Raw genomic sequence first — 72,089 nt, 5'->3', positions numbered from 1 at the left:
TATTCATATTAATCATAGACGAGATACTTGTATCCCATGAGCCTATATTTAGTTCAAACTGGGTATTGTTTGCCCCGAAGTCGATGCAGCTTAGCCATTCGGATTTTCAATGTTTTGCTTCGCTTTTAGATTCTCAACTTAATTGAGTTTTTCTTTTGAATGCTTTGATTTTTGCTTAAATCACCCTTTCAGGTTTTCAATATAACAGGAATACTCTAACTTTTGCCTAGATCGCCTTTTCAGGTTTTCAATCCAGCAAGCTTATCATTTTTTACTCTAATTTTTTCCAAGGCCGTCTTTTCAACCTTGCGAGATTGCCTTAATTTTTGCCTAAGTCGCCCTTTCAGGTTTTCGACCTAACAGGCATTTTTTTTTCTTCTAAAGTTTTGGAACAACTGCCTGATTTTGCTTACTATTTTCCTCAACCTTCTCATGTGTTACTAAGGAGGACTTCCATAGGTGGGCTTAGGAGTTGACTAAGAAAAAAAAGAGACTTGAGGCTCAAAACCCAAATGCCCCTTGTGTGGCATTTCTTTTTAATTCTCTTCTTTAGATTTTCTTTCCTATTTTGACAGTATTTTTGATTTTTTTTCTTTTTGAATATTTTTCTAGGGAATATTTTTTGGTGTGGTTAGGCCTGAAGTAATTTCTCAGGTTGCCTATGTTCCCCAAAATTTTGGAATCAGACCAAAATGTAGTTCAAACTTTCCCTCCCCTAGGTTGGATGATTAGGCTGAGAAAGAAAAGATATTTTTTTTAAAAGGCTGCAAATGGCTAAAGAATGAAATATTAAGCTGGGTAACGGGAAAATTGATTTGACCAAAGATGGCCTCCTTGAATATAGTACCGCTCGATCTGGCCAAGGTTGAATGATTCCATCATTTTGGCGTCATTATGATATTTGAAGTTTGACAACTTTTCCAAATAATTTTATCTTGATGACGAAAGGACCTTCCCTGTTAGATTTGAAATTTTCTTTATTTGGTTGAAGATAATTGCTCAATTTTCTTTAAAGGCTGAATCCTTAACTTGAACTTGCCTATCCCGCACCTTCGCTTTATTATCAAAAGATATATGACTCTTCTTTAGTAAACTTGTTCTAAGAAGTTTTTCTTTGATTGAATTGAGGTCTTGTAACGGTGACCAATCAAATCTGTTTCTAACGATTGGCTCTCTGTTAATATTTCCTTTCATATCACCTAGTAGAAAGCGCTAAGTAACTCCCATAGAGGATCAAGTCAAAGTTGGACGGTGCGAAAAGAAATATTGCATGCTAATTTTCATGATGATGGTTTCCAAATTCTCTGGGTGCCCTGTTATTTTGAGATATCCAACGTTGATATCTTTAATAATCTCTGTAGACACCCCATTTTTGCACTCGCCTGATTAATCAACTCGTCAACCCAATCGTAATGATTTCCAATGATGGATGTTTATTCCAATGCTTTATTTTGTTACCAGATATATTTCAGAAATCCGGATGAGGTATCTCGAACTAACAAAACTGTAGAAACCACGCTACGATAGGAAAATATAACCCTAAAAACTTAGAAATCATCATTTTTCAGATAAAAAGAAATTTCACAATAAAAATCACTAAAAAGTGATCAAATTACCAAAATACCCCTAACCTTAAAATATCCCTAGAGCCTACGTTACGCTTAGGAAAACTCATTCAAACACATAAAATAACAAATTAAAACCAAATAAATCATTTCGCCAATTTTCATAGAATTCGATAAAATTATGAAAATGCTCCTCATAAAGTTTACGACCATTTCACACAAAAAATTTCATAAATGACACAAACCAATATTTTCATTGAATTCCTTACGAAAAATCGATTCTAAAACATTCTAGAACATCAAAAACTGACTTGAAACACAAAAAGTCCTCTAAAAAGACAAAACGATAATTTCACAATTTTTATAATTAAAAATTTTGAAATTAATAAATAAAATATTAAATAATTAAAGTGAAACATTAATAAAATTAATTTTAAATTTTAAACTAAAAAAATCGATCAATCAGGCTCTCAGACAAAATTGTTGATAATTACCAAGATATCTATTCAAGGACCCCTCCATTTGAGGGTCCAAAGAATTAAAGATATAATAGAGGGGGATTCTCCAAAAAAATTAAAGTCAATCAAGCAAAACTAAAGTTAAGGTATTAAAGTCAATCAAGTAAGACTAAAGTCAATATTAAAGTCAATCAAGTAATACCAAAGTCAAGATATTAAAGTCAACCAAGTAAGACTAAAGTCAATTAAATAAGACCAAAAGTCAAAACCCTAATAGAGTTCTAATTAAATAATAACTTTATTTAATAGAATTCTAACTAAAATATAACTCTACCTAAAATAATTCTAATTAAAATACAACTCTACCTAAAACAATTCTAACTAAAATATAACTTTAACTAAAAGAATTATAATTAAATACTAATTCTATCTAAACAAACACTTAAAAAATCTATAAATAAGGGTCCCTACACCTTATTTTCATATCAAATAATAAACCGTAAGAGAAGTAGGTCAAAAAACTTTCATAGCCTCTCATAAACCCTAATTTTGAAGTCCCAACTTCTTACCTAACACCCATACTTTGATTTTAGCCTGAAAAACACCTAAAAGCCTTTAAAAAACACTCACAAATTCATAAAACAATTCGAAGAATCCAGATCTAAGAAAGAGATATCTTGCCTCGGAGATTAGAAGTCAGATCCGAAGATAGAACGAAGCAAGGGATACGGTACAAAATGCGATTTTATCAGATCTGAGGGAATAGAATCGTTGCGTTCGAAGGTAAAATTTATTTTATTTATTTTTATTTTTTTCTATCTAGGTTTTTTATGTTAGCAATGTAGTTTTATTTGGGATAAGTAGAGACCGGCATTGGCTTGGTAGGGTTGGTGCCTAACACCTTCCAACCCTGTAACGTGATCTCTGGACCCATATTTTTATAGTAGATTAGTTGATTTATCCGTTTCGAGTCTCTATTCGGTTCCTAGACCGTAATAACTAGGTGGCGACTCCCAAACCTCAACAGGTCAAAATCGGACCTACGCACCCCGCAGATCGAGAGCACTTTCAATGGCGACTCCAGTGGGGATAATTGAGGATCAAACTTGAAAAGTCCCAAGTATGGGAACATTTCCATTTAGACCTAGTTTTTTTTTTTAGATATTAAAGTCAATCAAGTAAGACTAAAGCCAAAATCTTAAAGTCAATCAAATAAGACCAAAAATCGAAATCCTAATAGAGTTCTAATTAAATAATAACTCTATTTAATAGAATTCTAATTAAAATATAACTCTGCCTAAAACAATTATAATTAAAATACAACTCTACCTAAAACAATTCTAACTAAAATATAACTCTAACTAAAAGAATTATAATTAAACACTAATTCTATCTAAACAAACACTTTTAAAAAATCTATAAATAGGGGTCCCTACACCCTATTTTTGTATCAAATAATAAACCCTAAGAGAAGTAGGTCAAAAAACTTCCCTAACCTCCCATAAACCCTAATTTAAAGTCCCATACTTCGATTTTAGCTTGAAAAACACCTAGAAGTCTTTTAAAAACACCCAAAATCCATAAAAAAATTCAAAAAATCCAGATCTAAGAAAGAGATACCTTGCCTTAGAGATCAGAAATTAGATCTGGAAATAGAACGAAGAAATGAGTATGGTACAAGGAGCGATTTTATCATATCTGAGGGAATAGAATCGTTGCGTTCGAAGGTAAAATTTCTTTTATTTATTTTTATTTTTTTCTATCTAGATTTTTTTTGTTAGTAATGTAGTCTTATTTGGGATAAGTAGAGACCGGCATTGGCCGATCGGGGTTGGTACCTAATACCTTATAACCCCGTAACGTGATCCCCAGACCCATATTTTTATAGTAGATTAGTTGATTTATCTGTTTTGAGTCTCTATTCGGTTCCTAGACCGTAATAACTAGGTGGCGACTCCCAAACCTCAAGGGTCAAAAGCGGATCCGCGCACCCCGCGGATCGAGGGCGCTTTCAACCTCTCCTCTGATTAAGTCTATTTTGACTTCATATATGATGTTTCCTTTTCATAGGACAAGTATTCATGTATTAGTGGACAACACCCATGCTTACCCAATATATCCTCATAGGAGCACGCAAACCAGTCTTTTGAATTTTCTGAATAAATTCACCATCTCCTTGTGTTATTATGGGAAAAAGTTAGTTTCAATTTGAATTTATTGGACATTATTTTTTTGTTCTGAAGTCAATGACCTTTGCTTCCTCAATTAGAGGTTGAACATGACCTTTGTCTTCTTGTTTAATTTGGGAAAGGGTTCCTCGTTAAAAGATCCTCTCCTGGAGTAAGATTATCAGTTAATTTGTTAATGCGTTCGAGGAATTCAAAAATTTATTTTATTCCATTAAATCAAATGGGGCAACAGATGGCATTGCAAGCTCGACAAACTGACTCGATTCAATAAAAATAAAAAGACTAGACTCGATGCAACGAAAACAAGACATTGCGAATTGATAATAAAAAAAAATCTAGACTCAAACCAAACCACATGACTCGTGAAAAATTAAAGACAAGCACTTACAACAAGTTTGAATACAGACTGAGGACTCAAGGCATCGCTTTCAATCGATATGACTGAGGCACTGTGATCTTTAGAGAACAACTGGGTAATGTTGAGAGATTTTGAAGCCATTTCTAATTGTTGGCTTAGTACTGATGTTTTCCCCAAACAACCTGACTCTCAACTCCAACTAGGTAGCGGACGCTTAAGTTCGGACGCAATAGTATCCTAAAACCCTATCAATGATGGATTATTTGTTGCAAACCCGAGGATAAATTTTTAGCAATTAAAACTAAATGACCCTCTTGATAGTATTTTTTTAGATTAACCCCCTAGATTCAAAGTTTTTAACTGATGACACATTTCGAACAAGAAATTGCATGAAGATGATTTGTCGATTGATCAGGAATTTTAAGAAATTTAACCATGATTAAGGGTTATACAACCTTCCAAGAGTAAGTTCTAGGTTGCGCTAGTTGATACAGCCCTTAATATATTTTCTACTAATCCCAACCTTGTTGATTATAAAATATTCAGTCCATTAAATTAAATTAGCCAATAAAAATTATTAGGACTGTGTATCCATTTGAGTTTGGGCCGATTCGACCCAATGGATCTGAATATTCTACTTGAATCACTTCATTTACTATTTTTAAGCCAATTAGTCCAATCGATCCATGTTTTGATCCATGAGATCTATTTACCAAATGGGCTAACTGGTTTAAATAGACATTGATTGGTATATCTCATCAGTTATGTTATTGGATTGGGCCGGTATTGCAGATTCAATTTGAACTGTGTGGACCAGTCCACCCACTTACCTTTTGGTTAGATTAAAGAAAGGTAATCCGGAAGCACTTATGGTCGATTCGAGTCGTGGTCTAGTAGAATCGCACCTAAGTTTTATGCTTACTATATGATTGAAGTTAGGTTAGGACAAAGCTTAGGTTACTTCAGCCCGAAACACCAATATACTATCCAAGTTTTACCTGGTTAAGCAGTACGTGGTGTTCCAGTTTAATATACCCGAAGGAACTGTACTGAAGTTGTAACGTTCACGGGCATCCCCTTATCCCGAAAGACCAGGTTAGCTTAGATCCGACTACTGGGTTTATAAGGACATGACATGATGCAAATATGAGTATGCATACTCGTGAGTATGTGCAAAGGGACAAAGTATGCTCGAGGCGTTTTCACGAATATTCATCCATATAAATTAAATACATCCAATCATCATATAAGTCAACAGAGATAAACAATCGAATATATCTAATCACATGCCAATGAAAGAAATGACAAAATCTAATATAATCTAAGAGTCTCATTAAGTCAACTGGGTTGACTCGAGGAAACAGTCAACCTAAGGATAGTCTTGGATTGGGTAAAGTTTGACCCTAAAATCCCGTGGAGTCACCACTGAAATCACCTCGACCCGACGACCATCCGCTAAATAGCGAATTAGGGGTCCGATTATGTATCTCAATATTTTTAGAATCGGGAGTCGCCACCTAGTTTAGGTCTAGGAACCAAAATTAACTCCAAATGGATATGGGTCGGTCCATGGATCAGAGAGATGGGTAAGGGGTCAGGTTACGAGTTTCGGAAGGTGTTAAGCACCGAATCCGCTTGATCAAGATGATCAGTCTTTATTACGATCCAAAAATATTCTACAGTAAACATTCAAAGACTAAAAGTCAAACTAGGGTCTAATCATCATCAAATTACATCGGATTTACTAAACAAATCCTACGGTTAAAATAACTACATGGATTCTCAAATTTCGCATAATGGAATCTCACAATTTAGTAAGGCTTACGTGGCATAAAAAATTAATGGATCAATTCAGTCACATTTTGAAAAGTATGAATTCGATCTTTAATGCCATGTGCGCCAAAATCAGTGAATTGACTCATCAATTTTAATAAAAGAAATTTGATTTTTTTAATTTTCATGTGTATTAAAACCAGTGAATTAACCCACACATTTTTTAATCAAAGAAATTTGATTTTTTTAAATTACCACATGCATCAAAATCAGTGAATTAACCTACAAATTATTAATTAAGAAATTTGATTTTTTGATTCGCCACGTGAACTAAAATCAATGAGTTAACCCACAAATTATTAATCAAAGAATTGATTTTTTCGAATTCTCACGTGAACCAAAATCAGTGAGTTGATTCACGTGCCCATTTCATAGAAAATTTTGATTTTAAACTTTCAATGTACACAAAATTAGTGAATTGACTCATGTGCCCATTTCATAGAAAATTTCAATTTTAAACCTCCAATATACACAAAATTAGTGAGTTGCCTCATGTGCTCATTTCATAGAAAATTTCTATTTTAAACCTCCAATGTATACCAAATCATTGAGTTGACTCACGTGCCCATTTCATAAAAAATTTCTATTTGAAATTTCCAATATACACAAAATTAGTGAGTTGACTAACATTCCCAATTTCATAGAAAATTTTAATTTTGAACTTCCAATGTACACAAAATCAGTGAGTTGACTCATAATTTTGATCAAGAAAATCTTGATTTTCTAAAATTGTCCCGTGTATTAAAATTATTGATTTAACTCACATATCCATTTTATAGAAAATAAAAATCAATTCAAATTTCTAATGTACCCAAAATCAGTGAGTAGACTCAATAATTTTGGTAAAGGAAATTTTGATTTTCTAAAATCGTCACGTGCGCCAAACTTAATGAATTAGCCCATACATTTTGTAAAATCGACGAATTGATCCATTAATATTACAAAATGAGAAAATAGATCCGGTAATATTAATAATCAATTGGTTGATCCTTCAATATTTCAGAAAATTTAAAAATTATCATTAGTGCCACGTACATCTCAAAAATCGATAAATCCATTCGAGTATGTAAAAAATTATGAAGTCAAGAATAAATAAATGAAATAAAAAAGTAAAAAAAAAAAAAATTACCTTTGTCGAATGATTTTGGATGCTTGGATTCTTTCAACAAAAACTTGAAATAGCTTATGAGTAGTATCGTGATCTTGCGAGTTTGATGTGTGAATTTTTCTCCAAAATCAATTTTTTTTCTTTGAGGATAACGAAAAAGACGTTAATGGAGGTGAGGCTATGGCTGATTTTTTTTTATGGTAAAGAGAGAGGGAGAGAGGAGTTGAAGACGTTAATGGAGAAGAAGGTGTGACATTTTTTTTAGAAGGAAGAAGAATGTTGTAGGTTTAATGGTGAAAAAATATTGTTATTTTTTTTAAGGGTCGCCTCAAAAATATTTTTCTCATATTTTAATGGTTCCTTTAATCCTCTTTATGGTGGTTCTACCATCAAACATGAGAGAGGGAGAAATGGGAGTGATGGTGGAGGACATAGATAGTTATGAGAAGTTGGAGAGAGGGAGATGGAGGACATGAGAAAGAGAGAGTTAGAAAAGAAAATATGTATCCACGTATTTTTTTTCTCACTTTTTTTTATTTTTAATTTTTTATTTTTGGAGAATGGAGGGTGGTGATCCCACGTTACTCGCTTTAAGGATCTATCATAAATCATTAAATTGATTGGTCGGTAGGAACTCGATTTTAATTCAATTCGATTTGGATTTCAATTTGATCGAGTGGATTTTATTTTTGGTTGATTGATTTAATTTTGAATTCGATTGATTGAATTTAGTTTTGAATTTGGTTGATCAATTTTAATTGGTCGATTGGATTTTAATTTCAATGTTAATCGATGGATTGGATTTTGATTTAAAAATTTGATGGATTTTAATTTTTACATTGCTTAATCAGTTAAATTTTAATTTTTGTTTGATTATGATTTGATTTTAAAATTTTCTTTTTATTTGATTTTGAATTTCAATTTAATTTTAAAATTTGATTTGGTTTATTTAATTTTAATTTGATTTTGATTGGTTGATCGATTTGATTGATTCGAATGATTTTTAACTTGAATTTCAATTTGATTTTCAATTGAATTTCGATTGGTTTTTGTCGATGTTTAAATTTTGATTTTGATTTTGTATTCAACTTGATTTTAAAATTTGATTTGGTTAATTCAATTTTAATTTGATTTTGATTTTATTTTGATTGGTTGATAAATTCGATTTAATTTTACTTTTTAATTGGTTGAATGATTTTTAACTTGATTTTGATTTTGTATTTTAATTAGTTTCTTGATTTTTAATTTAAACTTAATTTTTATTTTGTATTTTAATTGAAATTTAATTTAATTTTCGATTTTAAATTTTTGTTAAATTTTGAATTTTAATTTGATCTTGGTTTAGTTTAATTTTTAATTTGAATTTTATTTTGATTTTGGTTTAAATTTTTATTTGAATTTTAAATTGGTTTCTTGGTTGAATTTTAGTTTGATTTTCGATTTGAATTTTATTTTTCTAGAGATTAGGGTCTCTATGTTAGAGTTGAATATTGAGGGGCATTTTGATCATTTTGGTGATTTTTTACAGATTTTTCTTGATTTTCTTTGTTTTCATCAATTTGGGTCCCGTTAGACTTGAAATCACATTCTGAGTGCAATGGAGGTACTTTCGAGATTTTTTAAGGGACCGAAATTTATGAGGGGTATTTTCGTCATTTTAATGATTTTTACAAATTTTAGCGTGAAGTTTCTTTCAGTTCCTGCGTGATTATTTTTATGTCTCAAAGTCATATTTTCTTAATGTAGTAAGGTCTCTAACTTATTTAACTATGTAGCGAACCTATATGTACGTGCTTGCTAAGTTAGGCATAAGATGTAACGATCCTAAGCGTGCGTAAACTTCTATGTCGAGTCGTGACGAGTATGAGGATGAAAATAAACTAAAAATATAAGGAATCAAGCAGTACTCACAAGTCTTCGAGTTCTTTTATGTTCATCATTAGGAATCCACAACAACTAGGTGACGAATTGTCGAATTAGGCAGATGAAAAAATGGGGTGTCTACAATATGTGTTGGACGTTTGGATGCAGGATCTGAGAAATACTTCTCACAGAGTTTTGTGTTTGAAAACTATTATGGATTTTGTTAAAATGACCAGAATACCCTTATATGTAATAGTTACTGTTTTTAACATTATAACTTAACAACTTATGTTAAAAACGATATGAAGAGTTATGTGTTATCCTCGAGATAAGTACTCTGAGATATGTGTTATCCACCATGTAAAACTAAATTGAATATCTAACCAACGAGCATCCAATGAATAATGGTGGAGAACATGTCAAATGAGTAACTAATAAAAAGAGTTAAAACTGAAGCCATGAAGTCCTAGATCACATTGAGAAATACACTATGATAAATTAAATCACAACAAACATGAAGAAAATTAATAGCTTACACCCAAAGTACTTATAGTTGAGATCAGAACAAACCAAATCATACAACCAAAACCAAAATCAAACATAAAGACAAACCATTCCAACGTGCAAGATTAAGTTATCCAATTGAATTATTGCTTGGCAAATGAAATGTAGTATTCAACAACAAAATAATTACAAAAGAACATAATGCCACAACTAGTATTTACAAACAAAAGAGGCAATTCCAGCATGAGATGCTCAAAACATCAAATAAAGCTATCTGGTTTTTGTGTTAAGTGGTGAATCCCTCAAACATTGAGATATTGGTGGAACAATTAAGCCTCCTAACTTTTCCCAAAAAAGGGTTTGTTGCAACATAACAAGCACAAAGTACTTCCACCCATTCTTCATAATCACCATAAATTAATCCAAAAGGAATAAATTCCGACTACCTTAAGCCATTGAACACCTAAATTTTTTGTACCTAAAAGGAGTGTGTTACAACATAACAAGCACATAGTTAGCTACATCAGACTTCTACTCATTCTTTGATTCATATAAATACATCCCAAAAGAATAAATTCAGACAACCCTAAGCCTTAGAATGCCTAAATTCGAACAAAAAAAGTAGTATGTAGTGACATAACAAACACATAGTAAAAAAATTACATCAGGCTTCCACCCATTCTTCATTATCACCATAATTTGCATTCAAAAAGAATAAATTTCGATATCCCTAAGCATTAGAACGCTTAAATTCCAACCAAATCTTTGTAACATGGATTTGGATAAAAGACCGAAGATTTTTACCTCCCAAAACAAGATCAGAATAAAAAAGAACAAGGAAAGAATACCTTGAGGGTTCTGTCGAGGGTTCTCCGTTGAGAGTTTCAAATATCATAACTTTAAGGGAGAACTCGCCACTGTAGTCGCCCGAGGGAGAAAATACTAATAAAAATCGAAAACGAATTTAGATAAAATGGAGTCCTAAGTTCTAATAGAGAAGCGAAACATCTCTCATTCTCTCTCGTCGATTAAGGGGAAGAATGACTGCAAACTAGGTATGATTTCTTTCTCACTCTCTATCTATATTTATCTTAGTGGATCTCGTGTTGCTTGAAATTTATTCGAAAATGAAATGAGACTAGAAAACCAAGAGAGAGATCTACTATCGAGGGTTTTATCAAGGATCTATCAAGAGACTCCTCTCTCTCTCTTTCGAGGTCCTACCGAGGGCTCAAACAATAGACCACTCTCTTTTGTCAAGGTTTGTCGAGAGTTCCAAACGAGAGAAGACTCTTTCTCTCTATTGAGGTTTGTTGAGAGTTCCGAACGAGAGACTCCTCTTTTTCTGTCGAGGGCTTAAACAAGAGACTCCAAACTCCTCTCTCTCTCTCTCTCTATATATATATGTTTCTGTTTTGTGGTTAAGGTAAAAAAAACGATAATGGTGTTTATTCTTGAGGGTAATATTGGAACCGCGTCAAAATTTTGACGAAAAAATTGTTCTTTACAAAAACGAAATTGAGAAGCACCAATTTCAGTATTTATAATAAAAGTACTATTGTGACTCTTTTAAAAAGTTGTTCTTTCAAAGAATTGGATGTTCAAATAATAAAATGCTTCTGACTCCCCGCCGGAGTCAACAGCACTTGGAGAAGTCAATCCAAGCAGGCCCTAGGTAATTCTTTGGTGATTATATAGGAATTGGTGTGATATTAGTAAAAGTTGGTGTGGCAATAGTAGCTCTCATTGTTTAAACCAAACTCAAGGAGATGACTAGATGGACGATGAGTCGAGCGAATCAACTCGTTCTCGCCGCGTAGAGCAACCGTGTTTGAAAACAATTGTGAAGGTGAGCAGTCTTCCAAGTAGAGTTCACTTTCTTCAAAATTCTTTCTAATTTGCGCGCGCGCGAGAGAGAGGATAGAAAAGAAAGAATGAAGCCATTCGTCGTAGACCTATTGCCCAATCTTCCATCCAGATCCAATTCTATTCCTTAAAATCCCAATTATCTTCTCTAAAATCCATCAGAGTCTCTCTCTCTCTCTCAGTAGCATCGTAATTGATATTCTCGAATCCGTTGTTGGAAATCAGCAAAGTTTCGGAGTTCCAAAAACCCTAATTAAGGGTTTCGGTATTTCTCTAGTTAGGGTTCTTGTGAGAGGCTGTTTCGATCGTTTGATTCAACTATGTATGCTGATCGGGTTGCGTCTGGGAGCAAGAGGTCTATGAAGGAGCGGCTCGATGGGAATTTCGACGAGGATTTCAATCGAAACAGTAAAATCAGTGGCAAGAGGTTTGTTTTCTCCTATTCTTGGTTGGAATTTGTTCTCTTCGAATGTGATTTTGATCCAATTGTGTGTGAATTTGTTCATAGTAGATATATTTTCTGCAAAATTTGTAGTTTTCTGGGGCTTATTTTATCCTCTTTTGCTGATTATTGAACCAATTTCATGCTCATTGGTTGGAAACTAGAGCTCATTCTGTTATTGACTTTGAAAACCCTAGAAAGTCTTGGGTCCGATCAGATGGGGTTGTGCTTAGCCTTTTTATTGTTAACCACTGGTCATGAAGATCACGGCTTCAAGAATACATGAAAAACCACATTTTTAGATGGATTATTTTTGTTGTGTTTTGTAGGTTTACGTGACTTCTTCTTCTTAGCTATTTTGAATTTTGTAATGGTTACTTCGAGTGTAACCAACCTCCTTAACCAAGAATTTTGGGATAAATACTACTCTGATTTATATATGAAAAAGAAGTTTTAAATACATCCAACTCTTCTCCATTCTTTTACAATTAATCACCTTGCCTACAACTAAAGCAATACCTCAAAAAATTAAGCAACGAGTCTTACATAAACTAAGGACCACAACTACAACTCCTAAAGAGAACACAACACCTAAGTAACGGAAAAGAGCATGGGCTAAGTAACGGAAAGGAACGTGGGCTGCACTGACCCTTCTTTGATACCCGTAACATATAGGTTTCACACTAGTTATTTTTTGTGTATTGGAAATTAAGGGATTCACACTTGGTCACTAGCCAATCCCAAATCATTGGGATAAGGTTTTGTTGTTAGTCACCCTTACTCATTGTATTTGTTGCCAATTTAGCTACTTGTTTAGTGATGTGCTTGCCGAGTGCACCTTTGTTGTCAAAGGCAGGCACCTATGAATCCATTTATGTAGAAAATAGAAAGAGTGGATTTGGTAAGTAAAGCTACTGCTTGTCATCTCATTCTGAAATCTGATTTGGTTTAATTTTGTTATGGTTTGTATCCGAATGTTTTGGTCCAAATTGTCCAATTCAAATTGGAATACACCAGAACATTTTGAGACGAACCGGTACAGGTCAAAGCATTGATTGAAACTTCTATTCTAGGTATGTTTCAAATCGGAATGTTCAATAATGGTACATTTCGACCAATGCATTTTGAAATGGTCAATATTTTAAACCATCCTTGTTTTGTTTTTTATGTGTTGGAAAAAAGGATAGACTGGGTACACGTGGGATGTGCAATGTATAAAGTGGGGGCAACCCTCCCCTTGCAAGCTAGTTTTTGAGGATGAGTTAGGCACATGGGCTTTAACATGGTATCAGAGTGGGTGTATCTTAGGGATGGGTTGGGTTAGTATCTCCAACCTTGCGTGGAGGGGGAGAGCTGAGTGTCTCTAGCCCTGGCGCTGAGGGGGAGTGTTAGCATAGTCCCACATCACCTGGGTACTCTTGGGATGTACAATGTACAAAGCCCCCAACCCTCCCTTGCATGCTAGTTTTCAAGGATGAGTTAGGCCCATGGACTTTAACAAATAAATGATTAAATGGGTAGAAAGTTATGCACCTTTATGAAGAGCGTATTGTATGCCTTTATGAATGGTATATTGTATAGTTCTACTATATGTTTATTTTTGTAGATGGAATCATAAGGAATGAAAGGAGGAACATTTTGACCATTTTGCACCCATTGATTTCACTAAGGATTATTTGTTACTTGATTGCCCGACATTCTGCTACATTAACCAACTTCTCCCCCCTTTTTTTGGGAATGATATGAACCAAAACCTATTTGATAATTTTCTATAAGTTATTTTTTTTTGATTGATAACAAAATTTATTAATAAAGTGGTCAAGCAGACCAACTAACAAGAAATACTACAAACCCACTCCCATCTAGTAACAAAAATCATCAAAGAACACTCCCTTGAACACAACAAAAACTTTGGACCAAAAAAAAGAGACGAGAGAACCAAGAAAATCAACTCTAAAGCCTCCACTCCTTTATCTTCAAAGTAACTACTATTCCGCTCTTTCCAAATCACCCAATAAAAGGAAAAAGGAAATAGCCTCCACAAAACTCTTTAGCACCCCCAAAAGAGCTCCTCCATTCCTAGCAGGCATGGAATAAAGCCAACTAGAAGAAGGACACCCAACCACACAAAATCTAGCCAGGAAGGAAGTCCAAAGCTGTCTTAAGAAAGCACAGTGAAGTAGTAAGTGATCAATGGACTCTTGAATTCTTTGGCAAAGGAAGCAAACATTTGGTTTAGAGGCACCTCTTAGCTTAAGCTAATCCATAGTCAGATTCCTCAACACTGCACTACAAATAAAAAATGTCACCTTAATTGGAATTTTCTGACCCCACACCTCTTTTATTAGGAATTTAGAATCCGTAGCCATCAAGGACTCGTCAAATGAACTAACTGAGAATGTCTCCAACCAACTATAGCCCCAACAACGATCATCTCCCCATCTCCGAAACAAGCCTCACACCATGGAGACAATATTACAGTAAAGTCACCCCTTCTAACTCCCAATTGTTTATGTTTCTTCTAAAGTCAAGATCCCAACCTCCTACACCTCATCTTGACTTTGAAAAGAACTCACTGGTAAGCCTTCTTAGTCGACAATAGAACTAATTCTTAGTCGATAATAGAACTAATTGGGGAAACCTAGTCATGAGCTAAATCTCTCCACACCAAATATCTTCCCAAAAACACACTCTTCCCCCCGAACCTACCACAAATTTGATTCTCTTGTAGAACTCCTTAAGAACTTTAAGAATCCCTTTCCACACCCCACAACCAAACGATAGCCTTGTGCCCCTACTGTACTAACCAAATGGCACCACTCCAAATTTTACGACAACCACCTTCTTCCATAAACTATTTACCTCCTCCTTAAACCTCCAAAGCCATTTCCCTAGTAAGACTTGGTTCATAACCTTTAACCTTCTAATTCCTAGCCCCCTTTGCACTTTAGCCTGGCAAACTTTTTTCCAACTAACCAAGTGAGACTCCTCTTCCCTGATTTATCATGCCACAAAAAGTCGCGAAATAACTTCTCCAACCTCTCTTCCACACTCTTAAACGTAGTGTGTTTGTTGCTCAAATACAATTTTCACGATTCAATTCTAGTATTTGATCTCTTTCTAGTAAAGGATTAAACTATAGAAATTGGGGACAGTAATCTTATATTATTTTTCTGTTTTTTATACTTCATACTAAGTTTGAGTTTGGAATTCAGTTTGACAATTAGCTTCAGTTGCTAGTTATTAGTTTTGTGGTTTTTTGCAATTACTTGTTATGATAAGCATTTGTTCGTTATTCGAAATTTCTATTTGGTTCTATTTGATAAGTACCCATGCATCAGTTATTTATATTTCTCCATAATTTTTCTTTCTGAATTTTGAATCTCTCTCTCTCTCTCTCTCTCTCTCTCTCTATATATATATATATATATATATATATATATATATATATATATATATATTATATTTTAACTATATATTATTTATTGAAAATTATATGCACATGAGGCTTCCCTCAAGGTGCTGGCCAACTAATCCCTTCAGCATCTGGAAATACCGTGTATGGCTTGTTTTCTTGGTGAAGTTACTGGGTTTTGGGAGGGACCACTACGTTTCACTCGAGCTATTCTCATTGTTCTTGTTGTGTTGAATGTGGAAAGCAAATAGAAAGGCCAGGTTCAAAGATCCTTTAGAGGATTTTATGGCTCTTTCTCCTATGAAAAAAAAAAACTATTTCATGCTACAAATGATAAATGAGGTCCCTCAAGTCCAAAACTGACCCTCCATGTTGCTCTTGTTTCGGCATCCCACTGGGACTCTCTCTCTCTCTCTCTCTCTCTCACACACACACACACACACACACACACACACACACACAACCGTAATGCTGCCTTTCCACCTGCCATCTACCCCTATATTTCAAAGAATATAGTTATCAAGATCCTATCTATCTATCTTAGCAGAAAAATATGTAACTCCCACAGTATTCTGTTTTACATGTTCTATGGAATCGAAGTTGCTTGCTGTGGCCTGTGGTCCATGAGCTTGCCCTGAACCGCACGGGATGTTCTAGTGAACATAAAATAACTTGTAAGGACAAATTTCCTGCTTGATCTCTTCTTCCAACATCCTTGATTTCTCATCTGGCCTCACAATTCTTATAAAATAAGAGAAAGCAAGCGTCTAATTATTTCAGTAAAATTATCACCTAAATGTTCAGAACTTGGAGATGGGGCTAATAAAAATTAGTACTTGTACTTCTGATGGTAAATCTGTCAAAGATTAAGCTTGCTAAAACCAATATCTTCAGTTACCTTGCATCTGATCTTGCTACTGATATTCTGCAGAGTTATCATCCCTTTCTTTTTGATTTTTTTATTATATGTAACCAAGAATAGCTAGAAACAGTCCCAAGTGCCTGTGTTGTGTATCCGTCTCTGTTTTATAGCCTCTTTTTATAATATTATTTCTTCTTAACTGAAAACTTTGTGGCCTCCTCTGGTTTAATACATGGTTTCTTCATAGCTGAATGGATATGTGCTTTGAATTGATTCGTTCTTGTTTAGCCCTTTGGTTGTTGTAGCCTTTTGTTGTGCTTATTGGCCTATTTACTGCAAGGAGAGAATTCTCTTAATAGAGTGAATGGGATAATTTTTTAGTTTTTTGTCTTTTTTGTTTGCAGGCAGAGACAAACTGATGACAAGTGGGAACATGATCTCTATGAGGACAATGAAGGTCCACATGTTTCTAGTATGGATTAATCATGTTACAATTATTTGTGACCTAATATGACTTATCTTTTCTTTTTTAATGACATTCACTCTGTCGATGGCATGTGAAGATCCCAAAGTTGGTGCTAGAGATCTTCGATTGAAGCTTCAAAAAAGGGGTTCACAGCAGGTATATCAAAGTGGAAAGAGCCCTCTTTCTGCAGGTGTCCAGGATCTTCGTGAAAAACTATCTGGAACGATGAACTCACAACCAGCAAATGCTGATCTACCAAAGGTAAAGCCTGCATTGGAGGTTGCTAAACCTGCTAGGAAAGGCGCTTCAGTTGAAGTAACTGCGCCAGTGACCAAAAAAGATGGCAATCCAGCTCCTTCGAGAAGGAAGTCTCAGCAAAAGGTAAGGGAAAATGCGTTGCAGTTGTGACGTTATTTACTGTTTTAACCTTTTTTTGTCTATTTATGATGATCCTCTTTGCTCCATCTTTTTCCGTCTATTCCTATGTCATTACACTAAGATGTGCCAATGATTGTCTAGGCGTATGTTTCTTGCATGTCTTATGGTGTACCATGCTTGCATACACTGAGACGTGCCAAGGCTTGTAATAATGCTCGTCTAGCCGTATGCTTCTGGCATGTCTGATGGTGTACCATATGTGAATATGCCTGGTGGTGTTAACTGTAGATTACTGTACCTTAAAAAGATTCAGTTCATCCTCCCCAAAAAATACGCACACACCACCCACACCTACTCCTCCCTCCTCTTTGTTCCTTTGTGTGTGCACACGTGTGTTTCTCACTCAAACCCTTGGCTGAACAATATTTTTTTCTCATCCTTAACGAAGTAGTCTAGTTTTCATATCAACAACAAAAGATCTCTTGCAGGTCTTTTTTCCTTTTTTGCTCTCCATATTTTTCCTGATATTCTTCTCTTGATTTAATCTAATCTACAACTTATGTCTTATACTTAGTATTTTTTAAGAATGTGTTTGCATGAGTTTTGGCCTCACACTTTGAGCCGTATGCCTTTACACGTCAGGTCGTGGAAGTGCCTAACCTAATGCTTCCACATTAAAAACTGTTGTCAATGTGTTGTCAAATGCCGTCACATATTTGCATATGCGAGATCACATATGCTATTTTCAAAGTGAAAATCGCATACCCCAAATTATGCTATCTGCCAATATGCGATGACATATTTTTGTGTGTGATGGCATATTTTTCAAAAAAAAAAATTCAATTTTTTTTCTTGCAGCATATGCCACCACATATGCAATGTGCGAAATTGCATATGCGAACAGCATGTGCTGGTTGCATATGCTATTTAACAACATTGTCATGCAAATGTGCATATGTTACCTCTATGTTGTAGTTTGATTTTACATTATGTATCTTCTCCACAAAAGGAGGTTTGTGGTGTTTATAGCAAATGAAGGGATTGACAATTAACAGTGAAAGAAGTGGGAAGATGATGGACAATGGGTTAAATTGAGAACTAAGAAGTGATTCATGCTGGATGAGTGATGGTTCCACCCACCTGATGACCCCGAGATCGTATTACATGATTGATTGATCAACTGTAGTTTTGATACCTTGAAAAAGTTCTTAATGATGTGAGATTCTATTAGATAAAGGAATTGTCAAGCTACAAAACCAATAACTAACCTAACTAATCCAACCATCTTATCTAATCCTAATCCCATTAAGATAAGGATTCAATGTATCATTGAACACCTTAATACAATACAAATACTCTTAACATATATATTGCTAAACCTCCCTTACTGTTAGCAAGAACCACCATCTGGCTACCAGTGGAAAATAAATTATCATGATCTATTGTGACGAGTGCTTCCCAACCGATTGAAGAAGAAAAAAGAAACAAAGTGAACCAATCTTCTAATCTGAATCACCCTTGGTGTTTTGCCTTGAGTTTATTTTCTTACATCTTTCCACCGATGGGTGTTGTGTGTTTTTCTTTTATCAATTATCAAATTCTCTTCTTATTGAGGCTCACTCTCATGAACACCTCCAAGTTCCATTGTTTGAGCTTTTTCTCGAGGTTTTCAACTTCTTACAAAATACAAACTCTCCCATCCCCTCAAAAGAAAATGAATTGCACCATTCCCCCACATTGTTTTTAATCTTAGGTACTTGAAGGTTACATGTTCTCTCACCAAAGTGGACGATGTGTAATACCGCCAAAGTCAAGAAGTAACAGTTCATGATTTGACTTCATTTTGGGGATTTCCTTTTGAATTACTGTTAGATAAGTGTTACTCCCAGCTACTAGTAATCAAGAGCCTTCCCAACCTAGCTACAATCATAGTCACCAAGTCGGGGTTTGGGAATAAGTCGGCAAGGGAAAAAGTCGAAAAAAACGAAAAAATCGAGAGAAAATCGGGATTAATCGGAAGTGTTAAGACAATATATTTTTTTCTACTAAGTGATGACTATGATGTTATCATTTATGTCATCAAATCCTATTTTAAACTTACAAATAAATGGTCTTTGAAAAAATCCTTTTAAAATAGCTTGTTCATCAAAAAGAAAAAATTCACATTTTTTTGTTGTTTAAATTGCTACTTTTTCAAAAAGTCGTGATTTAATCCCACTTTTTAAAATCGAGATTTAAAAATGATTTTTTGAAAAAGTCAATGACTTTGGTGACTGTGGCTACAATAGGATATATTTTTTATTGTTTGATTACTTGAATAGTCCTCCACCTAAAAGTAAGTACATAAAGTTTCAATCACCAAACCGCATGAATTCTTGTCGGAGGTTCTAATATTTGAAATCCCCAATAATATACCATGGGAGATCCCTAAGACACACAACATTATCGAACTCTTTCCAAAATTGTTGAAAACTCGTTTGTAGTTACAAATACACTCCCAACTCCTGTAAACACCCTAAGGAACTTATGCTGCACATAGTTACATAAAAAAGAAGCAGCAAAAATGCACCCCCCTAACGCATCTGATATCTCAGTTAACCTTAGTAAAGAACCAAAAACAATCTAGAGCAAATTAGAAGAAGAGAAATAGAGGAGAATAAGAAGAATTGAGAGAGAGAGAGAGAGAGAGAGAGAGTTGTACACCCTTGCAGTCTTAGGGTTCGGCTTTATATTGAATACCAATTAATAATAAAGTATGTGGGCCTCACCCCATTACACAAAAAGGCCCATAGGGGCTGTCGCACAAAGCAAAGGCCCATAGGGCTGCTGCACATATCAGAAATAGCCTTAGGACTGTCACACAAACACAAACTGCCCTAGGGTTGTTGGAAACTAACATAACAAAATTCTAGCACTCACCCTCAAGCTGAAGTATACATAATAAAGATGCCCAGTTTGGTGCATAAAGAAGAAAAATGTACACGTGATAAGGGCTTAGGGAGAGAATCAGCCAATTGATCATTCGACTTCACATAGAGTGTGACAACCTGTTCACGCATGACTAAATCTTGAACAAAGTGACAATCAACTTCGATATGTTTGATGCGCTCATGAAAGATAGGGTTGCTGACAATAAAAATGGCAGCTTGTTTGTCACAATACATTTGCATAGGTAATGGGGTATCAACACCTATGTTACGAAGAAAATAATGAACCCATAACATCTTAGAAGCAGTGTGGGCGATTGCATGATATTTTGCTTTAGCACTAGAGTGAGCCACAACGTTTTCCTTCTTATTGCGCCAAGTAACAAGATTTCCACCAACAAATGTGCAATAACCAGAGGTGGATCGGTGATCAGAATGACTCCTGGTCCAGTTAGCATCAAAGTATCCAAAAATAGTCTAGGAAGAGGAAGGACGGTACAAGAGAACCTTTCTAGGAGCACCCTTCATATAGCATAGAATACGATAAATACCTTCTCAATGAGGTTGTTGAGGGGCATGCATAAATTGACTGATCACTCCCACAACAAAAGTAATGTCAGGACGAGTAATTGTGAGATATTTGAGCTTGTCAACCAACCGCCTGTACCTTTTAGTATCTGCAAAAATTTCCCGCCTGTAAAGTATCAACCTTGATAGAAGGATCCTTGGGACTATCAAATGGATGAGATCCCAGAGTGCCCGTCTCAATAAGTCCAACACTTACTTGTGTTGGCATAGAGTGAGTCCATCCTTGGAATGTGCAACCTCAATCCCAAGGGAATAACGAAGTAGGCCCAAGTCTTTTGTATGAAACTGAGTACTCAAATGAACCTTCAGCTGAGTAATACCAACAATCACTACCAGTGATGATAATGTCATCCACATACACAATAAGAATGATTGTACTTGAGGTGGAATGTCAAATAAATGTAGAATGATTAGAGGTGGAACGTTGAAAATCAACCGAAGTACCACAAAGCTAAATTTGTCAAATCAAGCATGTGGAGTCCATACAACACCTTCTTCAGCCTACACACAAGATGTTCTTTTCCTTCAACTACATAACCTAGGGCCTAATCCGTATACACTTCATCTTATAAATCTCCGTGAAGAAATGCATTTTTGATATTTAGTTGGTAAAGTGTCCAGTTAGAACTTACTGCCACAGATAGAAGAATTCTAACAAAGTTGAGGCGAGCACCAGGTGAAAGGTCGCACAATAACCTACACCATAAGTTTGAGTGTACCTTTTAGCCATTGATCGAGCCTTAATGCGATCAACAAAATTATCGTTTTTATACTTGACCGTATACACCCAGTGACAACCAACAGTGGTCTTCCTGGAAGGATGATTGGTGAAATCCCATATTTGATTTTGATAAAGTGTATGTATCTCGTCATCCATAACTCATTTCCATCCAGAAGAATTCAAAACAAGTCAAGGCTTGTCGAGAATGAACCAGATCAGAATCAAACTGACAAGCCAAGGTGGAGAACAAAGACGTTGACTCAAAAAAGGTGACCCCGACACTAGTATAATATCGACGCCCTATATTATAGTCCTTTTGAGTCCGAGAATAACCCAAGAAGACATATTGAATAACACGAGACGACTCATCATGACCAACTCCAGTAACATGAACGAAAGACACATACCTAAAGACACGCGGAACAAGAGGAAATGATTTGGCCTTAGGATATAACAAAGAAAAGGGTGTCTGACTACCCAAAAGATGTGTAGGAACTCGATTAATGAGGTAACAAGCAGTAAGAATGCCATCGACCCAATAAGATTTTGGAACTGACATGTTAAACAATAAGGTGCGAGTGACATCCAAAAGATGATGAAGTTTACATTCAACGATGCCATTCTGCTGGGAAGTATGTGGATAAGTAGTTTGATAGATTATACCATGGTCTTTGCAAAAATCAGACATGTAGTTTTGGGTATATTCAAGGGTATTGTCGTAACGAATTTTTTTTTAACATGACATTCAAATTGAACAAATATCTTATTATAAAATGCTAAGAAAATTTTAGGTAGTTCGGAACGATTTTTTATTAAACCAAGCTAAGTGATTCTAGAGTAATCATCCACAAAAATGATAATAAAAAAAATTAGAAGTACTCTTTATTTTTGTAGGAGACTCCAAATGTCTCAATGGACTACATCAAAAGGACATAACTAACGACTCTCTAGATTAGGAGGAAAACTACTATGGTGATGCTTGCTTAACTGACAAACCTCACATTCTTATACTGAAATATGACAAAATTGATAAACAACTTGACGCAACTTCTACAATGACGGGTGACCCAAGCGATAATGCCATTGTGGAAGAGAGACGACAATACTCAAAGCAGGAACTGGTGTATCACAATCAAGAAAATATAGCCCATTCCATTCATACCCCAAACCAATCACCTTCTTCGTCCTGAGGTCTTGAAAAACACAAAACGTAGGAGAAAATATTATAGAACAATTTAGTAATTTTGTTAGTTGACTTACATATAACAGATTAAAAGGAAACTCAAGAATAAATAAGCTAGAAGTGAGTGACATGGAATTGGTAGGATGAAGATTACCAGTGCCAATGACAAGGTGAGAAGTACCATCAGCTAAAAGAGTGCGAGATCTAAATGAATAAAAATTAGAAAAGATAGGAGGTACTAGACATATGAGCACTAGCACTTGAGTCTATAACCTAGGAAGATGAAGGGGATTGAGCAACTACACAAGCAGAATTACCTGTATTGACCGGAGTAGATGAAGGGGAAGGTATACCTAAAAGATTTGGCTAAGTTGAATAGTAAGATTGTCTTGAGACTTAAAATAAAAAATCGAGGGTTTGGAAGCAAAAGGTTGAGTGACATTTGCGGATGATGTATTAGCAGAAACATTATGGGCATAGTTAGGATAACCTCATTTGAACCAACAATAATCCTTGGTATGCCCTATCTTACCATAATAGTTGCATTTCCAAATTGGACCTATCAATACCACAGTCAGAGACACTACCACCACCATGACCTCCTCGGGTTCCTTCACGACCATCACGATTACCATTACGACTACCATTATGAGTACCACTGCGTCCATTACGAGGAGTTCCACGAGTACCATCACTAATAACTAAGGTAAATGACTCCTTAAGAGGAGTTGACTGTGTAAGTGAGGCCCTCTGAAGGCGAGAATATGCATTTGCTGTGGTGGGAAGTCGTTCACCAGCCATAATATGATCCTTAAAGACGCTGCACTCTAAGTTAAGACTAGACAATAACGCAACTTGAAACTCTTCTCATTGATGTCATTGAACTTCCAAATCAATGCTTAGAGGTTGATAGAGCAATAGTTTTTCCCACACACCTTTCAAATTACTGTAATGTTCATTCAAAGGTTTGTCACCCTGTTTGGTAGTGTGCATACGCTGAAACAACTCAAATATCCTAGTCACATTACTCTCTTGAGAACGCTCCAGATCTTCTTTGCAGTATCAAGGAGTTGGACATTGGAAGTCACAGATGTTTCCATACTTAACCAAAGCCAGGTCATAACCAATGGATTTTCATTCCACCAATTTTCATAGTTCTTTGAATCTTCGGGAGGAGGATTTTCAACAAGGTACTTCGCTTTCTTCTTGGCTTGTAGGATCACCTTTATAGCATGGAACCAAGAATGATAATTTTTCCTATCAACCTTACCGAAGTAATTTGCTTGGCCGAATCATCACTTGAAAAGCGACGCTCATTCATTAGAACAACCTCGAAGAAGAGCAAACACACAATGAGGGAGGCAACAACCGGTGTAAAAGAAACCTTAAAAAGTATGAAAACAACACCACGTTGCCCCAAAACTCATTCACAACCAACCACAAGCACACAACCATGCCCTAGGTACACATCTAAGGTTTTCTTACTCCACTACAACTAACCAAAGTTCTTTTCACCACAAAACTGCAGAAAAAAAAGGTTCAAGTGCAGAAATAAGGGTTTAAAACCCCATAAAATGGGAGAAAAGGAAAAAAAAAACTTTTGCTCTGATAATAAGTAAAGAACCAAACACAGTCTAGAGCAAAATTTTTTTTTTGATAGGTAAAGATAATTTCATTCAAGAAAATGGGGGTCAAGTAGACCACTCGACAGAAAGCATTACAAACCAACAAAAGGCTGCTATAGCTAAAAAAATAAAAATTACCCCATACTTACATTGCACACCCTCCTCCCACCTAACAAGCAAATCTTCAAAGAAAATGCCCTAAATTCTATATACCATTTACACCAAAAAAAATAACAACTGTAACACCTCCAAGATTATCTCGTGCTCATTCCTAGATGAGAGAAATAGAGGAGGAGAAGAAGAGCAAAATAAAATCAGATAAATAGAGGAGGAGAAGAAGAATTGAGAGAGAGAGAGAGAGAGAGAGAGAGAGAGAGAGAGAGAGAGAGAGAGAGAGAGAGAGAGAGAGAGAGAGAGAATTGAGCACCCTTGCAGTCTTAGGGTTCAACTTTATATTAAATACCAATTAATCATAAAGTATGTGGGCCCCACCCCATTACACAGAAAGGCCCATAGTCGAACAAAGCAAAAACCCATAGGGCTGCCGCACATATCAGAAATAGCCCTAGGGCTGTTAGAAACTAGCAGAACAGAATTCTAACAACCTTCATGTCCCATAACCATAAGTATTCCCCCAGCTTTCCAATTGTTGAAAGGTTGTAGCACCTTAAATCCTTTTGACCTCATAGTACCATAACAGAAGAATTGTGCACATTCTTTTATTTTTTATCATTTAGACGATAGTTGTATGTAAAAGAAACAAAAGAGATTATAATATAAATGAGGTCAATAAGACCTACCTAGAGCCAGACCGAGCTATAATTCTATCACTGATAACAATTGGGAAAAATAAAGTATAGATCTCACTTCTGCCAACAATGATTATCTCATCTGAAAACACAATATTCAAAGAAAAAGTGTTTGAATTCCTTGTGAGCTCTAGACCAACCCAAAATAAGTGGCCTAATGTTTAAAATGATATACTGTGTAACAATCTTCTTGCTATTAAAAGTCCTATTCTGTTCCTTCCAGAGTGCCCAACACATCACAAATGGCACTAATCTCCAAATGATCCGGCTATATGAGAAAGAAAGTACATACTCTTATACCATTATCAATCTTTGTTTCCTAAAAAACTATCTGATAAAATACCCCGACTTTTGTTCATGCTTATTACAGCTGCCCCCTGTCCCTGCTATCCAACCGCCAAACATTTCAAGACAAATTTTAGATTCAATCAATGTCCCCACCAAAATTCAACTACAAGCCAATCCTTGGTTCTCTCTTGGTAGTGGTTATTCTTCCCTAAATAAAGGGTTGTCCTAGCTGATTTGGCCCTATTCACCTAGTCAAAGCTAGACCATCCTTTGTTGTATTTGAAGCCTCTTCTTTCTATTGGGGTTCCCTCAAGCGTATAAACAATTTGCCTCCCAGACTCCTGAACTTGATAATCTTGTTGGTCTACAGATATATCCCTATTGTAGGCATTTCTTCTTAGATCTGGATTTTAGTTCTACATTTTTTTTCAGAAATCTAAAATGCTTAGCTAATTTCATTCATCTAACCAACCTTCTTTGCCCAATTCCTCCATCTTCCCATCCATTACTAATGGGTTTTCCCACTAAACAATTGGTAACACTAAAAGTTGCCTCCTCAGGATTAGCACAAGACAATCCCATACCAATGCTCAGTAGGTGTAATATTCAAGGAGATCCATGGAGAAATATCAGTCAACTAAATTTCCAGCAATAGTGGCGACTAATTTGCACCGAAATATCTAAATCTCTTCAATTTTCTTTCATCAACATGATTATAGGAGGTTGGAATAAAAAAGGCTAAATAATAATTGGTTCCTCAATAATCTAGACGTTCCCATTGCCAACGTAATCCTTGGAACAACTAAGGCTAGGCTACAGGGTTTCACCACCATTCATCCAACACACACTCATCCTACTTCTTGGCACCACCCTTTGAACTTAAAACTGATGTAACACTATTTTTGGATACCACTTCTCCATTTAATTCCTCAAGCTCTCTTAATCACAAATACTAAGACTCCACCCACATTCCCTCTGAATTTTGACCTTAGGGAGTGTAGGATCATTAGACTGGGAAAGTAAGTACCTGTAGAAACAAAGTTGAACAAGATTTGGATGTCTAGACCTACCTTTTTAGGTAGGACCTTAATATATTGAAAATGTTGGTTCGTCAAATACGAAAAACGAACAAGAAAATTATCAATGGTGGTCTCACAAAGAGACCATGCCACCTTATCTGTAAATTGTTGATTGAAGTGTAACCCTGCCCTGTGTCAAGTGCTATGCTATAACATCCTTAATATCAAGTCTCATGATTACTATTGCTCTATTGACCTGGCCAATTGGTTGCCTCGGTGCCCCAACTTGAATTTTTTCTTGAATCAATGACATTTGAGCTAAAAGAAGCCTATCAAGTTCTCATTGTTACACAACATTGAGATGGGTCTCCCATTATTTTACGCGAATCAACTACCACCTGACTTCAAGCAATTTTACTTGAATGTTGCTCGACCTCGATTTTTCGGGACATTCCCTCCACCTACCCCCGTAAGAGTCTAATGATCCGACGCATGACTTGCAACACTTTCTTATATTATATGTAGCATTGGTTGCCATCGTTTTAAAGTTAAGTATCATTTGTGAATGTTTCATCCAAGCAGTTGAGTTCGAAACAAAACATTGACCCCGAAAGATTGAATATATCAGATTGTCTTAAAATATTTCAGTTTTTTCTCTCGATTGAAACATTGCCTCGAGACGAGCTTTTAAACCTTGATTGCCTCAAGACCCCAATTGCCACATCCTCTTTAAAACGAACCTTGCATTTAACTCCTTGGCTGCAGTTGACCAGAGTGCCTTCCTCTTGCATACACGATTATTGCTACGTCAATAATATGAATTGGGTGAACAGATGCCACCTTATCATCTCCTCCCTTATTTATATTTTAGTTGGCTTTTCCTTATCATTGCATCAGGATCTTTCCTTAGACTTGAGTATTGTGACCCTCGTCAATGTCGTGCATGGCCATATATATAATCCCACGACCCAATATGTGGACAACATTAGGATTACTGAGGGCATTGCTTCATCCTCACAATCCTCCAAACTCTATTAGAATTGATTTGAGTGACCACTACTTGATCTCCGATTAATAATTGGGGTCCAAAGTTGAAAAGGAAAGCTTCTAGTAATTATATCTAGTGGGGGATATTCAACAATTGGACTTGAAGGATGTCCCTCAAATCCTCCAACCTCTCTTTCTTAGAATTGATTTGAGTGACCCCTTATCTGATTGCCGATCGATGAGAAATATTTGGGGTCCAAAGATGAAGAAGAATGCTTTTAGTAATATCCAGTGGGGGAGGTTCAACAATTGGATTTGAATGATGTCAATGTTTAGATGACAACATTGGAGAATCGTTTTTACCTCTCCAAACAAAATTGACTTCAACTCAAATAAAAGGAAAATTTCAAATTACCTGATTATGTCATCAAATTCAATTGCGTCTTAGGATTAGTTGTCTTTGCCAAGGTTAACCAAACATCCTCTTGGAAGGCGTTTCCTACCACATCTTCACATACCAATTCCTTGGATGGGTGAGCATACGCCTCATGCATTCCCATCTAGGATTCAACCGGAAGGGCGCAATAAAACATTTTCTTTTCATTGAACAAAAAGATTCTATATTGAGCGAGACTCCATCATGATTGTATTCTTTATATGGGTCCCATAGCGTCACTTTCTTGATCTGACCCCAAGTCAACCAATTACTCAATAGGTGGAACCTTTGGCCAAAAATGGGATTGTGCTTCGTCAAGCCTTTTCTTTATTGTCTTGCGCGGCAAAAGGTTTTAAGATCGCCTCCGATAGCAACCCTATCTTGCCAGTATTCATCTTCAAGGACCATTCCTATATAATCTTTTCTACTAGATTGTAGTCAGTGAGTTTGATAAGCTTGTCTTTGCAATTGGACTTAAGCTCTGGGATCTTGGTTTTCCCCAATTCTCGTGTCTTCCTTCATATGTTTTTTTTCCTTCCTCAAAAGCTATGACATCATCCAAAATCCTAAACAAACAATCCTTGGGTGAATTTTTACAGGAAGGTTTGTGGTTAGACTTCTAAAATAATAGGTTTTAACCTAGTTTTTCAGCAATTTCATTTTCAATCTTTGTATTTTTTATGAATTCTTCTCTTAAGAATTATAATTTTTTAAGATTGCTTTATAGTGAACAAAACATTGCTTAGGCGAGCACCTAACTTGGCTAGGATCTCTAATGCTTAGGCTAGCCCTTAGGTGGTTGCTAGACTCTAGGCGGTCATTTAGGCCTTATGGTGATGGCCTAGGCATGTACAAATATACATAAAAAGTAGAAGATAGTGAAATCGTAAATACGTAATCTATTACATGCCCGTTACAATCACAAGCTAATGAAGTGAATATAATAATTTCCACTAGTTGGATGTAATTACCTTGCATATATATGATTGCAGTCAGTGTGAAGGGAAACCATAAGTGGGATAAGGATGGTGATTTAACATGGGGTCTCGTGGAAAAGGCTAGTGGTCTTAATAAGCAATGAGCTCAAAATGCTAGATCAGGGTCACAAAGAGGGAAGCTTGCAAAGTTTGGTTGATTAAGATGAACAAACTGATCCATTGTTTGGTTCTGATTCTTGGGAGATAGATGAGAATATGAATAGTCGAATACAAAGAGGAAGGTGATGACTAATCTCAGCCTGAGAATGATAATGTTTAGAGGAAGTCGATCAATTTATGTATTTGATAACTAATTTACTGGATTGGGGACTTAAGTTGACGGGGACATCAAAGCTTGAATAATAGATTTTAGGCTTTATGTTTATGTTTTTGGGGTTTATTTTTGTGTTTTATTAGCCAATGATCTTAGTATAATATTTATGGGATGTTTAGTAACTTTAGTTTGTCTTTTATTTAAGTTTATTAGGGTTGAAAAATTAGTAGAGAAAGTTCGGAATTGGTTTATTTCTTTGGTATTTTAGTTTGATTAAGATTCTTGGATTTATTTTCTTTATATATAGATTGTATTAGGATTTTTTTTTTTTAATGAAGAGAATGAATGGAATAAACAAAATTACAGTTATTGCTTGGATGTTGGTGCATTCAACGTGGTTGATGCCATGGAAATCATTGGGGTGATTCCAAGGTAAATATCAATTTTTTTTTTCTTTATTCATCTTCAATCCATAAATTTCTACATTTTTTTTTGTTTATTTGTGAGAATCAAGAAATCATTAAGAACCCTTAATCCTTTCCCCTTTCCTTTAATCTTTATCCAACCCTAATCAAAATATCATAATTTACAAAACTTTGCATTTGGACCCTTTTCTTATTAACACTCAAATCCTTTTGGGTTTACCCTATCGTAGCCTAAATCTTTAATTCAACCCCAATCCAGATTTCTCTAATCCCCTTATTTTCATCTTCTTCCCTCATTGTCCTTTTTGGTATCTAGGTTGTATGTTTTGTAATTTCCATTTTGTTTTCTCCTTTGATATATATATATATATATATGGGTGGGGTTCCTACGACACACATTGCGACACAGTGTTTTGTCTTATATGGGCAAAAATGTTTGGAATGGGCTGATTTTTTGTGAGGATGATCTCTATGGTGAGGAGATCATCCTTACCAAAAATCAGCTCATTATGAAACTTCTAGCCCCATGTTTACAAGTTGAAAAATTTTAGACCGTCCAATTTTTGTAAATCAATTTTGATGGGGTTAGAAGTTTTGGAATGGGATGATTTTTTGCATGGATGATCCCCTCATCACGGAGATCATCCTCACAAAAAAATCAGCCCATTCCAAACCTTTTTGCCCATATAAGACAAAAACGGTGTCGCAATGTGTGTCGTAGGAACCCCACCCTATATATATTGTTAGAAGATTATGTTTTACATATATATATATATATATATATATTCTTAAATATATTGTTAGAAGATTATGTTAAGAAGAGATGGAGGAAACTAGAGAAGAGAGATGAGTAGGTCACTCCCAATAGGGTTCAACCTCTCTTTTATATTAAAAACATGTGGTTGGTTGTGTGGGCTTAAGTATTGGGCTCACACGACATTAAATAAGAACTCTACACACCCCCTCAAGTTGGATCATACAAATTTGATATGCCCAGCTTGGTACAAAAAGTAAAAAAAAAAAACTCATAGACAATGATTTTGTGAGAAGATCTCCCAATTGATTTTCTGACTTGATATAGGGAATAGATATCTTCTTAGTCATTACCATATCATGAATAAAGTGGCAATCAACCTCAATGTGCTTTGTTCTATTACTAGCTATATAACTAGCAACTTGGTTATCATAATACATAGATATATGGTAGTAGCTTCAATCCCTATCTCCTTTAGAAGACTCTGAAGCCAAAACATCTCACATGCAACATGTGCTATCGCTTATATTTTACTTTAGCGCTAGAATGAGGTACAACTTGCTATTTTTTACTTACTACGTTAAGTCATCAAATTACCTCTCACGAAGGTACAATACCTAGAAGTATATCTACAATTAGTCCGGTTCCTTGCCCAATCAACATCTGAGAAGCCAATAATAGATATACTAGGTGAAAGTTTGTTTAATAATCCTTTGCTTGGCTTAAATACCCCAGTATCCTAAACACAACATCCCAATGAGTTTGTCTCGGAGCATACATAAATTTGCTAATTACTCCCACAACAAAAGTAATATCTAAGCGAGTGACAGTCAGGTAGATTAGTTTGCCCACTAACTTATGGTAATGCCTTACATCAAGATGGATCTCCCCCTGTTCAGCATCAAGCTTAGTAGTGGGATCTATTGGAGTACCTGTTGGTTTAGAACCCAGAATACCAGTCTCAAATAACATATCTAGAACATACTTTCTCGAAGACAAGCTAATATCTTCTTTGGAGTGAGCTACTTCAATACCTAAGAAGTAGCAAAGAAGACCCAAGTCTTTAGTGTGAATTGTTAGGTTAAATGAGTTTTCAAATTTTAGATACCACTAGGATCACTTCTAGTGATGATGATATCATCTATATAAACTATCAATACAAACATTTCACCAAAAGAGTGTCTCACAAACACTGCATGATCAATAGTAGATCTAGCAAATTCATAGCCGATAACAATTGAGCCAAATTTATCAAACTAAGCTCTAGGCAACTGTTTCAGCCCATAGATTGCCTTCTGTAGGTGACACACACTAGTCCAGTCTTACCAGAGGCAACATATCTAGGTCGCTGTTCCATATATTCCTCCACCTGCAAGTCTCCATGCATTTTTAATATCCAACTGATACAAGGGCCAAACATAGTACACTGCAACCAAAAAAAGAACTCTAACAAGTATTGGGCTTTATACACCCATCTACACCCCACAACCTGCTTTCTAGGTAGAAGCGGAGATAAATCCCATGTATGATTAATGATGAATGGTTGAAATCTCCTCATCCATAGCTAGTTTGCACCTAGAGGAGGACAATGCTTGTGTATAGGAAATAGGAACAAAAATAATAGACAAGGAAAGTGCAAACTAGAGAAATGAATGTGACATTTGAAGAAAAGGCACAAAATCAGCAATTCGGTACTTAGTGCAAGATCTAGTACCTTTCTACCTTCCACAAAAAAAAAAAAGATCTAGTACCTTTCCTTAAAGTAATAGGAAGATCACTAGAGATAGAAGTATAGATGCTGGTGGATGTGGAAGAACCTGAAGTGATGCTGATGATGGATCTAGGGCTGGTAGAGAAGATGAAGGTGCTTGGAAACGAGTGTGTTGATATACTTGAAGATGCACAGTGGAAGGGTCACCTGCATGAAGAATTATAAGAACAGGAGAGTAGGAGACTGTAAGAGACAACTCCCGCTGATGAGAAAACACAACATTTAAGTTGAATGAGGCACCAACAAAAGAAAAAATAAGGTTTAGAATCAAAGAATGTCACTTTAACACTTACATAATAACGTTGAGTGACAGGACAATAACACCTATACCTTTTTTGTGTACGAGAGTAATCCAGAAAGACACATTTGATGGATTTTGGGAAAAGTTTATCCAACCCAGGCTCAAATCAGTGGACAAAGCAAACACAAACAAAAATTGTAGGAGCAATAACAAAATGACGAACTTGAGGATAAACCAGAGAGAAAGGTGATTGACCATTTAAAATTGATGTTGATATGCGATTAATAAGATGACAAGCTGGGAGGACAACATCACCCCAATAAGGCTTAGGTACATGTATTTAAAACATAATGGTGTAAGCAACATCAAGTAAATGGCGATATTTTCGCTCAGGAAAACCATTCTGTTGAGAAATATTAACACAATTGGTCTGATGAATAATGCCATTATCTGAATAAAAAGATTGAATATAAGATTGCGTGTATTCAAATGCCATTATCAAAACAGATAATTTTCACAAATTTAACAAATTGGACTGAAATTTCTTTATAAAAAGTAAACAAAACACGAGGTAATTCAGTATGATCTTTCATACGAGAATAACCATCTACAAATATCACAAAGTGTTGAAAATTAGACAAACTTTTTATTCTTAACGGACTCTAAATATCCGTATAAATTATTTCAAGAAGACTAGATTGATTACTCTTAGTATGATTAGGAAAAGAACTACGGTGGTGCTTGCCCAATTGGCAAGCTTCACATTCTAAAATTGACACTAGACTCAACTTAGGAATGACAAGACGTAAATTAGACAAAGACACATGACCCAACCGATAGTGCCACTGAAGGGGTGAAACTAAAGCACTCAAGGTAAAAGCAGGCGCATCACATATTAAATAATATAATCCATCTTTCTCATGCCTCAAACCAATCATCTTCCTCGTTTTGAGATCCTAAAAGATACAGTAAGAAGGGAAGAAGGTTGTAGAGCATCGCAATGATTTTGTAAGCTGACTAACATAAAGTAGATTAAAAAGAAAATCAAGGACCAAAAGAGTAGAAGATAAAGGAAGAGATAATTTGGGAAAAACATCACCTTTCCCAATTACATTATGAGTGGACCCATCGATTATTACAATGTGAGAATTAAGAGAATGAAAATCAGAAAAGAAACGAGATATACCATACATGTAGGCACTAGCTCTTGAATTGATAATCCAAGATGAGGGAGACTTGACAGCCATAAATGTGGGATTACCTGAAGTAGTTGTGGGTGGAGTAGGTTTTGCAATCAAGGTAATCAATTTTTGAAAAATCTCTTCCAATTGTGTGGTTAGATCGGAAGATGTAGTTTTAGATGTAGTCTGAGAAGTGGAATCAATGGAACTTTGAGGAGGTTCCTTTTAAGCATGATTAAGCCCAAACATGTTTACCCCATTTATCCCAACAAAATTGTTCAGTGTAGTAATTGAGCCATAATAGGTATATTTCAAATCACCACCATGGACACCTTCATGACCCCTACGGCCTCCTCTACCAACGCCATCAGAAATCCTCAATTTGCCATCCAGGGAGGAGTAAATTGAAAACTCGCACAAAGATTAAAAAAATCTCAAAAAAATATAGAGTATCCCTAGGGATATTCTATGAAATGCTATTAGGGTTGAGAGGCCAAGGAAACAACGATTGAAATAAAATCGGAAAACCAAAAAACAATTGAAAAATCATACGAGATGGAATGCATAATTTATTCATTCTTTATTAATGCTTCAATTTATTTCAGCGTCATTTCTTGTAAAAAAAATTCATGGTAATTTTGTGTCCTATAATTGGTATGGAAGATCATTGCTTGTTTGTAGATTATTTTCTAAGGTTGTGCAAGTGACTTTTGTTCAGGAGTGAAGGGGGGGTATCATCTATTTACCAGATCTTGTTTAGTATAAAACATTGGTTAATATTAATAGAATTTGCAATATCATATGCTAATTTAATTGAGGCAAGCTTTTGTAGGTGTTGGTCCCAAATAACCTTCCCTCATGTTGCTCACATACCCGCCTCACATGTTGGTCACACCAAATATTTCCATGTGGCACATCGTTTGGCCCACTAGTCCCTTGAATGATATTATTGTTGAATCAATGTTTGGCTCATAGTGCCTGATGGGTGTTTCCTAGTCATTGGATTTGAGCATATCTTTATATTAGTGGGTTGAACCCAATGTCTTACAATCATGGCCAGTCCACGAAGCCCATGATAAATAAGTAATCAAATCCAACAGCTAGGAATCACTTATTTGGCATATTTTTGGGCTGTGGGTTGGTCTTTGAGTGATGCAAAAATTCATGGGGGTCAGTGGACCAATATGCCACGTGGCAGTATTTACCTTGATCGTCACACTAGCTATGTATTTGTACAAGCAGCTTAGTATTTCTATAGTTTAGATTCCTTCAAAGAAACATTAAAGAAAATGTCCATAGCATAATTCTCTTTGCTTTGTAAAAGAAGCGAAACACAAATTAGGTCGAAAGAAAAAAAGAAAACTTTTTCTTCCTCTAAGAAGCCGTGTTTCAGGGGGAGAGAGAATTCAACATTAACTATAGAAAAAGGTTCGTTTGTCTTTGTTTTTCGGTGCTATTGCATCTAGGAGACGTGTTGTGAATGAAGTAGCTGATTGCGAAACCTTAGCACTAGTTATTTTCTAATGGAACTTTAGACCTTTTTGTACAATGAATGCTCTCAACCCCAATCTTTTGTACCTTTTCTTCACTTAAATCTACTTTGTTTTTGGTTGGTTGTCGTTCCTCTTGTACTATTTGTTGGTCACCTTGACCACTTTTAATACAATTCGCTTTTACGGTTCAAAAAAAAAAAAAAAAATCCACTTTCATCACTTTATTAGAGAAAAAAAAGTTCTCCATTGGAAATGTTGTTCTTTTTCTTATACCCTCGTTAGATTTTTTTTTGTTGTTGAAAGGTAATACCCTCGTTAGATTGATAATTCTTGCCTAAATCTACTTCATAATTTTTGCGGTTACTTATTTGCTTGAATCAATTAATTTGCATGAGTAGTTTGGTATTCATTTTCATTTTAAATTCATGTAACTACCTGTGCAGGCTGATACGGTGGATGGTTTGCTGCATTCCTTGGGTCTTGAAAAATATCTTATCACATTTCAAGCGGAGGAAGTATGCGATTTTTGAATGGTTGCTTCTATTGTTACAATATCTTTAATGGAACATCTTGTATTTAGTTTAACATCTCGTATCACTTCTACAGATTGACATGACTGCTCTGATGCACATGAATGACGAGGATCTGAAGGCCTTGGGAATTCCAATGGTAAGCTCAGCAAAACTCTTTTAATTTTTTTTGTAGGTCCTGTTTTTCTAGAGCTTGGGTATGATAAATAACTAAATTTGAGAAGTGCCAACTTAGCTAAGTGATAAAACGTGTGGAGTGTTGTTCCCACGTCCTAGGTTCAAATAAAATAATTTTAGAAATGTAATTCTCAAGTTTCATTAATAAGAGCTTGATAGATGTACATAAGACTTAAAACGTAAATAGACATAAACGCCCTTACATAGAATTAAAATAAGCTAACTACATTATTTCCAATACTCTCCCTCAAGCTTGAGGAAATATATAAACTAAACCCAGCTTGACAAGATGAGAGTTAGTGACAGAAGGACCGACAGACTTCGTAAGTATATCAACAAATTATTTTGAAGAAGGTACGAAGACTATCTATAGAGCACCATAGCGAACTTTCTCCTTAATAAAGTGAACATCAACTCTATATATTTGGTTCTCTCATAAATGATTGAATTAGAGTCAAACATGATGGTAGACTTGTTGTCGCAAAACAACGTAGAAGGGCCAGAGATCGGAAAATCGAGCTCCATCAGGAAAGATCTAATCTAAATAAGCTTGCAAATGCCAAGGGCCATACTACGATACTCAGCTTCAACGAAAAAGCTGGAAACCGCACTTTGTTTCTTACTTTTCCATGAGATCAGGTTACCACCATGGAAAGTAAAGAACCCAGAGGTAGATCTCCTATCTGTAAGAGAACCAGCATAATCTGCATCAGTGAAGTAGGACAAATGTGGTTGAGCAGTGGAGGAGTAGAAAAGTCCAAGACTAGGAAGAAACTTGAAGTACCGAAGAATATTATAAACTGCATCAAGATGAGAAGTGTGTGGACGTGTATGAACTGACTAATCGCAATGGTCAAGTCCGGTCTTGTGTTAGATAAATTAGGCGGCTTACAAGTCTCTAATAAAAAGAAAGATCAAGTAATAAATTACTAACTTTGGCATGAAGACGATAATTCTGATCCATAGGGGAGGAGGCAGAACGACACCCAAACATCCCAGTGTCCTGAAGGAGATCTAGTGTGTATTTGCGTTGAGATAGCGAAATACCATGATGAAAGTGGGTCACTTCTATCCCCAAGAAGTATTTGAGGGAACTCAAATCCTTAACCTCAAACACAACCCATTTTTACCTTGTCAATTCACTGTGTATGGTCTCCAGTTACTATAATATCATCCATATATACTAATACAATAGTGAAACGGACATCCACTCCTCGACTAACAAAACAAGTATGATTTGAATGGCATCTAGAAAACTCCATAGATAAAATGACCTTAGAGAAACGTTGAAATCAGGTTCGTAGAGACTACTTTAGACTATACCAAGATTTGAGAAGACGACATACTTTTTTTACAATATTCCCTCTAAAGACGAAACTTGGGAGGGGTGTCCATATAGATAACCTCAGTTAGATCCCCATTCAGAAATGCATTTTTCACATCAAGCTGGTGAAGAGATCAGGAATGACCAGCTACTAAAGAGATGAGGATGCGGGTTGTAGAGAGTTTAGCTATATGAGCAAATGTAGCACCAAACTAGAGTTTACGTAAATCCTTTAGCGACTAGGCGGGTTTTGTATTGATTAATAGTGCCATCCACGAGATACTTGACGGTGAACACCCATTTATAATCAACAGTCTGTTCCTTAGATGGTAGATAAACCAGTTCCCAGGTGATTTTTCTGCAAAGCATTCATCTTAGCAGTCATGGCTCCAGTCCACTTAGGATCTCACAAAGCCTCTAATAGATTGAGGAACTTGAATGGAATCACTAGCAACAAAGTAGGCTTGATAAGGAGAAATTCCTTGATAAGAAACAAATTAGGTAATAGGGTGATTAGTAACACACCCTCGCTTACCTTTGCGAAGTGCAATAAGTAAGTGAGTTAGAAATGGAAGGAATAGGTGTTAGAGTAGAAGAGGATATACCTAAGTCCAAGGATAAGGTTGGCAAGTCTGGTGAGAGGCGAAGGTGACAAGTGTAGACCTTAAGAGTTGGCAAAGAAGAAGATGAATTCGGTAAAAGGAGAAGAGTTTTGCAAAGAAGATGAAGGTGGAGAGAAAACTAGATAAGGTAGCATTATAAAAGAACGATCCTGCAAAGATGTACGAAAAAAAGGAACATTTAAAAAAAATGTTACATCTAGATAATGAATTACACGATGAGATAGGGAGTCATAACAACGATATCCCTTTGACATAGATGCGTAACCCAAGAAAACACAATGAATGGCTTTTTCATCTAATTTCGTGTGCTAAGGAGTCCTATCCTAAATAAAACAAGTACATCCAAAGACTGGGTGTAATGGGGAAGAGAGTGCTATCAGGTCGAAGAACATGAAAAGGCACTTGTCCCCCTAAAGTGCGACTAGGAATGCGGTTAAGGAAAAAGGTCGCAGTGAGGATTGTCATATTCCAATATAACTTGGGAACATTCATACTTCGAAGAAGACAACGAACAATGTTCATGAGGTGACGATTCTTGCGTTCTGCCACCTCATTCAGTTCAGGAGTGTGGGGACAAGTAAACTGATGAAGTATACCATGCTGTTCATGTAGGTGAGATTGAATCCCATCAGAAATGTATTCTCCTCCGTTATCAGACCTAAGAGATTTAACTGTGATGTTGTATTGGGTTTGAATCATTTAAAGTAAATTAATAAAAATGTGGAGTACCTCAGAGCGAGAACGCATCAAATAAACCCAAGTACAACAAGAATAGTTATCAATAAATGTAACAAAATATACCTATGACCATTAAAAGTAGTAACATGAGAAGATCCTCACACATCAAAATGAATTAAATTAAACATTTTATTAAATCGATGCATGTGAGGAATATAAACGTTATGTGTGTTTAGAAGTTTTTAATATAAGAAATAAAGAACATAAATGCTGGAAATTAGTATGTCCTAAGTGAGCATGCCATAAATCTAGGGTCTAAGAAGAAAAAATATGACTTCCGGAGAGTGGAAGCACAAACGTTGGAGCCGCAGTAGGTTGAGATCCAAACAAGTATCTTTCTCATACCCCTTGCCAAAATTCCTTCTCGAGGTCAGGTCCTAAAAAGTACAGTGAGCTAGAAAAAATGTTACAGAGCAGTTTAGAGATTTAGTAATACTACTCATAGACAAAAGGTTAAAAGATAAGAACATGAAGCACAATGTCAAGTGAAAAATCAGAAGATAAGGGGATGGTACTTTTACTAAGGATAAGAGTAAGGGACCCATTAACAAGGTAAACCTCCTTGTTAGACTCACCGGTCATATGATCAGAGCCACCGGAATCAATTATCAAAGTCAGAGCAGTAAAGCCAACTTAAGTAACATGGAATGCAAAAGATGTAACTAGAAGCGTAATAATTGATGTCACAGTTGAGGATTAATGAGTATGAGCATGGATTTGATTCCGTAATTTGAGTTTGAAGTTGTCATAGATCAATAGTGCCAATGGGAGCAAAAGTATCAGTAAGACGAATTGATGATGACTCCATAGTTGCAGCGCGGGGAGCAGATTTTTTCAAAGGAGCGGCAAATGATCGCAACAAATGGGGATAGAGCTGGAAGCAGTAGGCTTATGGTCAGTCTTCCCACAATTGCTGCAAGTAGGGCCACTCCTTTTACCAAGGCCACGGTCACAGCCTCCACGACTTCTATTCCTAGATCCCTGAGTACGAGAGTTAGAAAAACCTGAATTGGCTCCTAAGGCCATCTGATCTGTAGTTAGAGCAGAGATAATACCAAGAGTCTGGGTCTGAGAGGGAACTACACAGCGATGACACTCATCACTATCAATGGTCGCAAATGTTTAAAATAAAAAAAAAGGTAATGAGGTGGTGCTACGAATTTGGGTCCAAAGTGCCTGAAACTCGGGACATTAACCCATGAGGAACTGGTATGTCTGATGTCGAGCAATCCTTATAGCCACATACCGGGTTGCCTCTACAGACAACTCAGATGTTGACTTATATTGAGAAAGCTCCTCCCAACGAGACTGAAGGAATGCAACGTAATTAGCTATACTTTGAGTCCTTTGGGTAGCCTGGGTGATGTTTCGATAAAGTTCGTAGATCCTCGAATCATTCCGAGCATGAGCATGTCTGAGTGAGGGTTGATCACGACGAAGAGACTGTCTCAAGATACATGAACATGTTGTAGATATGCTGCTCCATGGAGTTAAAGATCCATTTAAGGAAGGTGCAGTTGTTAATTTCCCATTGTTCGATTTTTGGGTCAGTAAGAGATGGTTTATTAATGGTGCCCAAAAGCCATCCAGATTTTCTTTTACTCCCCAAATAAAGTCGAACTGACTGATACCAAGGTTGGAAGTTCCGACCATCTAATAGGGTACTAGTAATGTGTTGGGTTGAGAGGTTTGTTCTAAGATTGATAGAGTCTTTGGTTTCTTGATGTGATGCCATTGTTGCTGTGGGATGTTGCTGCTGTCGTAGGTCACAAAAAAACGAAATCTGTTGTTACTATTGTCAGGCATACATACAACACTTCTGCTGTTATTGTAGGTCCAGAGAATCAAGTTATTGCTGTTCAAGTCCAGAAACAGCAACCTGTTATTGTCGTAGATCCAAAAACAACAATCTGTTGTCGTCGCTGTTGTCGTAAGGTTCAAAAACAACAACCTGTTGTTGTCGTAGGTCCAAAAACAACGACTTGTGGCTGGTGTAGGTCCCTACAAAAGTTTTGTAGGACAGCAAGGGTAGAACAAAAGGACCCTATCAAAGGGCAGAAAAATACAAAGCCCATAATTGTAGCATGTGAAGAAAATAAGAAAAGAATCCTATCGCAACATGCAATAAAAGAATCAGGAAAATAAAAAAAGGCCTCGAAGGGGGAGACCTTTTAACGAAGTTTCGACTAGGTTATTAGGTCTCAAGATCTAGAGATGTTGGGAATAGAGGAGAAGAGAATGGATTCAAGGTTTCAAGAGGAATCAAAGGGAAGAACCCAAAGAGAGTTTGGGATGTCCTCTATAGCTCTGATACCAAGAAGAATTTTAAAAAAGTAATTCTCAAGTCTCATTAATGAGAGCTTGATATATATTTATAAAACCTAAAAGGTAAATAGACATAAATGCCCTTACATAGTATGAATAGACATAAATGCCCTTACATAGAATTAAAATGAGCTAACTACATTATTTCCAATACAAACGACCTGAACCCAACTTCATTTACTAACCTCTAACCATACACCTATCCAAAAAATAAACGATAAATACCTAAATTACCAAAATTGTGCAAAAATATTGATGTTTAAACATTTTTAGTGCTGATAAAAGTTGTGAATACGTGAAGAGGATTTTTGAATAAGAAGCTTAAAAGAAAAGTTGATTTTGATGCTTAAACATCTTTTTAGTGCTGATATAGGTCGTGATTACGTGAAGAGGATTTTCTAATAAAAAGCAAAAGTCTAAAAGTATATGGTTTATTTGATTTAAAGGACAAGTTGCTTTTGATTAATGAATTGAGTTTAGATTAGTAGAAAATTTTATGTTTTGATACCGTGTAGGAATAGCTGATCAACATGGGTTCCTCAGTTTTGATATCAAAACAAGTTTATTTCTGCTACCATCCTTCAAATCGTTCATTTCAAATCATCGTCACGACGTCTAGTTTGTAAAAGAAAGCAATGTCAGTGCCAATCCTATCTTCCGGCACCATTCCCATCTTCCAGCACCATAATTACCATTAGCTATTATCAAACATAGCTGCTTGTCACTCATTATTTGTATCTTCTACTTTCACTATCAAAAGATACATTGGTATCATTGTCAGTTTACAACATAGCCACCACGCTTCCACTTGCCATTGAGATCATCACACATTAGCCAACCCTTATCTGGTGCCGTCTTTGGTGAAACATCACCGTTGTTGCCAATCACTCCAAACCCCTGAACATTCTTGAGATTCACTGCTTGTGCATGTGCACATGTGGGGGTTGGTGGGTGGGTAGGGAGGGTGTGTGCGTTGCTTCAACAAGCCCATTCAATGGCCATTTTTTGCCTGCCTTTTCTCTCGACTTTTTTGGACCTGTGAAAGAAATTTATTGGGAATTCTTGGATGATGATTACATTTTTCCATTGGATTTATATAAATTGAAAAATCCACCAATATGGAAATACGATCAATCAATCTAATATTCTAATATACCTAATTGATGCAAATGTAGATCTTTAATATATGTGATGAGATACACCATGATCTCTTTCGACAATTCACTTATTTTCTTAATTTTTAATTGGGGTGTAGTAAGTAAAAGTTGGGGTTGCTAATAGCAGCTCTCAAATAAGCTCACATGATAATCGGTTTTTTTTTTCCCCGCTATATAACCAGCTCTTTGGATATCATATTATCAGAAGTGAAAGTAATAATTGTATTCCCAGGAATTTCCTTTTGTTCAAGTAAATGCAGGTTTTTACGACACCTTTCTCGTGTTTTTGGGAAAATTTTCATCCACTGCATTTGTTCTCTGCCAAACTTGGACTGAAATGTTTTAAATTGTGTGGTGCCTTCAGGGTCCCAGGAAGAAGATACTATTAGCCTTGGATTCTAGAGCCTAAAATTGCTGGTGTACTGTACTGTACTGGTGCACAATTGCTGGTTGCCTATGTTTTAGGTATGATTCTGGATGTGGTTTTGTCCTTCGGTTTATAATTATTTAGTATTTATTATTGGGAAAGGGTTGAATCGAACTGACGTGTGCATTAAACCAAAAGAAGATTGATGACTTGGGGTCGAAGAAATAATTTTAATTTAATGAATTTATTGTTTATATACTCTATATGCTGACCCTCTCATTGACAAATTGCTTTCAATTTCTTCTGTTCCTTACAGTAGGTCTGGATTTCATGTTTACTTCTAATCACTTTGGAATTCAAAAAACTCTGAACAAAAGGGATTTATAGTGGGAATGGGACCCCCCTTTCTTGGGAAAGGCTAGATATTAGCCTTGCATCCACGTAGAATAGGTATTTTCCCTTTGACCAGAAGTCGTTTTTGCAAGGACTTGCAAAAAGAGTAAAATGCTCTTGAAAATGTCTCAGCTACACTTTTGAGATTTTAACTAAGAGTGAGTTCTAGTGAAGAAGAACCTGTTTAGAGTTGATTCTTCGTAATTCCAACTTCATTGTTTTATTGTGATGGGAATCAAACAGAATTCATCTAACATTGCTTCAAGACTCGGTGTTTTTAAGAAGATGAGTTTTATTTATTTATTTTGGTTCCCCTTATTATTAGGTGGTGTGTACACCTTGTTTGAAATGATGTATTATCTGATCTGATTCAGATATTAGATTTTGATTTGATTCATGGATTATGAAAGCTATATAAGCACTAGTTAAGGCTTCAATTTTTCTGAGAAGATCAAACTCCCAAGTCCTTGAGAAAGAAAGCATCTCCGGTTGTGGTCTAGGAACCCAGACAGAAACTCTTGTGTTTTTAGCCATGTGCTCCAACCCCTCTTTTAAGTTACATCTCCACTGGATCTGTTACTGGGAATTAAGGAACCTTTTCTCTTGATCATTTCCATTTTGGGGTTGAAAAGATGTGGAAGCACATCTCTCTCTCTCTCTCTCTAAGAATAGTAGAATGGTGTTCTCCAAGGTGTGAAGTGAGAAATTAGGATATAATAGTTCGGGATTTGAATAAGATGAAAATCATATATTTCTGGCCATGGGCTGACTCTTATATGTTGGGGATTTGGTAAATAAAATTTCCATTATTATATTAAATAATATTAGAGCAGGTAACCTTTTGGTTTGGATGGTACTTGGGGACAACATAAAGATGATGGATGGTTCGTTTGTCCAACATCATTTCTGACCAAATTTGATGCTGAACAGCTTTTGGGTTTTTGATCCTAAAATAAATTCATGGACAGTTTGATGGTTCCATTCGACTTGGGATAAAGCATCAGAGGATAAAATAATTTGTAGTAGTCATTCCAATTTTTTATTTTTTTTTAAAGAAAGTTTTTATTATTTCCTCCCTAAGATTAATCTTTATTCTTAAGAGCCAAGACAGGTTGGAATTGAGATTACATAAAAAAAAATAAAATAAAAAAACAAACCGGAGATCAAATGGACGTGACAAATGCACAATTAATGCGAATATATTTGCAAAGACTACAAAAATTGAGTCTCACATAATCCTATCCAATGTTTGCTACTTAAATGGACACCTTAAAAAGGATTTTTATTAATTTCGAATCTAATCCAATAACAGGATTTAATAGGAAAGGAACCATTCTAACTCTTGAACCATATCCAACTATCGACATCTGACTAAGATGGAGGCATTGATAAGATTTGAGTATTAAGATCACCATCCACCAATTTTAAGGTTCCTTGATCCCAAGAGATTCTACCTACCCCCCCCCCCATTCAAAGAAACAAAGCTCTAAATGAAAGGCAACAATGGTGGGCAGTAATCACCAATAATCTCCACAAGTGCACACCCCATCCTTAAATCTATGGAAGCGCTTTATATCTCTTAGTATAATCTCCCTCTTATCTGTCATACTTGCATATTTCATTATAGCATGGCAATCTCCACAAACTCTCAGGTTCTTCACAATCCTAATAGCTGTCCCAACATGAGTACTGATGAGCCCAAAGGCAAGAGCCAGCTTCTCACTATGACTTCCCAATGCATCTTCTTTCTCTTCTTCCTCTATATTATGGAGGACCCATTCGGTGTCAGGAATGTACCCTTTAGACCTAGCATGTACCATTAATTCCTCCAACTTTGCATATATTTGTTTGGCACGCTTATGGGTACGATCACCCGCTACAAAACCATGTACTTTGCCTTCCACCTCGATGTAGCTCAAACCCGGGGGCTTGTCAATGCCCTTACTCTTCATTGAGATTCTGACTCTCTCTACATCTGTCCATCTCCCAACCCCAGCATAGATGTTGGATAAGAAAACATAGCTCCCAGGATGTTTAGGTTCGAGCTGCAGAAGCCTCTTTGACACAAACTCTGCCATTTTGATATTCTTGTGGGCTCTACATGCACAAAAGAGTGCTCCCCATAACACAAAATCAGGTTTGATTGGCATGCTCTCAATGAACCTTAGAGCTTCTTCTAGTTGACCCGCACGACCAAATAGATCCACCATGCATGTGTAATGCTTCACAGTAGGCTCGAGGGAGTGGTCAAGCCTCATGCTGTTGAAACAACTTAGTCCTTGATCCACTAGTCCAGAGTGTGCACATGCAGTTAAGATGGCTAGAAAGACTATCTCATCCGGCTCAACTCCTGCAAATAATACATGTACACTAAGACTTTAATTTTCTAAACATCAAAATGAGATTTTACAAGGAGATATAATTGGAAATTTTCAAATACTCTTCGGGTTTTTGTGTTATATTTGAGAGTTGAGATATCCCTTGATTTTTCCCAAAAAGTTCATCTTCTTCAACCTCTTCCCCGTGAATCCTCCAATATCCCTACAGTGTTGAGATTTCCAACAAGGATTTGGACTATTAAACAAATAAATGAGAATAAAATAAACAAAGTTTTTACCCTAGAGGGCTTTGTCAAATAAATCAAGAGTTTGCAAATAAATCAAAGTTTCATTGTAAGGAAAATACTAAAGTGACTGCAGGACACTGAGCTGAGGAGGAGGTGTGCATAGAACCATAGATGATTTTCCTCAAGATACCAGTGAAAAGTGTCAACAGTACTGTTCACACACCTCCACATAAGCTCAGTGTAACTTAGTGTCCTGCACTGTCACTATAGGACAACTCTTATTCTAAAGGCTGAAGATGATGAAACTTTTTTTTTTTTTTTTTGGGGGGTGGTGGGGAGGGATAATGGGTGGTATGTCATCAGTTTGAAAACCCATGGGTATTATGCATTTTCTTACCAGCAATTTTCATCTTCTCAAAGCATTGAAGGGCTTGCTCCGAGCATCCATGGATAGCCCAACCTGATATCATAACACTCCAAGTAAGAAGATCCTTCTCTTTTATCTCACCAAAAAGCCGACTCGCGCATTCAATATTCCCACATTTTGCATACATATCCACCAAAGAAGTCCCAATTGCTCTGTTCAGTTGGAACCCATTTCGAGAAACATAATCATGAATCTGAACTCCACTTTCTAGAGCACCAATCCTTGCGCAAGCTGATAGAGCAGAGACGATAGTAAGGTCATTAGCCCTCACCCCCTCTTTCAACATTCTATAAAACATACTCAAAGCTTGTTCATGATCCTCATTCTGTGATAACCCGGCAACCATTGTCGTCCAAGAAACCACATTCTTCTCCGGCATTTGATCAAAAAGCAATTTTGCCTTCTCCAAGTCCTTGTTTTTAAAAAATCCATTAATCAAACAATTCCAAGAACCAACATTCCTCTCCGGCATCGCCTCAAAAAGCTCCATAGCTTTCTTCAAATCTCCACCTTTACAACACCCATTAATCAAAATATTCCATAAGAGAATGCTCGAAACCTTATTTCTCTCAAGAGTTTCATCAAATAATTGTAGAGCCAAACCCAAAGACCCAAATTTTACATACATATCAACTAAAGATACCAAAACAAAGGAATCAAAATCAAGCCCAAGCTTCGCGATTTGCCCGTGGAGGGTTCCACCGAGTCTGGGCGCAAGCAATGATGCTGCAGATTTGAGGACAAATGGAAATGTAAGGCGATCAGGTCGGACACTAAGACGTAACCTGAGAACAAAATGGAAAATTGAGCTCTGGAATTGAGAATTTTCGGAGAGGGATCGAATGAAGGCATTGAAGATGAAAGAGTTGGGAGAATAAAAGTGTTGGAAGATGAGAATAGTGTAATCTATGGATTTGAGTGAAGAAGAGGAAGATATGAGCTGGGTTACAATCCGACTGCTTTGGGAGAGATTGTGGAGGAAGAGCTGGGCATGGATTTGTTTAAGTTGTTGAGTGGTTTTCGAAGTGTGGATTAGAGAAATAAAGTGGTTTTCTAATGGTGTACATCTGTTCATATTAATGTAATATTACAAGGATCGTCTCCTAAATATAATATTTGTAACGGTTTTCTTTCTTCTTTTCAAATGGGCCACCCCAAGATATGTTCTATTTCTTTTGTGATTTATAAAACGAGTTGGGGTGGCGTTAGCAAAAGCAGATGTGACAATAGAATTTCTCTCTATAATAATTAGGACAGTAACCTAGGTAGGTTGGAGGGTCAAACCTGGCTCAATTCAAATTGTAAAACCCTCAACCCAAGCTCAACTCAATCCAACTATCAGGTTATAGCTCATTTACCTAAGTTCAACCTGAGATTAAACTTCTAAAATCAGGTTGAGGTGGGGTTAGTCTAAGTTATGTAATTTTGAACGGATTGGGCTCATTGAGCAAATCTAATTTTATTTTGATCAATATATAGATTTTATTTTATATCTTAAAAAATAAATATAATAAAAAAAAAATCATTAGTAAATAAATTTGCATATAATCTCCAAATCCATTAATTTTTGTATTATAATTTTTTTCTTAAATTTTACAAATATATTTAAGAAGAGATAATTACTATTTTTCTTTTTAAATAAATAAAAATATTTATATGTAACTATATAGCATCGGATTTGGATTGCCCGGAGACTTAACTCGAGCTCAAATCATTTTTCATATAACCCAACCTAGACTCGCCCATCAATTGGGTTGAGTTCAAGTTAGTCCGTCCAATTGCAGCTCTAATAATAATGATATTAAAACTCAGCCGAGTCCGGGTCGACTTGGGATAACGTAATGGACTCAAAGTTATCAAGTCAATAGTTTGATTCCGGAGGCAACTACACATAAAACCATCATATTTTTTCAATTTCGATTTTGATTTTGATTCAAAATAAGTTGAACGGAACAACAATGATTTCGATTTTGATTCAAAATAAGTTGAACGGAACAACCATGAACTGAGGGCACCTGTTTGTTTTGATTATCAAGACTCGGAATCAGACAAAAAACACCTTGAGTGATTGTAGAATTCCATCTTCTTTACATGAAAATCTTTTTTAATAACCTGACATGATAAATGTATTTTATAATCATTGCAAAGCTTTTCTCTTTCAAGAATGTAACATATTATCTACAAACGTATAAACAATATATAATTATAATTTATTCTAGTAGTAAGTATGTGAGTTAATGTTATTTTTTTCTTAAAAAAAAAAAAATTAATATTCATCTTATTTACAAGTAATAAACTTCTAGAAATTACCTATTTTAAACTCGAATACGTAGCTCGTATGGATCCTTATGTAATATTGATTAACTTTAAACTGGTAGGAAAACCTTCAACCATCTGCAATATATAAAGAAATAATAAAACAAATAGATTTCCAATAGATCTGAATTGGTAATGGTTCCTCTAGTCAGGTATTGACAATATGGGATTTAGAAGTTTTTTGGTCCCGATTAAATGGGTACCATTTGATATCCCTTGTGCTAGTTTTTGCAAAGTTTGTGAATGTTGATACCACGACTTTAGTTCAAAACTTGTCTTCGAGATCGGATGGTGGTTTTTACAATGCCTAGATGCGTCCAATTTACAAGAGTGGGTGACATCCGATGGTGTTGTAAAAACAATTGAAAAAATGGATATATATACACACGTTCGGCATTAGTAATTTTACCATACATTTCACCCTACAAAATACGGTCATCCAATTGGGCACAATCCAACGGGTGCAATCATCTCCAAAGGAAAATCATGTGCTCACTTATAATGTTTCAAATATTATAGCGACCTCCTTGCATGTCACTTATAATGTTTCAAATAGTACAAAAACCACCCCTCTACGTGTGTTTTGACAAAAACCCAAACGACCTTCCCCTCTTCTTTGTTATAGAACTACATCTTCTTCTATCCCTCTCTCTGCAACTCTCCAATTCATGAAAACACTCTCTCTTTCTCTCTCATACTTTAACACATACACACACCCTAAACCCTAATGTTCTTTCTCACGACTAAACCAAAAAACACACGATTTGCTACAACTCTCTTTCGAACTCTCCTCCTCTTATTGAGTGAGTTGAAGGTAATTTCTTCAACTATTTTACTCTCCATTTGTTAGGATTCTTTATTAGGGAGGTTTTGGTTATTAATTTTTAGGGTTTAATACAAATAATTATTTAGGATATACAGGTTTCTGATTTGAGGGCTTAATTGAAGATAAATTGAACAATATCTTACACGAGTAGTACAAATAAAACAGAATGTAGTGAACGTTCTCTCATTGGAAACAAAATCAACACTAACTCATCAACTACTTATGATCATAGTGACCACATTATTATTTTTAATTTAAATGTAGTGAACTTTCTCTTATGTTCTTCAAGTGATCTCAACTATTGTTTTACTGCACTGTTGTATTTTATGTTGGGAAAAAATACTGTGAACATAATATTCATGGATCTAGGATTTGATCTTGAACAAAAATAGAATAATCGAATCGAACAAACAATAATTAAAATACATGGATTCGTTTTTCCAATAATCCGCGAAGAACACTTTGATATTGATTTGTGAAGATTAGGTGCACTACCCCAACTTTGCCTACACTTTGGTGATGGGAACCTTCTATTTCAATAATAGAATAATTTGTGTGTGTAGAGAGGGGGGACAACCACCTATTTATAAAAGAGGATACTAGATTTTCTACCCATTGTAGAATTCTAGTATTAGGTGAATAACCACTTAAATTTTGATAGGATGTTCACTAACCCATCATATTTGATGCTGGTAACCAATGCCAGACCACTAGCATGGTTTCCAATTTTATCCTTAATGTTTTGAACAAATTACAATCCAGTATTTATATAAAATTTGTATATGTGAAAATGCCACAAAATAATTTTAATAATTTTAATAAATAATAATAAAAATAATAATTTCAACAATCTCCCACTTGGCCTTCACATATACCTTTTGTTTAAAATGACTTTCTGCATTGTTACCTTTTGAATAATCGAGTGCACTCTTTTGAAAAATAATTGTTCAAAACAATTCAGATAATCTTTAATTGTCACATTCATTCAAGGATACCACAAATGATAGATCATGGATGTAACAAAGTGCTAATTTGTCGGCCCTAAGACAGTTCCATGGTATCAAAACTAGTACCATCAATAAATTCAGGAGTTTACCTTTACGTGAACTTTCTTTGTGGTATTAGGGTAATGTACACTCCTCAATATAGTTTGTATGTACATTTCCTAGGTGTCCAGCTTCATACTCATCGTATGTCATTTTGATATCTTACAAGCAACCAGCTATGTGACATTCCATCACCTTTCTATCCAGAATGAAGACTTCATCAACGTGATGCCAAGTCACGATTAGTCCAAGCATTTCTTCAACACTTTACGAGTATATCTACTCACAAGCAAGGATAACATGTGTACATAATAATGCATAAATAATGACTAGTTTAATCAATTTCTTTAAGCAACAATAAATAGTCTATCAAGAGTATAAATAAATCAAAACAAGCATAAAATAAACTTAACATTTAAATAATATGAACAAATGACATGATAACTCCCATACGAGTTACATGTTCTTTGAAAAACTTTGGAGAAAGTCTTTTTGTGAGAGGATTTGCTATCATATTACTAGAATCTATCTTAGCAATCTCGATCAATCTTTCACGAACTTTTTCACATACTAAAAGGTACTTTATTTTGATGTGCTTGTTTCCTCTAGTTACTCTTTAATTTTTTGTAAAATCAATAGCAGCCTTGTTATCATATAAGAGATGAACATCATTGCTTGCCAACAATATATCATCAACATAAAACACAATAATGATGAATCGACTCCCACTCATCTTGAGATATATACACTTGTTGATGGCATTTTCTTTAAATTCGTATCTGGTCACCACTTGATCAAATTTCAAATACCATTGTCTTGATGCTTGTTTCAACTTATAAATTGATCTTCTCAACTTGTAGATAACTGGGGAATAAGTCATACTGAAATCAATACCTGGTTTTTGCATGAAACCCTTTGTTACAAGCCTTACTTTAAACTTTTCGACCTTACCTTCTAAATCTCTTTTAGTTTTGAAAACCTATTTACATTCTATTATCTTACAACTTTTTAGAAGCATCGTTAATTCTCATACTTCATTATTTTCCATAGATCTCAATTCTTCTTTCATTGTTTTCTGTCAGAATTGAGATTTATTTGAGTCCATTACTTCTTTGAATGTAGAATGATCATCTACATCGCCTTTGATGATATCTCCTTCTTGAAAATACATCTCATAATCATTTTTAATAGCGGGTCTGCGTTCTTGAGTAGATCTTCTAATGGAAATGATTGGTTGTGGAACTAGAACCACCACCGCTTGAGGATTGGGTTATGGTAGGATTATTACATCATCTACAACGATTGTACGGACAGGTGAAGCCACCAAATGAGGTAAAGGTTGCGGAATAAAACATATTGGTGGATCACAATGATTTTCTTCAAATATAACCTTCCTTCGCTTTTCACTCCCACTATTTTGACCATATTTAAGAAACCTAGCAAATCAGTAACTCTAGTAACTTCAAGCTTTTGTTGCTTAATCATCTTATTTTTAAGGCAATCCACACAAACATCAAAATCTAAAATATCTGGAGGACCTAGAATTCTTTCTTTAACTCAGTGTAGATACGTGGTTTTCGATTACGATGGTCACATCTACTAAGGATTGGAGTTGCTACCATTCATTTTGTAAGTGGGTGTGAATGGTCACCCGATGCACATTTTTCTAAAAAGTGTCATTTTTGGCATGTAGTGACTCACGATGGATAAGAACTAATCAAACCTTGAGATTCGGGGTAAGCGGCTTGGTTGGAGAAAAGGGAAGGTGTTAGGCACCCTTTTCTCCCCGCCAAGTGGCGGTAACGTCAACTCAATTCGGTCATTTTGATTGAAAATACAAAAATAAAAATAAAGTGCCATGTGTCGTGCATTTGTACCCTAAGTAGGGATTTGTTTTTGACTTTATTATAGGATCATCCCATTGAAGGGGATGATCCTTATAAACATTTGCCTTGAGGACCATTAATCCTAAGTCCATCTAAAATAAAATAAAGAGAGGAGGGGATAATAGAAGAGGGAAGAGGAGAGGATAGAGAGAGGGGGGGGGGGTATTTTGTTGCACCCACCTTGAAGCTTCAATCTTTCTTTTCTTCTTCTTCAATATTTTCTAAGGTCCTTAGTAGTTTAGGAAAATATTACTTTTTGTGTGTAATTGAAGGAGTAGAAAAGAGATGATGAGAGAATTAAGTGGAATGTAATATATATATATATATGGGTCCCTTTCAGCAACAAACATTTTGGCAAACATTTTGGCAAAACATTTTTCAAAATATAGGTTAGAGGTTTTGGAATGGACTGATTTTGGGGAGGATGATCTCTACGGTGAGGAGATCATCCTCACCAAAAATCAGCCCATTCCAAAACTTCTAACCTTATGTTTACAAGTTGAAAAATCGTGGACTGTCCATTTTTTGTAAACCATTTTTGATGGGTTAGAAGTTTTGGAATGGGCTGAGTTTTGGTGATGATGATCTCCTCACCGTAGAGATCATCCTCACCAAAAATCAGCCCATTCCAAAACCTCTAACCCATATTTTGAAAAATGTTTTACCAAAATGTTTGTTGCTGAACATTTCCCTATATATATATATATATATATATATATATATATATATTTTATGAGACTTGGGAGGAGAATTTTTTTTTGTAATGAGAGTTGGGGGAACCTTTTTGGAAAGAGAAGGAGGGGATATTTGTAGATGTTTGAGGGATATAATGGGGTGAAGTGGGGGGAGAGTCATGAATGGCACATGTTTTAAAGGTGGGGGGTATGAAATTAGGGATTGGGAGAGGGGTAATTATGTAATGAGGGTAAATGGGTTGTGTTTTGATCCAAATGGTTTGGATCTTACCAAAACCATTTAGGTGGAGTGTTTGGTGAGGTGAGATGACGGGTGTTTAAAAGGGTGGTTGATTGATTGAGTGGTGTTTGGTTTAAGAGAATTGATGGTATAAGAGGGTGAGGGAGATGGTGACATGTGACAAGATGTGTGGAGGTTAGGGGTTTAGATTTAATTGATGGGAGAGATTGAGTGTTTGATTTGAGTAGATGGGTGTAGGTTTAGGTTGTAGAGATGGATTTATAGGAAATGATGATGGTAGATTAGGGAGAGGTATGATGATGATAGGTTAGGGGGAGGTGTGGGTTGATGTGTTTGATTTGAGATAATAGGGGTTAGGGAATTATGATGGTAGGTTAGGGGAGGGTGTGGGTTGATGTGTTTGTTTTGAGAGAATGGAGCTTTATAGAGGAGTAATGAGGGTAGGTTAGGGGAGGATGTGGGTTGATGTGATTTTTTAGAGAAAAAGTAAGTGGGTAGTTAATTTTTTTAAAGAAAAGTGATGGGGTGGGTGATTTGATGAGGGAGGTGAGAGGGGGTGATGACATGTGTCACCTTTTGATAATAAAAGAGTGATTGGTTGATGTGGGTTGTGATTTATGGATTAGGGTTGTGGGTTAGATGTGAATTAGATATGAGTTTGGGCTTAGGGGCATTGTGCTTGGGTTATGAAATGGTTTTAGATTTTAGAAATTGGTTGGGGGTTATCTTGGAATGGGTTTTGAGGGTGTAGGTTGGTTTTAGATTTTAGGTGATGTGGGATTGAGTTTAGGTTAGAGGGGATGTGAGAAATGCATTTTTGAGTATTGAGGGTTTGCGGGCTTTAAGTGGGCTTAGGGTAATTGGATTCGGGAGTGAAACGGTGAAGGTAGAGGAAATGATGGGTGTCCTAAGTTTCACATTTTTAGTTTTATCAATTTTTTTAGATTTTGAAATTATTGAATTAATCAAAATGCCACGTGTTGGCAAATCGGGCTTTTTAGGCCCGTCGGATAATTTTATTGAAAATCGGATATTTCTGGATATAAGAGCGGAGCAATGAAGGTTGGGAAGGTGTAGGGTAGGTTAAATCTCTTTGATGGGCCTACTAAACCATTAGAAGGTCTTAGAGGCCTCGATTCGATTAAAATGTCATATTTCGATTGATTTGGGCCTTTGAGGCCCATTGGCAATTTTTATTGAAAAATCTGTATTTTTGGGTCCCTTTCGAGTGGGGGCCCGTTCAAATTGGGGTGTCTACAGCTGCCCTTCTTTGCAGGAATTGCATGCAAAGAACTACAAAGAATAGATTAAACCCCTATTTGTATGGGCCAAATTTTTTTTTGTAAAAACACGACTTTTGATTATCGATTGAATTGATGAATTTTGTAGAAAATGGCGCCTCAAGCACGGGGTCTAACAGAGTTTTACCTTATTAATTCCTTGATCTCGAGGGCGCGGAGCTCGTGTGAGATCTTGGATTTGATGAAAATTTGATGAGTTTTGAAATTCGACTATTTCTTCGATCGTGTTTTGACAAATCGGACTTGAGTGCAACTTGAAAGGTTTTTGAAATTCTTTTGATTTTTTTCAAATCCCCTCTTCATTGCCTTCTTTTGTTGATTTTGTTTTATTTCTATCATAAGTTAACCCTCTCAATTCATGCATTGTCCCTTGTACTGACACCTTTGATCCTTTCAACGCTACAAGCACTGAGGTTGTTAGCAGTCACCACAAATCCAAGAGAGAGTTTTGCAGTTGGAACCAAATCGACCAAGATTTGGAATGCGACAGTCAGTAGAGATCTACCAGACCCAACTTCAGTAATTCTACCTCTATTTATTGTTAGCCCATCGGGTAATATAGCAAGACTAGGGGGAATGAGTGCTACATAATCTGGGTCTCCCCCATTTAGAACTACGTTCATTGCAACAATATCAACAAGAACATAGATTACGAAAGAACCCGTTGCATCGGTGCTACTCTCTTATAATATCAACATGTTGCTCTGCCTAGAATTTGGAGTATTAACTCACAGTAGAGAGACACAGTTACCAAGATCTCTGCCATTAGCAATATGTGTTATTTCTTGAATAGCACTGCCATCAGAAAGAATGTCCTACTCACTTCTAAAGTTCTCATCGCGAAGGAAATTGAAAACTCTCTTTGGTGGGACTGGAAGTACGAAGGAAGTAGTTGCACTTGACACAATACCAGGAGGTTGCCAGGATTATTTATGCTTTTTCTAATCATGACCCTTACATCTTCAGCACTACTTCCCGATAATGTTGTCCATGTGTGAGCGGTAGAAGCACTCACACCAGAGCAAAAACTAATCACCATTCTCTTTGCCAACTTCAACATACACTTTCATCCTTCTTGACTTGTGATCACACCAACATTTCCAGCCGGCATGTTACTAGCCATAACACTTGCAAGGCGTTCCCACTGTCGATCTAGGGTGACAATCCAACTTTTTGTGCCAAATCCAAGGCTAGAGTTAACCGGTGTTCTTTATATACTGTGAACTGCTTTGTCATCCACTTCTACATGTTTGACCCATGTGACATTGGAGTAACCATTTGGCATTTCTTGGATTAAACAGCCTGATGGCCTTCTTTGACATCTCGATATCGGGCTAGGACACAAATGATCTAAGGAAACATCGACCACCATCCAAATCTCCTCGGTATGTTGTTTACAATACCTTACAAAGAAATTCTCTCAAGTCGGAACCAGAGGTGAAGGGAATTGAAATTCTACTGTCATCACTTGAAGGGCTCCGTTATAGTTTTCCACTACGTTTGTTGATATGACCTCAAGAGTCATTGCTTTTGAAACAATGCTAGAAAACACAGTGGACCACTGATTCACGTCCATAAGGATCTCAACAAGGTTAATATGATTCATGATTACAATGATACTTTCTCGCGAAGCTTCTGTTTTCAATCCAAAAGATTTTAGCCCAATTCCCCTAGGAAAAGTTCTCATGTACTCTTCTTCATTTAGAATCTAATAAGTGTTGTCAAGGCCACGCATCCATAAGGGTTCCCCCAAGTTGGGCCATTCGGATCAGCTCTTCCATTGTTGGTGAGTCGTGATGCTTCAGATGCTGAGGTGGTCATGATGGGGTCTTTTTTTTTACGTTAGCAAAAATGTAATGTGAAGCTTTTGAAATAAAATGAAGATACGTTTTTTACTTACCTGGCCTCAGGTGTATCTAATGCTTTTAAAACTTGAAGTTTGAATAAGTCCTATATTTTTCATCATCGGCCAAAACAATAGTTTTTTTTTAAAATTTTATGAAATATCTTTATCAAATGAGTAGGATAAATTCAGAGTTTGTAAAATCTTTGGTTGTAACGATCTTGGTGCTTTTGCCAACCACAGAGGATATAAACGTCAATTACTCTTTTCGTTCCTTTAGAGTCATTCCCAATGCCCTGGTATTGGAAGACTATTATCTATTTGGGTCTTGGGATTTTGGAAAGATTTTTCCATTCACAGTTTATACTCTTGCGGGCCAGGAGTTTTATTTTTTTATTTTTTATTTTTATTTTTTTACCCTTATTGCCCCTGGTGCCAATTACGGTTTTCACCAGACCTGATTTCCACATTTTTGCGTATCGATGTCCTTTTTGAGATTTTCATCGTGCCGGTGGCTTTGATCTTGCCATGGTCTGATTCTTTTACTCATAGTGCCCTTTCAGGTTTTCACTATGACCTTTCAGACTATACTTGTATTTTTGGATTTTTACATTATAGTTTTTGTCGGAGTCTCTGTGTCTTTGTGGCTTGGTGACTCAAGTTGAGCTGCGAGATCGATGACTTTACTTTTGTAGTGGCACTTTTTCTTGAGTAACAGATCTAGATTCCCCTCTCGAGTTCGCTGACGACTATTCGTGGTTCGACAACTCAAGTTGAGCCGCGAGATCGGCTACTCTACACTTTGAATACTTTTTTTTTGAATATCTTGACCTAGATTCCCCTCTCAAGTCCTCCAACGATTAACAAGACTTTGAAGTCCGGACCAAGTTGTAAGACCATTAGTGTTGTCATTGTCATTGTGTTGCCCTAGAACATTCCCTGATCACAAAAGGACTTTAAGTAGGACGAAACGTTGGCTCAGGCTAATGGTAGTGAAAAGATACAAAAAGATTAAGGTTTGGGTCTTAGTTTATTTAAAGTGGGCTGGACATGGGGTTTGTCTATTTTGTTTTGAAAAGGTCATCTATGTCTCCTCTCAGCATTGATCTGTTGAGGGAAGACTTGTCCGTCCATTTCTGTAAGAATCAGAGTTCCTCTCGTCATTACCTTTTGCAAGATGAACGGTCCCTCATAGTTTGGTTTGAACTTTCCTCTGGTGTCTTCTTGGATTGGTAGAATCTTCTTCAATACAAGGTCTCTCGACGAGAAATCTCTAGGCTTAACTTTTTTGTTATAGGCACGGGCTATTCGTCGCTGATAGATCTGTCCATGGAAAATGGCTGCAAGGGAGGGAATCTCAATCTTTACGGGTAAGACTTCTTCCATTCCGTATACCAGTGAGTATGGAGTTGCTCCAGTCGAAGTCTCAAATGAGGCTCGATAGGCGTGGAGTGCAAAAGGCAACATGTCGTGCCAATCTTTTTACGTAATTGCCATCTTCTCGATTATTTTCTTGATATTCTTGTTGACTGCCTCGACTGTCCCGTTCATCTTAGGTCTATAGGGTACATAGTTGTGATGAGTGATTTGGAAGTCTTCGCACATCTTAATCATGTCCTTGTTCTTAAAGTTTTTGGCATTATCAGTTACTATTCCGCTCGGAAGTCCATACTGACAAATGATGTTATTCTTGACAAACTTCAAGATGTTTTTGGTGACATTGGCGTAAGACGTTGCTTCTACCCATTTAGTGAAGTAGTCGATAGCAACTAAGATGAATCGATGCCCATTCGAAGCTTTTGGCGAGATTTGTCCAATGACGTCCATGCCCCAGAGAGAAAGGCCACGGAAGTGGTCATATTATGTAGTTCTGAAGGTGGAGCATTGATCTTGTTGGCATAAATCTGGCATATATGGCATTTGCGGACATGCTGATAGCAGTCACTCTCCATTGTCGACCAATAGTATCCCATCCTCATAATCTTCTTCACTAGCATATGACTATTCATGGGGGGCCCACAGACTCCCCCATGTATGGTCTCTATTAGTCTTTTCGTTTCTATTTCTGCCATACACCGAAGTAAGACTTTGTGGTGTGATTTATTGTAAAGAATGCTGTTGCTGATGAAAAATTGCCTTGTCAATTTCTGGATAGTCCTCCGGTCATTAGGCATTGCATCTGAGGGAAGGGTTCGATCTTCAAGCTATGCCTTGATTTCTGAGTACTATGACTTTTCCCTGGATTCTTCTACTTCGACGGGTAAGCAATAGGCTGGCTCATCTTGAATTTCAATCTCAATAGGGTCGATAACTAAGTCTTCTGAAATACTAATCATAGAAGCGAGCGTAGCTAGCGCATCTGCAAACTGATTCTTAGCTCTTGGTATGTATGTGAATGAAATTCTATCAAAGCATGAGTTTAGTTCCTCTAAATACTCGTGGTAAGGGACTAGTCTCTGTTTTCAGGTCTTCCATTCTTTAGTCGTCTGATAGACTACTAAACTTGAATCTCTGAAAACATCAATCTCATCTACCTCGAGATCCAGTGCTGCTTTCAACCCTGTTATGCATGCTTCGTATTCAGCCTCGTTGTTAGAACATTGGAATTTCAATTTGATTGCAATGGGTACATGGGATCCATCCGGTTTGATCAAAACTACCATTATTCCGTTCCCTTTCTAATTTGTTGCTCCGTCGAAGTACATTTTTCAGCCTGGCTCCTCATCATCGTCCTCAACCTCAGTTTGTGGTATAACTTCATCTGGAAAGTTTGTCTTCAATGGATTGTAATCAAGCAATGGATGCTCGGCTAGGTGGTCTGCGATGGCTTGCCTTTTGATGGCCTTTTGAGTGACATAGGTGATGTCAAACTCGGATAATAACAGCTGCCATTTCGTTGTGTGAAAAATGTTAATGCTGGTTTCTCGAAAAGGTACTTCAGGGGGTCCATTTTGGCAGTAAGCATAGTTGAGTAACTAAGCGAATAGTGAAGTAGTCGTTGAGATGTCCAGATTAATGCACAACAAGTCTTCTCAAGTGTCGAATATTTTACTTCGTACTCGGTAAATTTCTTACTGAGATAGTAGATGGTCTGTTCCTTCTGTCTTGATTCATCGTGTTGTCCTAGACCCTATTGACGTTTCTTGTACTGAGATATACATTAGTAGGGGTCACCCTGGAGTAGGAGGGACTAGGATCGGTGGATTGAGCAAATATTGCTTGATTTTATCGAACGCTTCCTGACAGTCCTTGTTTCACTTCTTTGGCGTGTCCTTCCTGAGTAGCTTGAAGATTGACTCACAGATAGGCGTGAGCTGAGCAATGAAATGGCTAATATATTGTATTCTCCCCAGGAATGCTCGAACATCTATCTCTGAAATAGGTACTTTCATCTCGAGGATATACTTGATTTTTACCGGATCTATCTTGACTATAAACTCCAGTAGCTTGCCTGATGTTGCCCCGAATACGTATTTTGTCGGATTTAGCCTTAAACTGTACTTCCTCAGCCTTTCGAACAACTTCTTTAGATTCACCAGATGGTCTTCTTCAATGTCAGATTTAGCAATCATGTCGTCTACGTAGACCTCCATTTTCTTATGGATCATATAGTGGAATAATGCGGTCATTGCTCGTTGGTAAGTTGCCCCTGCATTCTTCAGCCCGACCGACATGAGTTTGTAGTGGAAAGTGCCCCATGGTGTGATGAATGCAGTCTTGTCTTGGACTTCTTTTGCCATTTTATCTGATTATAGCCTGAGAAGCCGTCCATGAACGAGAACATGTCGTGCCTTGCTGTACGGTCGACTAAAGTGTCGATGTGTGGTAGTGAAAAATCATCCTTAGGACTGGCCTTGTTTAAGTCTCGATAGTCAACACACATGCGTACCTTCCCATCTTTCTTGGGTATTGGGACGACGTTAGCTAACCACTTAGGGTACGTAGAAATTACATGGAATCCGACTTCGAATTGTTTTATGACCTCATCCTTGACCTTGAGGGTCTATTATGACTTTAGTCTTCTCAGTTTATGCTTGATCGGTTTACTTCCGAAAGTAATTGGTAGCTTGTGTACAACAAGATTTATGTCTAATCCAGGCATATCCCGTACGACAATGCGAAGACGTCTTGATAATCTTGTAAGAGTTTGATCATTTCTTCCTTTTGTTATTGTGTCAGTAAGGCTCCAATCTTGACAATTCGTGGGTCCTCTTTGGTACCAAGATTGATTGAATCTGTATCCTCGATGTTTGGCTGAACATCTTTCTTGTGACGTTCTACCAAGACTTTGATTTCTTTGGGTGGGTATTCCATTTCGTCCTCAGACTCTTCTTCGATCCCCATGAGGTCAAAGTCGAGTTCAAATCAAAATCATACTTGTCTCTTTCAAATTCTGTTTTATCTGGATACCTGTTTAATTGAGACAGATCCCTTGAAAACTCTTTTTTTGATTTTTGGAAAATATTTATTTTTTTGCCATTTTGAAAGCTTTTTGATTTTTTTGATTTTTGAGAAATTTTTAATTTTTTTTTGAGAAATATTTATTTTTTTGTTGTTTTTTGGATACTTGAAATAAGAAGAACAATCATGCAAATTCATTAATAAAGATAGGGAGCCCTTAAAACAGTCTTTACCCAATGACGAGGGCTCGTTATGATCCTCGGACAAACTAGATTTGTTTACCAGAATTTTTTTTTGAGGCCTCCATAGCCTCAAGGGTTAATGGGAATTCCTCCCAATTGTTCAGAACTTCCCCTTCTCTAAGGGGGCAGATGAGATGAGAAAGTGATTTGTTGGGTGATTTGGTCGGTGATTTGGAGATGACCATGATCTCTGATTGATTGTTATCAGGTTGGGGCGTAGTCCCTCCCAAGCTTGGTGGGATGATGACTGATGTCCAGTCAATGCCAGTGGGAAAGGGTGATTCTTTCTCTTGCTGGTAGTGATTTCCACCTTGGTGGATTCTGGAGCAGTTTTTGATAGACTTTCGTTGGAATCCCTATTGAATAAAACATCAATTTCTTCTACGAAGGATGATTGGGACTCAACAACTGAGTTTTCTTGAATGTGTAGAGGTTTGAAACTTACTGTTCTCGATTTTCTTACTGATTTTGTCGTCGATGGTTCTGATAAGCTGTCAGGTCTAGTTTGAGACTTCGGGAAGCTAATGCTGATGTGAGGAACTTTATCCTGATTTCATATATTTAGTTCACGATTTTGTTTTCTGGCTAATAAGAGTTCTCTTTTTCTTGTTGTTCATTTCTGTTATGTCCTTTTTCGTGGGCCTGAATCCCAATCCGAAATAAGGATTATGCTTCTTTGCTTTGACCGGTGTAGCTTTCCCTTTCCTTTCCGGTCCCAACCTTTGCTTGGGTCGGTAACCTGATTTCTTCAGAACTGGTTGATCATCAGATTTGCCCTTGATAGTTTCGCTTTCACCTTCTCTTTTCCCTTCTCAACATGATTGACAATAGCTAATTGATAAGAATGGTTTAGTGTTTTGTCCTTCGTCATTTCAATGTCAATGAATGGAACATCCGGAGCTTTCCCAGTCGGGATGAGATTTTTTACTAGTACCGATATCATTCTCTGCCCCATGATGTACTTGACTCTCTGGTGTAGAGAAGAAGGTACAGCCCCTACTATATGTATCCACGGCCTGCCCAGTAGTAAATTGAAGGTTGTCGGTATTTCCATGACTTCAAACGTTACCTCAATGGTGCAAGGACCTATAGTAATCGGTAGGTCCACCTTTCCCAGAGAATCTCTTCTTGAGCTATCAAAACCTCGGACAACCTTGTTGTTGGGTATGATGTGTGACCAATCAGCGTTGAGTTTTCGAAAGGTTTTAAGAGGACAAACGTTAAGCGCTGAGCCATTGTCAATCAGTACTCTAGCTACCATCATGCCCTTGCACATGACCATGATGTTCAATGGTTCCACATGCCCCCGTCCTTCTGGTACAAACTCGCTTTTAGTAAGGTGATCGGGTAGCAATATTTTGATGAGTGGGATGGATGGTGAGGTCGACAATTCTGAGAGACAGTTGTGAATTTTATGATGAATTTGTTGTGTAATGGTTGACTATACTGATTGTTGGTACTTCTGATCCCTGAGTTAAGTGGACCCTGATTTTGGACCCAATAGGGGTTATCAAAGTAGACGGTTTGAAATTGAGTTCTCCGAGAATAAAATTTACTATGTGCCCGCTTCCCCCTCTATTGTGAGTAGGTAGGGGGTTTTGGTTGATGTTCTATTGTTGGTTGTGATTCGCTGGTCCATCTAGTATGAGTGTCTTCTTGTTTATCAGATTCTGCACCTGGTGCTTGAACTGCCAGTATTGATCTATAGAGTATCCCGGACCACTCATGTGAAATTCACAAAACAAGTTCGGATTGTACCCTGGTCTTTTTTTGGCTGCTGGGTTTGGTGGTCGTTTCGTGAGGTACTCTCCCATTAGCAAGATCGGGAGTAATTCTGATAGCGCCATTGGCAACCGAGTAAATACTCTGTTAACTGTGTTAGGTCGCGCTTGCTGACCTTACCCATACTGTGGTGCCACTGGTAGAGGGTTTGCCCTAAATTGGTTCTGCGGTATGGGGTTCCATGCTGGTGGAGGCATTGGGGTCCATGAAGTTGACGAAGCTTGTGGTTTCAGTACTGGTACCTGTATGAAGAGTGGTCGGCTTGGTTATACATTGTTAACCTGTGTCTCTTCTCTTTTCTTTGCTACTGACAGTGGTTTTCTCTGAGAGGGGATCCCTACTGCTGTCCCTAAGCTTTTAAAATCGAATATCAGACCAGTTTGGATCCCGTCCTCGACTCGATCTGCTACTTGTACTAGATTTGAGAACGTGCCTGTAATGTGCCCTACTAGGTGAGTATAGAAGGCGTGCCCTAGTGTCGAGATAAACGTGGTGTTCATCTCTTGTTCGATCACTGCGGGCCTTACTTGTGAGGAAGATTCTCACCACCTCTGTGCATACTCTTTCATCGTTTCTCTCTGTTTCCTTGTCATCTTCGCCATATCGTTCTGATCTAGGCCAACATTCGTATTGAATCGGTAATTGTGCTAGAACATTTCTGTCGGGTCTTGCCAACTCTTAATGAGTGTGTGGTCTAATCTGGAGAACCATTTGAGTGCCAGCCCCGTCAAACTCCTCTGAAACAATTGTACCAACAACCTGTCATCCTCGCCATATTGGCACATGGATCCACAGTATAATTTCAAGTGTGACAATGGGCACCTTACTCTATTATATTTTTCGAATTCCGGACAGTTGAACTTGGCCAGTAATTGAGCATTGGGGTAGAAACAAAGGTCATTGAATCGAATTCTACTCATAGTATTGAGGCCCTTCATTCTTCTCATCTCTTCCTGCAGAGACTCGATTTGTTGAGCCAATTTTTTATCTGTTGCGATTTTGGCCTCTGTGGCCTTGTACTCACATTCGTCATCAGGAATGACCACAGGGGGTGGTCGATTATGTGGAATATAGAGCGGGGGCCCTTAGTATTCAGGCACTGCGGGAGGCATGATGGTCTGTAGTCCCTGTGGAGGTTGCTCGGGTAGATCCTGATTTGACCCTGACGTATGGTGCTGCATTGTTTGGGCTTGTATGATGCTAGTGTTGGCTAATACGACACTTACCATCTTTTCTTGCCTCTTAATCATTTTTAGTAGCGTTGCTATTTTGGGATCATCCTCTGATGTTTCAGCTATTGTGGGCTGTGCTGGTTCGGAAGAACTCATGGTGACGGTGAAAGATCTGAGAAAATACGGAGGTTCTACTGGTTGCTTATATTTCTTTCGTTTGGCCACCTTTGGGTACAGAATACCAAGCATTACTATCTTGTTTACAAAAAGGAAAATGCATGATGTTTTATTAGGTCGAGTTTTAAAGAAAAGAGTTCTTCGGTACGGAGCCGATATTAACGCGAAGTTGGCATCAACATGAGACTGGCAAAACATTTTGAAAAAGAATTACATCAGCCGGAGCTGGCATCGACACGGAGTCGGTAAAATTAAAAAGATTTCATCAGAACGGAGCTGGCATCGACACAGAGTCGGTAAAATTAAAATAATTACATCAGCACAGAGCTGGCATCGACACGGAGTCGGTAAAAATTAAAACGATTTCATCAACACGGAGCTGATATCGACACGGAGTTGGTAAAATTAAAAAACGATTTCATCAGCACGGAGCTGGTATCGACACAGAGTTAGTAAAAATTAAAACGATTACATCAGCACGAAGTTGGCATCAACACAAAGTCGGTAAAATTTAAAAATGATTTCATCAGCATAGTGCTGGCATCGACACTGAGTCGGTAAAACTTTTTTTTATTTTTTATAAAAAAAATTACATCAGCCGGAGCTGGTATCGACACAGAGTCGGTAAAATTTAAGAACGATTTCATCAGCATGAAGCTGGCATTGACACAGAGTCGGTAAAACTTTTGAAAAATGGATTCCATCAGCACGGAGCTAGTATGACACTTTGTAAAAGTAGATTAACTAAAACAAGTTGAGTTGTTTGATTGGTTGTCATCCTTCTTAGATTACTGATGGGTCATGGGCTTGATTCGAAATCAGATATGGGTCGTGGACCCAATCTGATATGGATATGGGTCGTGGACCCAATCTGATATGGATATGGGTCGTGGACCTATTTGAGGTGGGTTATCGATTGCTGTGTTACCCTTTTGATAACATTTTTGGTGAATCCTGAGATTGAATTTTGTACACCAACCCATTAAATAATTCATTTATGCCATGATTATTCACAAAGAAACTACAGGAAATTTCATTGAACGATTGAAAATTATTTGACAGATAAGATTTTCATAACAACTTTCAATAACTTTGACTTTGATTTTTTTACATAGACGCTTGGCTTTGTTTTGATCATCATCAGGATTGCTAGGACATTTAGGCTTGCTTCTTTTGGTTCTAACGACTGATTCTTTGAACTCTACTGGTCCATCTGGATGTCCTAAGATGCGTTTTTTCAAGCCTTCTCAATGAGATGTAGTAACTTTTCAGTCAATGGTTCAGGCGAAAAGAATTCATTGGGTTGAGGCAACGAAAACTTTATAGGCACTCCGTACTGTTTTGGGATCAAGGCAGGTTGGTAAAAAGATATCTCATCCAGTCCAATCAAACGGACATAATAGGACCATTTGGTACCTAAAACAAGATAGTCAGCTATCCACCAAGGGCATCTAAAACTAATATAATGGGCAAGGCGAGAATCCAATCATTCACTCCAAGCTTTGACTGAGTTGTGATGTACTAACATGTTTCTTTTGGAAAAGTACTCTGGCCTATACTCGAGGGTTGAAGGAATGTCCACAATTTTAAGACGTTCGCAGAACCACATTAACGTAGGTGAGGGCTTCCTTTGAAACCTCTTTCCTCACCATTTTTTATGGCATCTAGACCTGAGAAGGTTTCAACTAGAATGAAAAGTACAGGATTGACTTTTCTGGAGAGCTGGGAAGCTATGTCTGAAAGACTCAGGGACAGTTTGACCCTCACTTTTGGAGGTCAGTATGTATTGGGCTAAGATTCCTAAACACAACCAATAGTCTCTAGTGGCTCTCAAAGCTTCTGGTTTTACATTAATGGGATGACTGCGGGAGTGGTATGGACTCAATAAGGGTATTAAATCCAATTTCCCGTTACGGACTAAGGCCTTGGCTTCTTCTTTTAAAATGTTTAGGCCTGTGGTGAGGTCATCCGAATATCCTGTCCTCAATGAAGGCCTGACTAGAGGACCTGAAGTAGATATCCCCATGATGCCACAATAGTCTTCATGAGTAGGACACAAGTGCATATGCCCAATGTGGAAGATGTGAAGATAAGGGTTCCAACGATTAGTCATAGCGCGCAAACGGTTCCAATCTATCTCAAACTCGTGGAAGTACAGGGCGCATCTCAACATGAATTTTTCAAAGTTGAATTTCTCTACGGTGTGCATCCCTGTGATGGTAGTTTTGATCAACTGGTCGATTGGGTTATTGCTTGCAACTAGCATCCTGAGTTGACACAAAAAAATATTTCAATACATTTCCAAGGTCCATGCAAAACATATCTTTGTAAGTCCTTTTTTTTGTGCAAACAATAAATCTTTTGCAAATCATTTTCCTTTTATTTTCTTTTGAAAAATATTTTTCTTCTTTTGAAATGGGTTGGGACCCGAATTAGAGAAAAAAGAACTTGAATGTCATTTTGACTTAAATGGTCCGACACATCGTGATCGTTAAATTGAGATGAACTGGTTCATTGTGCATCAATACCAAATTTCAAATGGATTTTTTATTGGGTTGGTGCACTCATTAATATAATAGTTTTGAATCAGGTTAAACAAATGGTTTGATTATCATGAAGACAAAGCCGTAACTTCCTGATCTCAACAATTTGTAATGTCCATTTCCGAAAAGCAACCCGGGAACACCCACTATAAGTTCGAGTAGTGACTTATGGGAAGGTTTCTAGACTCTAGTTTTACTACGTGCAATGCAATTTATTTGGCCACCCTTGCCCAAGTACACCTATATACCTCTCGAGCATACTCAATCAGAAGGTACGTGGTGACTTGGTTTGATATACCATATATGTGATAATCTAAGACTCCAACTCATAATCTCTGAAGTAAAAAACAGCTAGTTTAATCCCCAGTTGAGAGGTGGCACACGATGCTGAGCAAGGGCACTCTTAAGTCACCTATCGTCTAGAATAGACGTTGTTTACCCCCCTAGTACCGTAGTACATTGGGGCATGATCTCTCTTAGGCACTAATTTTGACCAAGAAGTGCAATTGGTGAACTCAGATTATTTTGATATACCGTATAGGTACGAGTTTAGGGTTAAATGGTTTTCGCATCCCGCGAGGGGACCGATCATGTACTAGTACTTATGTTTTTTTATTTTTATTTTTATTTTGTATCCATACAAGAAGCATAACGGAAATATTGGCGGAACGGATAGTAAACGGCCTCAAAAATCGATTCTGACTGGTCAAAATCTTGCTAACTATGTTACATTCGAAAGAAAATTTTGTTCTACCCCAAATCGATATGCTATAATGTTTAATCGGAGATCGGACGAGAAAGTTACAATCAGTTTAAGTTCGACTGTTTATTCGCTAAAAAAAATATTTTTTTTTTGTTTTTTAATTTTTTTTTACTCATTTTGATGTACATTGCCTCTGATTTTTGGCTTGGAAAAAAAATATTTTTTTCATTTTTTGTGTTTTTTTTTATGATATGCATGCTTAAAAGAAATATAAACGGATAATTAAATAAAAAAAATTATTTTTTCTAAACTCATTTTGAGGCACATTGCCTCTGGTCTTGGGCCAAAAGAAAAAAAAAATATTTTTCTAATTTTTTTTGTTTTTTTTATCATATACATGCTTAAAAGAAACATAATTGGATAACTAAAGAAAAAAAATGATTTTTTTTAATAACTAAAGGGAGTAAATAAATAAAGAGAAACCCACCTAAACAACAAATACAACAAATAATGTTAACTTGCAAATAAGAATATTTTATATTTTTTTCAAAATGACCGAGTTGACACAAGGGTAGAGTTTTCTTTTCCCAATGGAGTTGCCAAGCTGTAGATACGTGATTTTCAATTACGACGGCCAAATCTACTAAGGATTGGAGTCGCCACCATTCATTTTGTAAGTGGGTGTGAATGGTCACCCGATGCACATTTTTTCTAAAAAGTGACATTTTTGGCACGTTGTAACTCACGATGGATAAGAACTAATCAAACCTTGAGATTCGGGGTAAGCGGCTCGATTGGAGAAAAGGGAAGGTGTTAGGCACCATTTTTTCCCAGCCAAGTGGTGGTAACTGTAGACACCCCATTTTTTGCACTCGCTTGATTAATCAACTTGTCAACCCGATCACAACGGTTTCCAATGATGGATGTTTATTCCAATGCTTTATTTTATTACCAGATATGTTTCAGAAATCTGGATGAGGTATCTCGAACTGACAAAACCTTAGAAATCACGCTACGCTAGAAAATTATGACCCCAGAAATATAGAAATCATCATTTTGCAGACAAAAAGAAGCTTCACGATAAAAATCACTAAAAATGATCAAATTACCAAAAGACCCCTAATATCAAAACAACCTTAGAGCATACGTTACGCTTAGGAAAACTCATTCAAACACATAAAATTACAAATCGAAATCAAATAAATCATTTCGCCAATTTTAACAGAATTTGACAAAATTACGAAAATGCCCTTCATAAAGTTCACGATCATTTTACACAAACAATTTCATAAATGATAAAAACCAACATTCCCATTGAATTCCTTATGAAAAATCATTTCTAAAACATCCTAGAACATAAAACAATCGACTTAAAACTCGAAAAGTCCTCTCTAGGGGCAAAACAGTAATTTCATAATTTTTATAATTAAAATTTTTAAAATTAATAAATAAAATATTAAATAATTAAAGTGAAACATTAATAAAATTAATTTAAAATTTTGAACTAAAAAAATTGATCAGTCAGGCTCTCAGGCAAATTGTTGAGGGTTCGCAAGATATTTCTTTAAGGACCCCTCCATTTGAGGGTCCAAAGAATTAAAGATATAATAGAGGGGGGTTCTCCAAAAAATTAAAGTCAATTAAGAAAGACTAAAGTCAAGGTATTAAAGTCAATCAAGTAAGACTAAAGTCAAAATTAAAGTCAATTAAGTAAGACTAAAGTGAAAATATTAAAGTCGATCAATTAAGAATAAAGTCAAAATCTTAAAGTCAATCAAATAAGATCAAAAGTCAAAACCCTAATAGAGTTCTAATTAAATAATAACTCTATTTAATAGAATTCTAACTAAAATATAACTCTACCTAAAACAATTCTAATTAAAATACTACTCTACCAAAAATAATTCTAATTAAAATATAACTCTAACTAAAAGAATTATAATCAAACACTAATTTTATCAAAACCAACTCTTAAAAAAATCTATAAATAGGGGTCCTCACACCCTATTTTCGTATAAAATCATAAATCCTAAGAGCAGTAGGTCAAAAAGCCTCCCTAACCTACTATAAACCCTAATTTTGTAGCCCCAACTCCTTATCTAACACCCATACTTCAATTTTAGTTTGAAAAATACCTAGAAGCCCTTCAAAAACACCCCAAAATCCATAACAAAATTCGAAGAGTCGAGATCCAAAAAAAAATACCTTGTCTGGGAGATCAGAAATCAGATCGGGAGAAAGAACGAAGTAAGGAGTACGGTACAAGGAGCGGTTTTATCAAATCTGACGGAATATAATCTTTGCGTATCGAAGGTAAAATTTCTTTTATTTTTTATCTAGGTTTTTTATTAGCAATGTAGTCTTATTTGGGATAAATAGAGACTGGCATTGGCCAGACGGGGTTGGTGTCTAACACCTTCCAACCCCGTAATGCGATCTCCGGATTCAGTTTTTTTTAGTAGATTAGTTTTTTTATCCGTTTAGAGTCAGTATCCAGTTTCTAAACCATAATAACTAGGTGACGACTCCCAAATCTCAAAAGTCAAAAGTGGATCCGCGCACCCCGCGGATGGAGGGAGTTTTCAGTGGCGACTCCGTTGGGGACTATTGAAGATCAAACTTGAAAAACCCCAAGCATGGGAGCATTGCCAGGATGACCTAGTTTTTTATATTATTTAGTTCAATTTTTTTTTTTTTATTATTTTGTTTATCTATTTTTGTGACTTGATTGTAGATGATTCTGGGTATTGCATTTTTTTACTAGTTAAGGATCACTTTTTGATGACCCCTAAATAATGAAAGATTCAAATTGACATATGAAAATGATGGAATGATGAATGTTGGGACATCAATGTTAAAATATTTTTACAAAATATTCTAGTGAGAATTAAGTCTAAGAACCTTCAATAAAACATAGATCTCATTGAGTAGATTAATTTAGAACCTGAGTTCACTCAATTTCGTTATCGGAAGCCTTAGATATCATCGATGCAAGTTCAAATCTGTAAATCTGGAATTGTTGCTAAATGAAGGTTGGGACAGCAATGTTAAAACGTTTTTACAGAACATTCTAGTGAGAATTAAGTCTGGGCACCTATTAATAAAATGTAGATCTCATCGAGTAAATTAATTTAGAATTTGAGTTTACTCAATTTCATTATCGAAATCCTTAGATATCATAAATATAAGTTCAATATGTAAATCAGGAATTGTTGCTGAATGAAGGTTGGGACATCAATGTTAAAACGTTTTTACAGAACATTCTAGTTAGAATTAGGTCTAGGCACCTATTAATGAAACGTAGATCCCATCGAGTAGATTAATTTAGGACTTGAATTCACTCAATTTCATTATCAGGAGCCTTAGATATCATCGATGCAAGTTCGGATTGTATTTTCCTAATTTACAGAAAATCCGAATTTATCTAATGTTAGCACAATTAATGTTCCTGAGAGTGAGCTCATCTCAACAATTGTCATTCTATCATCAATGTAACATCTATTGGAATCTCGATTTCTTTTGAATCACCAAAAAGTGATCATTGATTGGACTTTAAAAATTATAAAAATTATGCCTATTGCAATATTTGTTTGATCAATTATTATATGCCATGCTCATTAATTAATTTGCCATGATCTTGATAGATATATTTTGATGTGCATGCTTTGATCTTAATCTTGATGTGATGAATTATGTGGGTAATATTCATATGATATTCATGTTGTGATGGTTTGATTAGGCCTATGGACCCATTTATTTGAAAAGGCCTCGGGCACACCCCACCCTATTTTGCACACACCACATGTACGTTTACTATTTTACACGCTTGCACGTCCCATATAGCCAACATGGCACTAGTGCGTGGCCCGGTCTCTTCGAAAATGCGATGTCATTTATGAAAATCACAACTCCAGTCACGTACCTTAGGGTATATCAAACTGGGGCATCAATACCGTCTGATCAGGTGATTCTGAGAGGTATGTTGATGCACCCAGGCTGGAGCGACCTGAGCCTTTGACCTATTGTAAGTCACACAGTCATATGTCCCGATTGCCAGCGTAGTACTAGTACGTGGTCAGTCCCCTCGTGGGATGCCAAACCATTTATGAAAGTTATAACTCTTGACTCGTACCCATAGGTATATAAAAGATAATCTAAGTATATCAATTGTACTTCTTGGTCAAAATCGGTGCCTAAACGAAATCTTGCCCCGCTGTACCCTACTGTACGAGGGGGATAGACTACGTCTATTCTAGACGAGAGGTATTTAAGTGGGCCCTTGCTCAGCATTGTGTGCCACCTCTCAATTGGAGATGAAACTTGCTGTTTTTGACTTCAGAGAAGTGAGTTGAGGTTTTAGATTATCACCTATACGGTATATCAAACCAAGTCACCACGTATCAAGAGGTATATAGGTGTGCTTGGGCAAGGGTGGCCAGATAAAAATGCATTGTATGTAGTAAACATAGAGTCTAGAAACCTTCCCTGTAAGTCACGACTCGAACTTATCGTGGGTGTTCCCGGGTTGCTTTATTCAATCCAACCAACAAGTAAGTGGGCGGACCGATTCGGAATAATTAAACAAAACCTGTAATATCGGTCCGACCCAATCCGTGAAATGTACCGATTAATTTGAACCACTTAAACCAGTTGGCTTAATTGACAAATGGATCAAACTGATCAATACCAAATCAGTTGGACTAATTGGTTTTACTTTTAAAGATCCAAACCACTTTATATAGGTAGATTCGATCTCATGATCAAATTAATTTGTCTGATCAAAGGTTCAATCCCAATCAGGGGTAGACCCGCGTCTAACCTTTCTCACTTTCTTGGTCACTATAGTCTTATAGTGCATTTGGATTCGATGTTTTCCATCGGACTTGGGTTATTCTATATCGAAACTTTAATCATGTGGTTAAGAGTCAAACGTTTAGAGTCAATGGTTAACCTTGGTTTACTTCCAATCAGGTGATAATTGGTCCAAAACGTTCTAAACCTCCATCTGTACCACTTTGGGTTCGTGGAAAAAGCCATTTTTCTAGAGTACCATTGCCAAGTAGTTAGTTTTTGTCACAAAAAGAAATGAATACCATGGATGAAGTTGTGCTCAGTCAGATTTTAGAATCTTTTCAAGCACAGATTATTGATTCTGTTCAGACACAAATTGAATCCCTGAAAATTGAAAAGAAAAAAGATAAAGTTATAGAACCTCAGGCCGTGTTTGACCTAGTTGAAGATTTTGAAGATGATCAAGTGCCCGTTGACCCTGTATTAGCTCA

General features: G+C 36.5%; 2 protein-coding genes and 1 pseudogene across 4 annotated transcripts; 1 reads left to right on the top strand and 2 right to left on the bottom strand.

Moving 5' to 3' along the window:
- Positions 1–11,733: 11,733 nt before the first annotated feature.
- Positions 11,734–42,510, top strand: LOC147382574 (uncharacterized). 3 transcript variants are annotated; one of them, XM_086427341.1, is made up of 6 exons: positions 11,734–12,171; positions 16,868–16,935; positions 17,027–17,310; positions 35,450–35,521; positions 35,613–35,675; positions 42,063–42,149. In XM_086427341.1, exons 1-6 carry the CDS (start codon positions 12,065–12,067, stop codon positions 42,132–42,134), a joined length of 666 nt encoding a protein of 221 aa, XP_086283467.1. In that variant the 5' UTR covers positions 11,734–12,064; the 3' UTR covers positions 42,135–42,149. The 3 variants fall into 3 exon arrangements, with proteins under 3 accessions (XP_086283467.1, XP_086283469.1, XP_086283468.1); XM_086427343.1 differs by lacking the exon at positions 42,063–42,149 and adding an exon at positions 42,245–42,510 and having other exon boundaries at positions 11,736–12,171; XM_086427342.1 differs by having other exon boundaries at positions 11,736–12,171; positions 16,868–16,920.
- Positions 42,511–43,693: 1,183 nt separating this feature from the next.
- On the bottom strand, positions 43,694–46,800 carry LOC147382573 (Tetratricopeptide repeat (TPR)-like superfamily protein). Its single transcript, XM_086427340.1, has 2 exons — positions 45,604–46,800; positions 43,694–44,990 (listed from the first exon to the last, which is right to left on the bottom strand). Exons 1-2 carry the CDS (start codon positions 46,706–46,708, stop codon positions 44,158–44,160), a joined length of 1,938 nt encoding a protein of 645 aa, XP_086283466.1. The 5' UTR covers positions 46,709–46,800; the 3' UTR covers positions 43,694–44,157.
- A 7,500-nt stretch (positions 46,801–54,300) lies between these two features.
- Positions 54,301–55,725, bottom strand: LOC147382572 (homeobox-leucine zipper protein ROC2 pseudogene; annotated as a pseudogene).
- Positions 55,726–72,089: the final 16,364 nt, after the last annotated feature.

Source organism: Akebia trifoliata, chromosome 16 (assembly GCF_017979445.1).
Source record: "Akebia trifoliata isolate Shusen 1 chromosome 16, ASM1797944v1, whole genome shotgun sequence".
NCBI lineage: Eukaryota > Viridiplantae > Streptophyta > Magnoliopsida > Ranunculales > Lardizabalaceae > Akebia > Akebia trifoliata.
Note: the sequence above shows the minus strand (reverse complement) of the source record. Positions and strands in the feature narration are given on the sequence as shown.

Bases quoted from the DNA above. Each gene is read 5' to 3' on its own strand.
- LOC147382574 (XM_086427341.1), top strand. From the start codon at position 12,065: ATGTATGCTGATCGGGTTGCGTCTGGGAGCAAGAGGTCTATGAAGGAG. The intron at 17,311-35,449 runs GTAAGGGAAAAT...CTACCTGTGCAG, and splicing joins GAAGGAAGTCTCAGCAAAAG to GCTGATACGGTGGATGGTTT. The intron at 35,676-42,062 runs GTAAGCTCAGCA...CTATATAACCAG, and splicing joins AGGCCTTGGGAATTCCAATG to CTCTTTGGATATCATATTAT.
- LOC147382573 (XM_086427340.1), bottom strand. From the start codon at position 46,708: ATGAACAGATGTACACCATTAGAAAACCACTTTATTTCTCTAATCCAC. The intron at 44,991-45,603 runs GTAAGAAAATGC...TATTATTTGCAG, and splicing joins TGAGAAGATGAAAATTGCTG to GAGTTGAGCCGGATGAGATA.